Source organism: Siniperca chuatsi, linkage group LG12 (assembly GCF_020085105.1).
Source record: "Siniperca chuatsi isolate FFG_IHB_CAS linkage group LG12, ASM2008510v1, whole genome shotgun sequence".
Taxonomy (NCBI): domain Eukaryota; kingdom Metazoa; phylum Chordata; class Actinopteri; order Centrarchiformes; family Sinipercidae; genus Siniperca; species Siniperca chuatsi.
This window is the reverse complement of record NC_058053.1, coordinates 16276558-16337505: the sequence shown is the minus strand read 5'-3', so window position 1 is coordinate 16337505 and position 60948 is coordinate 16276558. Positions and strand designations below refer to the sequence as shown.

General features: G+C 39.4%; 2 protein-coding genes across 2 annotated transcripts; both read left to right on the top strand.

The window, feature by feature from the left end:
* Nucleotides 1–18208: 18208 nt before the first annotated feature.
* Nucleotides 18209–21895, top strand: pcdh8 (protocadherin 8). Its single transcript, XM_044217838.1, has 4 exons — nucleotides 18209–20684; nucleotides 20819–20889; nucleotides 21134–21267; nucleotides 21406–21895. Exons 1-4 carry the CDS (start codon nucleotides 18321–18323, stop codon nucleotides 21753–21755), a joined length of 2919 nt encoding a protein of 972 aa, XP_044073773.1. The 5' UTR covers nucleotides 18209–18320; the 3' UTR covers nucleotides 21756–21895.
* Nucleotides 21896–37040: 15145 nt separating this feature from the next.
* On the top strand, nucleotides 37041–50419 carry LOC122885919 (protocadherin-17-like). Its single transcript, XM_044217695.1, has 4 exons — nucleotides 37041–40679; nucleotides 41830–41888; nucleotides 42040–42209; nucleotides 49170–50419. Exons 1-4 carry the CDS (start codon nucleotides 38211–38213, stop codon nucleotides 49745–49747), a joined length of 3276 nt encoding a protein of 1091 aa, XP_044073630.1. The 5' UTR covers nucleotides 37041–38210; the 3' UTR covers nucleotides 49748–50419.
* The last annotated feature ends 10529 nt before the right edge of the window (nucleotides 50420–60948 follow it).

Sequence of the window (60948 nt, the reverse complement as noted above, 5' to 3'; positions counted from 1 at the left end):
AGGTATAATTATGTAAATTGCATTCAAAGGAATCAGCAATAGCTCATGTGGAATGGATGTGTCAACAAGGTGTCCACATTCACTGTGAGAATTTGCTAATTAAACATGACACCGTTTCTCTCTCAACACATGGGCACAGTGAGACACTGTGGGATTTAAAAATAATACTGTGGTGTATACTGTATTGCTGGCTGAAAAATAATCTTCTTGGAAAAATAGGCTTTCATTTTGCCACTAGAAGTGTAAAATATTTGCCCCCGAGTTCACTACAGGACCATTAAACTTTGTACATGTTGTTGACATGTGTGTAATGAAAGTGCCTAAACTTCAAACAGCCTGTCCGCACAGCAGCCTCTCTGATGCCCTACTACACAAAAAGGGATGATTTATTACACTGGTTATTTGTCTGGCCCTCTAAATGCTTGAATTCTATTTGACAGCAAGCATAGATAAACTACTGCGTAATGTCTGAAAAGCACTGTACCTGAAAAGCAAAGATTAATTCACTCCATCAGGAAACATAAACCCATTTTCCCCTTTTTGTGTGATATCTTTCACCCACTGAAGCAGTCTGCGCAGACTGTTCCTTATCTATTGTGAACTTAGCAACATGGAGAACAAGACAGAGGGGAATAGCCGAGTTACGATCTCCTCAGCTTTGGTTGTAGTCAAGGCACGTGACGTGGGCGAAGCACTGAGACAATTAACGAAGGAGAGACAAAGTGCTTAGAGAGCTCGTGAATGACACTTGAGCGCCGGCAAGAAGTGAAAAAAATTAGTTTTGAAGTTTTTTCTTTTACTCCCTCCCCCTTTGCGTTTGCCCAAGATGAATTGGCTTTTCAGATTTAAGAAAGTGCATGGCTGAAATATAAAGAGAGGCTCATCTATCAGCCCCTGAATAGTGAGAGAAAATCCTATGGCTGTGTGGAGGGAGGAGTGCTGGGGCGTGGGGGGGTGTCTGATTGGACCTTGGGCCAGTTCTACTCAGGGGCTTGCAGCGCAAACATCAATCCTCTCTTCTTCCACTTCAAATCCTTTGAACCACTTGAGACAATTTCTTCACTGTAAGCCCCTTTTAAAGATTTGCTTCATCAAATGCACCAGCATATGTGTCAAAAAACATTTATTGCAGCTTGGTTGTTTATTATGTAAAATTTAAACTTGACAAAGGCAAGCTCTGGGCATCAGTAATGGGAGTTAAAAAAACAACATCCAGTCTGCACTTCCATCATTCAGATGCAAATGGTCCAGTGTGCGAGTGAGTGAAGCTACAGATGAGGCAGTAGGAAGAAAAAGAGGAACATTAGAAATGTCTTTCCAGTATATGGGGGTATGTCAGTCTAAACACAGAATAGAGAAAAACTGCTCAAATTTAAAATGCCTGCCATCCTCTTAACACACACACAAAACGAGCATAACCAATTACACACAGAGTGGCATTACAGAAAGCTTTTATAATGTTTCCAGGGCGTCAAGATCTTAATTTTTGATGCTGCTTTATGTGCATCCAGAGTATAAATTGGCCTCCCCAGTTTTCTGAAGTGATAAGAGGTAAACACCAAAAGCCAATAACTGTCAGCCGAACATTAAATCAAACTGACATGTCTCTTAAAAGGTACGGCCATGAAAAATTAACTGGGGAATTTTTGAGGAGACTTAAAATGTGGAGTATTTTTTTTTTCATCTATCTCAGCTGGTGTGATCTACATTTTTTCACACTGTGACTGGCTTTAGTCTGAGCTCGAATACAAACAATTTGGATGACAACGCTTCATTCAATAGCAACTCTAACAAAATGAATTCAAAAACTCTTTATTTCAGACAAGATATTAAGGTCATGTCTTTGTTACTTACTATGTGGCAGTTGAATATTACCTCATGTCTTATTCTCATATTCCACAGAGGCAAGTCAAAGGAGGTTAACATGACATACTGACTCAGGTCAAAATGGTCACCTTGACTTCCTGTTATACAGCCTCTGAACATCCTGTCTCTGCACAGCTGATTCTGTGACCCGTGAGTGGAGACTTTAAAGATTTTATGGGCTCAGTCAGTCTCAGCTGTGTCCTCGGTTCAGGAAAACTGAGAGAGAATCAAGTCAAACCCCGACAGAGTACGAGTGACATTAAATCCTTAATAGTTATTGGTAAGATATTAAGGGATTACAGCACCATGGGATACTGAGACTGAATGGAAAACTATCTGTCAAACATCCTCTCTCAGATTACCATGTTACATGCTGATGTGTCTGACAGCCATTCTGTGAGTACCATAAATCTCATCAAAATGTGCATACATGGCAGTTCTGGAAATGCAGACTAAAATTAGAGAAGGGAGAACTTCATTGCCCTGACACATGTGGGTCTTGAGTCACTTGGCTTTGCATGGTTTCCTGAGAGCAATCACACAAAGATTGAGCAAAGGTACGGCGAACTTTAACATGTCAGCCAATTTCAGATGTGTGAAGCAACAGAGTGCTTCAGCAGCGCTAGCGGCTCATGGCCTTGGGCCGCGGGCTGTCTGAATCTGAAATTCACAGTTCAGAGCACACCCGGAGATGGAGCCGTAGAAATCCTTGATGCCCTGCACAATGAGGCCATTTCATAGCAGATCACGGTAGTCTCTTGCTGGTGTTGAAGGGAGAGGAAAAGCATTTTGACAGGCCAATGAAGAATTTATTTAAAATGTCTTGTGGTGTTGAGAAGATTTGTGTGCTCTTCAAAAAGCGACAAGGGAAAACATTGGAGGGCACACATATATGAGTTTATACAACCTGGTTATAGTGCTTTCTCAACACCTACACCAACTAGTATTGAAGAGGATCAGTCCTTTATCCACAAAATCTTGGGGTGTTTTTTGTATGTCTGAATTGTCAGTTTTGATTCAACACATCACTCTTGACAGTATGTCCACATAGCCTAAGCAAAGCACACAGTTTACATGGTATCTAGCTGTGCACAGCAGTTTGTACTGAAACATGCAACCAAGAGACAGACGCTGAACATGAGGGAGCATCTGAAAAAGTGATTTGGGCTGACAAGAGAGTTCTCTGCTTGATTTTTGTGGTGACAGGCTGTGACAGTGCTCAGAGTGTACAGGTAGGAAACAACATTGGAGATATTTGCTTTGAGTATTTGTACAAAGTATACCTGTCGCCAAACAGAAACTGAAAGGATTGTGTGGCACTTTAAAGGGTGGGTTCACCCAAATTATGTAACAAAAAAATAACAAACATATTTTCTCACTTAAAGGATAAGGCTGACAATGTTTTGTTATTGTCAGAAAATCCCATGAAAAGACCAAAACCAACAGTGCAACACAGTCTCTCAACTGTGTCTGTAGCTTATTCAAACCACTGTAAATAGTGGATTTGTTGGGGACTATTTTCATCAACGGCTTTGGTGCACTAGCAAATATTTATGATGCCAGGACGGTGCATGTGGGGCTGACTCAAAATTAGCGTTCATGTTCATTGTAAAGAAGGAACATGTCATCCAGTATAACAGTGTGGCTCATTGATGTGTTTTTAATAGTCTTTGGACAAAAATGGAGGGATATGGGGCTATATCAGGCTTTTGGCTACATAGACTATACTTGTCATCACTTCATTGTTGGTTTTAATCATTTTAAGGAATTTGTTGACAATAAGAAAAATATCCCCGGGAAGTGTCCTTGGGCAAGACACTGAACCCCAAATTGCTCCCGAGGGCTGTGCCTTCAGTGTGTGAATGATTAGTTACTTTGATGAGCAGTTCTGCCATCGGTGTGTGAATGTGATATGTAGTTGCAGTGCTTTGAGTAGTCAGAAAGGCGCTATACAAGTACAGTCCATTTACCAGACCTATTCTTTAATCTCCAGTGATTCTAGCCATGCAGACAGTTTTGGCTTCATTTACCAAGGTTTTAAAACATCCATCCCTGAAATTTCTGCCTCCACATTAATACAGTGGAGATCAATGGATTTTCATTTGTGCTCACAGCATTGAAAAATGACATCTTAAAGTGCCTAGACAGTGCCTATTGTACTCTGGATAATCCATACACCTGTCCAAACAAAACCTCAAAACTATCTGTATGACTGAATACTACTATTGGCACATAAGAAAATCTGTTTTTTTTTTGTTAATGTGGGTACCAATCCAAGATCTACAGGGTCAAGTGGCTCAGTAATACCGTTACGTAAGTTGTAAAAAGCAAGGTGAGGATGAAGCAGACCTCTTTTCATGCAATTCAAGCAATTTGTGAAGGACACTCACTGTGTGAAGGCAAATGCTTTGCAGGATCTGAAATGCAAAGTTTGAATAGTGAACTCTCTTCCCTTAAGAAAGCTGGTTTTACACAATGCATCGAGTAAATAATGACAGTAGAGCTCAGAAGGTAAGTCATTGTTTATTGGAGCCTTGTGTTGCCTTTTTTGTTGGGCGGCTGTAAGGAACACATAGATACAATTTAAAATCTGTGAAAAAACTGAACAGGTCTGTATCTCAGTCATGGGGTAGTTTGTGGAGGTATGTCATGAAATATTTGTTAATATGTTGCAAATGTTAAGTGTGGGTTGGCTGATTGTTTAGTTTCTTGTGCAGTGATTTGTGAAGACCTGAGCTGTGCCTCAAGGACACGCAGACCTGTGGCTGCCTGGGCTGGGTGAATATCTGTGAAACAGGCAGTATGTACAAGCCAGAGGGCATGTGAAATAATTTACTTTTATGCTGTACTCCTGTCTAACTGTCACTGTCTTTTATTTCCAGTCAAGCGCAGATTATTATCTGCTAGATTGTTTTTTAGTACTGTGGGTTTTTAATATTTTAAAACTGGTTCTTCTCTTGGCTTTTCTGGTGGCAGACTGTGGGTGCACTAGGGACAGTTTCCATTAAGGTGTGCCACATGGCATTTACTGAGCAGAGGTGTGTGGTGGTAAATTTGGGTTACATAGAATAAGGGTTTTTATTCATAGTGGTAAACCTCCTGTCAGTGTCTGTCTTCTCTTCCTGCAGAACCTGCAGATTTAGCTTTTTCATCTAATCAATAAAACTGCTTGTAACAGCACTTCAGTTGGCCATTTGATTGCTGTATTAATTTATAAATGAATGTAGCAGATTAAGGGGTATTAGGCCCAGGCTACTGATGTTTAAATCACTGCTCCTCTACCTCAGTTTACACAATTCCTCATGTGAGGTTAAGTCTAACATTTTGTAGCAGCAGCCTTGTGTACTGGCATATGTCCCTCGTTTGGTCCTCAGCTTTCTCTCCACTCCTACTCACTCAGATACACAAAGGTTAATTAGGCACAGGTGTGCTTCGTTGACCTGCTGGATTGCTCGTGGATCTTTCCGAAGCTCATAGCTGCTGGCCATACAGCTTTAACCAGATAGATTGAGGCAGCCAATGAAGTCACTCTCTGCAAACATCAGATTTTCTCTAGAAATACAAACCAAGTCTTCCGCCATGGCACCAGGGAATTAATAGCTCTAAAACATATGGTATACTTTTATTCTTTCATGCACACTGCTGTAGACCCATCTACACTATATCTGTTGCAGTGAAACTGGAATGAAGCAATATTGATGCATTTCATTTCAAGTCTAAAACACTGGATAATTGAAGCAGAATTTGAATGCATTATGTATGGAAGTTGATAGCCTTTCTTACATCTGCGGTTTATATGTCTGTGCAATTGATTGTCATGTCATGGCCATTCAACCTACTGGGCACCGTTGCTTTGTTAACATGAGGAGTACAAAAAGGAATTGACAAGTCACACTGAGTAGTATACTGAAAGCTCCAGACTGTAGAAAAGACGGTTTAAATATTAAACTAGAATTCTGCCTGTATTCAAAACATAAAACAGATCTCCTCTGTTCGCTGTCTCTGTGTGTTGTTGAATATATTCATATGGGCTGGCTGACTGTGCTGATAGCAGATGCATTAAAAATCTAAAGTTTATAAATGATAGATTGAAGAGCAGGTTACTGTTCCGATTTCCCTTTTATAAGGTGAGTAGAATTGGCTCGTGTGCTGATTATTGTTCTCTCCCTTGAACTAATATCTTCAGGGATCAGCTTATGGTCAAGGACAAAACATTCTGGGATAGTCTATTCTTCAGCTTGAATTAAATATTTATTCTGTTTTGTGTGGAGGGTCATTTCAATTTTGCTCCTGCAGGCTCCTCTAGTCGTTCTATTACATAGCTCACAATGGAAACGCTAACAATAGTTCATTTCCTGCTCCTGAAGCACCAAAATGTACTCCACTGTTACCTGGGTTTCAACATGAAAGTTGATCTCATTCTTGCAGACTGACTGACCCCTGCTCTTTGTCCATACGCTCTACTTCACTCCATACTATAGTAACTCCTATAACTCATACCCCAAAGGAACACAGGAGACTTGCATTACACGTTCAGCTTTGGTATGGCAAAGAAATTGTTTGTGTGGAGGATAAAAAATGTGATGCTGCTGAAATTCAATTCAATTCAATTCAATTCAATTTTATTTATATAACAACAATACATAACAGAAGGTATCTCATTGCACTTTTCCAATAGAGTAAGTCTAGACCGTACTCTTTATAACATTATTGAAATGCATTGCACATTTCTATTGCCCTTTGCATTTCAAATGTAAATGTGTCCAATGTTTAAAATAGATTTCAGAAAAACAAATCATGAATGCACCTACATTTCCAGATTTGTTGAACAGTATGTTTTTGTCTTAAGATTCAACATACTAATTAGCCCCTAGGAGATCCATCAAACAGTTTGTGATTTTTTCCTGATTTTTAATCAGTCTAATTTCTCTCTCCAACACACAGGCACGCTCGGCGCCATACACACAAAGCCTCTGTTTGCATAATGTGCTCACTGTCTGCTCCTCTGAGACTAAGCACTGTTTGTGCATCCCTGCATCTATGTGTATCTACTGTTGCATGTGTGTGTGTGTGTGTGTGTGTGTGTGTGTGTGTGTGTGTGTGTGTGTGTGTGCAAGCATGAGATTGTACAAGTTCATTTGTATGTGTTTTGGGAAAGAGCCCCAACCCCACTCCTTTTTTAGTGTGCTGCCCTGGTTGTGGCTCGACCATGATTGCTCTGACAATTCAACAGAAAAAAAACACCTTCTGCCAGACTGTTTTCCCTGTTCTGTTATGGAAATTAGATTTTCCATCTCACTTCATCTTCACTACTTAAATACCTCTTTGCTGAGGATAGGACTGTCTAGCCTGTTAACATTTCCTCCCATAGTACTCTGTTGTTCTGCAAAGCTTAGTTGAATTTAAGCTTCTATGCCTTCACAAAGAAATTAGATTTTCTACAAATTGTGTGAAATGTGAACTGTCCTATTAGGCGTACGTTTATTGCTTTCTAAATCACAGTTAGTGTATGTTGTCTTGATGGCAGACTGCTGAATCTCCTGTTTGTAATATTCCCAAAAGTCGTGTCTTGTTGTCGTCTTCATTCACTTTTCTACTCAGACATGCTACATTGTGAGTTGGATTGTGATTCATGGTAAATATTTTCAGTCCCAAAAGCACATTATGTAATTGTAGCCTTCATAATGTCCTTTTATTTATAGTGCACTCTTCAAATTGCATTTTAAAGTGCTTTACCAGATAAATGAAAAAGATAAAAAGACAAGAGTGAACATGAAAAAATGGGCAAAAGCAAATTAATAAAGAGGTAAAAGCAATAAAACATTAGAAAGTCTGATGTATCCTTTCTTATTCCATAGTCCAGGGTGATCATCAATGCTTTGAGCCCTGGTTAGCACAGAGGACATCAGGTACACTGTCATAAATCTGCAAGACCATCAGACATGCAGCACCATTCACCAGGCTCCTAATCTATAACATTCACAGCTGAGTGTTTGAGTAGAGGCATGTCAGTGGTGTTATCAAGTAGGTGCCTCCCTTTGCTGATGTTTTGTTGAGTTAGGCTCACAGCAGCCCAAGAAAAGCAAACAGTGCATTCCAGCATCCTGGAACCAAACATGACCATGTCCAATGGCACTGCCACACCTCTACACACACATATGTGTTTTTCTGTGAAGGGTTAAAAGTAGGGAACATGAATCCCTGTTAGGGTTTATGCTAAATTATCAACAAAGCTATTAATTGAGCTACTACAAGACATTAAGCGGACAAATATACAGGATAGCTCGTGAAAATTAAAATATAGTCTTTTGCTAAAACAAAAGAAAGCCTAAAAAGTATGTTTAGCAATGTGTCCTGGTTTAATGAGCAGAGACTGATAACGTACTAGCCAATTTTTGCAATCAGATGTCATTGACTCACAATATGAAATTAATTTAACACTTAAAAAATCAATTAAGATAGTCCACCCTTTACAGCAAACAAAGCAGACATGGGAAACATTGCTGCGAAGCTGGAAAGAGAATTTCTTAATCTCAGATAATTAATAACTAGGCCCCCATAAAACACTCATTTGGTTTTGCTCTGGAGAATGTGGAATATCTTCAAATGTACACCAACACTATTCTTTATCAGGCCTTGTTCTGTAAAAGCACAGAGCCCAGATTCATTTTTACGAGAGCTTACAGTATTCTATTCATAGAGCCCTTTAGAAATAGCAAGCATTCATAATAGAGCTGGGATCTGATTAACCTCGTCGCTTGCCGGCACAATGGCAGGCTACCCTGAGACTCAGCCCCGTAATGGAGTCCGCTATCACCAAGCACACTCCAAACATTCTTCGCACCGCAGGACTCGACGACCAGATTGGAATCCCTTAACTCCCCTCTGCACTCGGCACACAGTAGGGAAACAAAACATCCTCTAAGCTGATGCCCCTCAACATTAATCTATCTCTCTGCTCCACTCATGCACTTGTGCACATACACACACACACACACACACACACTATACACCGTAAGCATCCTCTTCATTGCCTTTGTTGCAGTTTTTGCATTCCTAATTGCAAACTCTTTTGAGCAAAGGCAAAAAAATAAGGTAGTGTCGTGTCTATTTGGCATCTTTAACCATTTTCATTTTAAGTTTTTATCTATGAATACCCTTAATATACGATATACACAGCGTGTGTGTCCTCCCACTGTTAAATATAATGCAATTAAATGTAATAGCCCTGCAACAGGTTTTATACTTTATTTGTGAAGCTTATAAAGTGTCATGTTTACTTATTTTGGTCATTTTTGGGTCATATGTTGTGGTGGTATTGTGTTACATTTTATATAAAATTTTATTTCCTGTTATTTTGTTCTCCTTGTAAACAAAATATAATCTAATACAATATAACAGAGGACCATTAAATGGAAATACTCTACTATTGTGTTGGATTGGATTGTTTCACAAGGTTTTTAATAAATTGACTCTTTAATCCTTACTTGCTTTATTTAGCCTCTTATATGATATGTAGGATGAAGAAGTGTTTCAAATGTGTATCTCCCACCTCAATGTTGCCATCTCATGGCCAAACAGGATTAAGCAAGACGCTCACACAGGCCTTTCTGTCGTGGAGTAAATGGATAGCTTGTGCCAAATATGTCAGAGGGAGTGATTACACCCCTCAGTGGCCAGTTGGCCCAACAGTCCGCCCCCAGTGGCCAGCCCTGTGGGGGCTGTCAGGACCAGGCAGACTGGAGTTTGGTAAGGAGCCAGTCCCACGTTTAACAGCCAGCTCCTGCCCAGCCCAAGTGTCATCTGCACCTGCCAATAGGATGCAGTTCTCACCCATCAGATAATGGCTGAGAGGAAATTGCTTCAAGGAGGCGACATTCTAGGATGGCAATATGGAGATGTGAAATATATTCAAGGAAGAGGAGGAGAGGGAGATGGTCCTTGAAAAGGCACAAATTAGCATTGACATACACATGCACACACACACACACACACACACACGGAGGCACATATAAATATACTCATGCACACAGATTTTTACATGTGTACACACAAGCAAGGAGGCTATACTTAATCTTCCCTGTTTTGAATAATATAACTGCCCAAGAGAGAATCAAATTTATTCACAGCCTGGGCTACCAAGCAAATTCTTATTTACCTTACCTGATATAGTAACAGCCAACAAGCCATGGGAATATGGATTGCAAGTGTGTACATCATCGTTGCAGACGCACTGAAACAAGGAGATTTTCATTGCTGTAGTATCTACAATGACCAGTTCAGCGGTGACGTGGAAAATGAAAATCAAAGTGAAAGTTGGATAGGGATATGTCAAGTCAAATATATGCCTGCAATCATCACACACAGAATATCACTGGAGGTTAATGTGCAGGCCTGCTGATCTTTTGGGGCCCTCATCTATGTAGCTTAAGGCGGTGGAATTCAATATGAAGCATGAAATGTGAAGTAGTCATCATAATTGGATTGGAACTCATAGTGGATCCTTTACCAACAGAAAGTATAAAGCACACACCAAGGCCACACTTCACACTAAGAGGAGGGGAGCTGATTTTAAGTAGAATCCAATTGTTTGGTGCACTACTTTGAGGTTGCTAGTCTCTGCTCTAATTAGCCTGTTAGATCCTCTGTCAGGACTACATGTTCCCTCAAACAGGTGGTATTGATTTATCATTTATTAGTGAGAGAGTTAATGATCTATGTCGGTGTGAAAAGCATTTTGTGTAAAAGTGCACATGCTTTCAGGATTTGTTATTGCTTGCAAGTCATCTGATGTTAACATGGCAAAGTTTCAACCTGTAGATGGCACTCTTATCCCTGGTTTTAATCCAAACCTTTAGGGTCGACTCCCCATTTTGAAATGATTGGCCTCAACACCCAAACCTGTTTTGCTTTGTTGGTCATTATGATTCTTTAGCAGGTATTTTGTTAACGTTGGTGAGACAGGATTTTTTATTTTTCACTCAGCGCTAAAATTATAATGACAAATGCTTGTGTGCAGCAGTAGCATACCTGTTTGTACATATGGTCAAAGCTTATTCAAAAATGCTCATGCATACTGAAGTGTAGCTAGCAACTGTTGTTCCAATCGTTCTCAGGCAGCAAGCATTAGTTACACAGTGGGGAATGGTTGGAGTTGAGTGGGGGTAGAGGAACCTCAGCCAAACATGGTTTGTCTCTGAATACTAATGCCTCTTTTGATCTGCCTCGGCTTTTAGGAGATTTAAACAACAAAATCTGTCTCTCCAAATTTCTTAATAGACTCAGCCTTTTGTGGCCAACATGAAAAAATCCTCGAAACATGTTTACAAGGCATCCATATTAATGTTCTAGATTTGTTTAAAACATGTAGAGTCCACTGAGATCTTATTACAGGGAAACAGTACATTATTCATGCTTGGCCCTAATAGACTAATTAATTTATCATAAAATAGTGAGGCATTTTTATGATTTTCTTATGTTATGCATTTATTTCCATAATTGATCTTTGTTTTACAAATACATCTTTTTAAGTTGCCCCTCACATGTCCTAAATTCAGTAGCTGTGCAAAACAGATTTCATCCCTCCTGAAATGATCTGAATGCATTAGTTACAGAGCTGAGGCAAAAAAAGGAAACTAACAGGAAGAAAAACAATTAGACCTAATAACATCAAGGCTACAAGTACCTATGTGATTTATATGGTCCTAAAAGCTATTTAGGAGCATATTGTGACAGAATGTTAAGTGTGATTAGGGACAGTATGTTAAACATTTGGCCAGTTGTAATCAATTGGAGAGCTGTGAGGATGAGCTGTGGTTGGGGGGTTATCTATGCCTGCAACGCCACAGGAGGTGCCAAAAGCAACAGAGACCACTAGCCAGTCTGAGTATTTGGCACCTCCACAGCTGCTGCTCACATGCTTCCACCCTCTCGTCTCACCAAGGGCCAATACCAAGCACAGGATAATCTTGTTTTATCTGCCTTTCAGACAGCCCAAATGGCCCAGATTAAACCCTCCACATGACCCTCACGGCCAGAGAAGTGACATGTATACCCCCAGTTCATTAGAGCACCTAAGGTTAAAGTGAGATGAGGAAACTGATAAGGGCCCGGCCTGAAAATGGCTGGATGAGTTTCCAGCTTTAGCAAAAAGTCTGTGCCTATCTAAATTTAATAAAGTTGTGTCATGAATGCAAGTCTGTCTCTCTTCAAGGTTGTATTATTATCAAAAAGAACCCATTTAGGTATTTAGCAGCAGTGCATATAAATTATTAAATGGCCAGGTACCACAATATGTACAGTGAATCTCTTTAATATTCAAACCATATTACATGCAGTATCTGTGACAGCATGCAACACCTATGGTTACAAAATGTCATTTAAGTAGTTGGTGTAACATGTAACACAGCAGTCTCTCTTGTTGTCACCGACTGACAACAGAGCTGATTAGTGTTTTTATTTTGTGTCATGTTTTAGTTTTATGCACGATAGCTTGTTTGTGCTTCATACTCATTTTGTCTTTTGTCTTATGTTCACTCCTGTATGTACTGTACGTGGCTCTACCCTGTTTCTGTGCCACTTTGTCTTTTTGTGTATTGTGTATAAATGTGCAGGTATATGATTTATTCAGTTTTATGACAGAATAAACCCAGACAAACCAAAACTCATAAATAAAACTTGTTTTTGTTCCCAGGTCACCTGTTGGTCACTATAACTCAATAATATTTTGACATTGCTAAAAAAAATCCCCACAAAATAAGACTGTAAAACATACAAAATAAAAAACGATAAGCATGTCAAAAATAACATTTTTATAATGCCTTTTAAGCATTTTACCATATCTCAAAGTATTTTACTGAGAACTGGGAACCTGGAAACTATGAAAATGAAAAAAAAAAAAAAAAAAACTGGCTGACAATTTTCAAGCAGTGGGTGACATGGTGGCTGTTATCCAAAAGGTGTTCCTTTGAGACATTTGTTCCCAGTGGCATATGCCAGGATTACCAGCATTACTGCTCCCAGTGTCACCAAATGCTTTTCCTGCCTTCCTACCTGGTGGCGTGTGAGGTGCAGAAGGCACAGTCTTCAAATGGCCTTCAAGTGATGTCAAAGGCTGACTGACATCAGGCTGATTTCTGACCATTATTGTGATTACTGTGATGTTGACTGCCAAGGCAAGATTAACAATATTCTTACCATTAATTAAAATCACCTCAGTGCGAGAACAGATGGCCAAACCCATTAATCTGCTGTAATGCTCTTACTGTCATCACAGGCGTCTTAATCAAGCCGTGATCTGCATTAATCACCTGACTTAAGTGACAAACAAGTATCACTCCTGTGTTAGCCAGGCTTTGTTTGTGGTCAGACCTCTGGTGACCTTGTAGTGATGTATTGATCAGAAAAATACTTTGAGGCAGTTATAGCTCAAACACAACATAGGATACATAACGAAAATCACAATTGAAAATGACATCACTACCTGTACAGCTGCTGTTTTAATCATTACGTCTGGGCTTTCATTTTAGACTGAAATATTGTCATCTACAGCTGCTCAGTTGTTACCTTGAAACTGTTGCAACACAAAGTGGTTAAGTGTGTGAGACATTTCATAAGATTAAAGCGTAATCCTCTTAGTGGCAAACAACTAATTTAGCTAATAATTCTGCATTACCTTCTGACTCCTCATAGCCATAAAATCCTGGATTTCAACACCCAGCCAGCATGGGACTTTTGTGCTGAAGGCTTTGTGTGTCTGGTAATGGCAGAAAAGTATCTTATGTTTGATCCCCCTCTGGCTCAGTGTTCATATGTTCAGCGTGATCTTGTTTTTAACAAAGTATGAAAATAGAGATAGAGAGCAAATAAAAATAACCAAGAAAGGAGTAGATTACGAGTGATAGTGGCAACATTTGTTGTTTACGCTCAAGAATATTTATCACTCAAAGTTGAGTACCACAAGTGATGATGCAATGCTGTTGCACTTCTGAGATTAACGATTTAAGTTAATTTAAGTTGATTTAATGATTTGTGGCATAATACAAGCTTCAGCATTTGGGAAAACCACTTGCTGGTTTGGTGCCTTGTTGATTTTAGAACAAACTCTGAACATCCACTTCTGAAGCACGTTCCAAGTTATATGTAAATACTGCAGCTTTCAATAGCATGCATTATAAATTGGCCTACTCTGCTAGAAAGTGTTTTAACATTTTGTTATTGGTCTTTGTTCACACTGCCTGGTATGCTTGCCAAGAATAACAGGCAACATTATCTGAAAAAGAAAATCAGTTTTCACATTTATTATTTGTGAAAATTGATTTTCACATATACTAAATATGGCCTGCCCGATCTGAACCTGAGTGGTGCTTTGTTATTGGGCTCTGCTAGTCGTGGACTGGTCATAACAAACACCATGTTTCGAAGCCTCCATTGTGGAGGCGGCTGCTCAGAGTTGTGGTCAGAAGGTCGTTGGTGCCTGTCGTGGCGGCAACTCGAGAACCTGCTAGTGGACGTTAGCAGTGAAGGAGGCCTTTCAGGCTTGGTTGGCCCAGTGGTCTTCTGAAGCAGCAGACAGGTGGAGTTCAGGGAGGCTATGGAGAACTTTCGGTTGGCCTCAAGGAAGTTCTGGCAAACTGTCAGGAAGGGAAAGCAGGGCTTGGCTCAGGTAGTGTTCAGCAGGGGAGAAGAACTGACTGGGGATATAATTTAGTGCTGGAAAGAGCACTTTGAGTAACTCCTGAAACCCAACCAACACGTCCTCTGTGGAGGAGGCTGAGTTTGAAGACTCAGGGGAAACCTCACCCATGTCAGTTACAGAGGTGTCTGAGGTAGTTAAGAAGCTTCTCGACAGCAAGGCACCAGGTGTAGATAATCAGAATCAGAATCAGAATCAGAAATACTTTATTGATCCCCGTAGGGAAACTCTTTGTTACAGTAGCTCGTCTTTACGTCAGTGCACACAGGAGAAAGTACTAGAAAAAATAAACACTATAAACCAGGTCAGAAATAAATTAAGTATCCTGTCGGTATAAGTATAAGATAAACTAAGTGTCAAGTACCAAGTGGGTTTACTGGTTGGTGATGAAAGTACAGTCTAAAATACAATGTAACTCCTTATGTAATAAATAATATTAATAAGCGGAGGTGCATGTACTGTCGAAGAGTAATTGAGGTATATAGTTTCAGTAGCAATAAATAAGAAAAAACTAACAAGGGGAAAACTAATATTGCACGGAGGTATTACACAGAATATTGCACAATTTTATTAATTATGGCGGAGATGTAATGCTCAATGTCCAGTTTAGTGACCTAGGGTCAAACAGACTAACCCTTAGAGGGAGGAGTTAAATAGTTTGATGGCCACAGGCAGGAATGACTTCCTGTGGCGCTCTGTGGTGCTTTTTGGTGGGATGAGTCTTCCGCTGAAGGTGCTCCTTTGCTTGACCAGCACGTCATGGAGCGGGTGGGAGACACTGTCCAAGATGGCATGTAGTTTGGCCAGCATCCTCCTCTCTGACACCACTGCCAGAGAGTCCAGCTCCACCCCCACAATGTCACTGGCCTTGCGGATCAGTTTATTGAGTCTGTTGGCGTCCGCTACCTTTAGCCTGCTGCCCCAGCATGCAACAGCATACAGGATAGCACTGGCCACCACAGACTCATAGAACATCTTCAGCATCGTCCGGCAGATGTTGAAGGAACTCAGCCTCCTCAGAAAATAGAGGCGGCTCTGGCCCTTCCTATAAACAGCCTGAGTGTTCTTGGTCCAGTCCAGTTTGTTGTCTAAGTGTACTCCCAGGTATTTGTAGTCCTCCACAATGTCCACACTGACCCCCTGGATGGAAACCGGGGTCATTGGTGTCTTGGCCCTCCGTAGATCATAAGATTCGCCCCGAGATGCTGAAGCCTCTGGACCTTGTTGGGCTGTCTCGGCTGACACACATTGAACTCTTCAACGTCGCATGGAGGTTGAGAACAGTGCCTGCAGAATGGCAGACCGATATGGTGGTCCCCATTTTTAAAAAGGGGGGAAATGCAAAACTGTGGAATGCTCCCTCTGGGTTGGGAGGGAGTTGCTATCTCATCTGGCTTGGGATCCCCCAGGAGGAGCTGGAAAACACTGCTGGAGGAGAGACATCTGGAATACCTTGCTTAGCCTGCTGTGACCACGACCTGGCCCCAGATAAGTGGCACAAAATGGATGGATGGATGGATGGACATTTATTAAATAAGCTAAATTGGGCTTGTATAACACTTTGAATATGGCAGCACAGAGCTCCTTATCATCTATCGCTGACACAGTATCACAAGTATCTCTGGTCTCTGTGGTTGTTTATTGTGTGCTTTTTAACACCTTCCTGTATGTGCCCTCTTGGGGGCTCAGACAGATTTAACCCAAACTTTTGTGAGGTGTCAAGAGCCCTTTGAAGTACCATACACACCTTTTAATCAACACAAGGTAATCACCCATATGTTTGACAAAGGTCTGGTTGACTCAAGGTCTTTTGTTATCACTTTGGGAGCTGTTGGTGGTGTGTGTGTGTGTGTGTGTGTGTGTGTGTGTCTGTGTATTTGAGGTGAGAGGGGATTCTTTGAATGTAGTTTATTCTCCTGACTTCTATATTCTCCTGTATTCTTCTGACTTCCAAGGCTCTTGTTTTAGAGCTATTATTGAAAATGGTAAATTAAGTGCATTTGAATGTTTATTAAAATACAGATGGCCTTGATTATACAGTCAGGTTTTTCCATTAACGCGGAGCTACACTGATATTCTATATGTAATTAACATTGTTGATGTCCAAAACACAACACTAATCAAATGACACTTGTCTGGCTTTGTGGGTTTTCTTTACCGCATTATATTGAAATTCCTCCTCTGTTATTTGAACAGATGAGACAGTGTCTATGGTTGCACAACAAAAAGAGAGATTTCTGCTTTTCCTTAATTATGGAGATTATTTGTGGGCAATGTTTACATGGAAAGATATGATTGTGAGAAAAAGGAGTAATAAAGTAAATATTTATGGATTCATAGTTTGGGTTTTATTAAGCCTAAATGTCAGGGTAAGGGTTTTGATAAGACTGTGTGATTATTATACATAGGTGTATATGAATAACAATGAAAGTCATCAGGCTCTGGGATCCTCCATTATTAGATGTTTTCTCCAGTTTCCTATTTTGCATTTGGTGGAAAGTGACTAAGTACATTGTACTGAAGTATATTTTTAGGTATGTGTACTTTACTTTAGTATTTGCATTTTATGCCATATTATACTTCTACTCCTCTACATTTCAGAGGGAAATATTGTACTTTTTAGTCCACTAAATTTACCTGACATAGTTACTAGTTAGCTAGTTAGATGATAAACTTAAAATATGATGCACTGTTATAGATTATAGACCCAGCAATATATGAGAGTTAAAACCTAGCTACACCTCTACAACTACAACATTGAAATGCAGCTCACACGTTTATGCATCAATAAAACAATCCAATAGTATAATGTATATAACAGAACACTCTGGAAGCAGTCTTTCTGCATTATGAGTGCTTTCATTTTGATACTTTAAAGTGACAGTTCACTCCAAAATCAAAAATACATATTTTTTCCTCTTACCTAGAAATCATGATCTGGTTACTCAAGATAATCCACAGATTTGTTGTGAGCAGTTTCATGTAGGAACTATTTTCTTTCTACCGATAGTTCCTACATGAAACTGCTCACAACAAATCTGTGGATTATCTTGAGTAACCAGGTCATGATTTCTGGAAAGAGACATTGCTGTTGAGTTTTTCAAATTTATTATTTTGGCGCTTTGTCAGAACTTCTTCAACCTCACATTTTGAAAAAATAGCAGAAGTACAGCAAAGCAAAACTACATTTAGGTACCAATGATGCTCATGATAGTTTTTGATGTGAGTCCTACTTTTTGCAGATATTGACAGCAATTATAATGTCATTGACATGTGGGTTTATTCTCTTGCATTTTTATCTCTTTCCACCCCAGCTTCTGCATGATTTCCTGTTACTGACTGACCCACCCAATCAATCCTTCAGGCTTTCAACATGTAGACTTCAACTTCCTCAGATGGCATGTAGTCCTATTCAATACAGTCCTCTAAGTGATTTAGTGAGTTAATTAATTGCCATGTGCAGATTTATTTAAGCAACACTGTTATCAGCCTGATTGAAGCTCCACAAACAGTTTGTCTAATAAACCATTTGCACCCACAAAAGTGAACAGCAGTTTGCTGCAGAACCAAATGCCTCCCTGTTGGTGGACCTCTGGAAGGCCATTGGTCGATGGGGCAAGCTATTTGCATAGATCGGGGCTTATAGTCTCACAGCAAAGTCAGAGTTTGACACAGTTGTGATTTGTCCTGACATAGCACAAGCGGTGGATTGTTTGCATAATTTATGACTTTTGTGAGCAGCATTTTGTAACCCCTCAACATGGGATTTTGCAAGATTTCAGGAGTTGGACTGTGCATGGTGCTTGCTCTATTTGTATACACTGTTCAGTGTACAACCACAAGGTATTTCACCTATGAAGAGGATGCGCCCGGGACGGAAATAGGAAATTTGTCTCAAGATTTAAAGATTGATCCAGCTGATGACCCTGACACATCTTTCCGCTTCATGCAAGAAAACAACTCTTCTGTGATTCAAATGAGGGAGAGTGACGGACTTCTGAGTGTTGCAGAAATAATTGATCGAGAGCAGCTCTGCCCCAGGTCTCCGCGTTGCTTCATCACCTTCGACATTGTGGCCTTCTCCAGAGAAAAGTTTCAACTCATCCACGTAGAGATCGAGGTAAAAGACATCAACGACCACTCTCCTCACTTTCCGCGCAACGAGACAGACCTGGAGATAGTGGAGAATGTTCCCCTGGACTCAAGATTCCCACTGCAGATTGCTCTCGACCAGGACGTGGGTGAAAACTACATTCAGAGCTACAACATTTCTCCCTCTACTCATTTTGCCATTGAAGTGCGCGATCGGGAGGATGGAGTGAAGTTTGCTGAACTGGTGCTGGTGAAGGCGCTCGACAGGGAGATGGAGGACTCCTACACAATCGAAGTCACTGCAACTGACGGTGGAGTGCTTGCAAAGTCCGGGTCAATGATTGTAAATATCAAAGTGCTGGACTTTAATGACAACAGCCCGACGTTTGAACACAGCTCGCTGAAGGTTGAGCTGAATGAAGACTCTCCGATAGGTCACCGAGTTCTCAAAGTGCACGCTTTTGACCCCGATGACGGTATTAACGGTGAGGTGATGTACGCGTTTGCTGACGGGTTATCACCAGAAACTGGACGCCTTTTCCACATTGACCCTTATTCCGGGGACGTGACCTTGAAGGCGCTGGTTGATTTTGAGAAAAGGAGGTCATACGAGCTGAACATCAAAGCCTCAGATGCAGGCGCGAACTCTGTCCCATCCAGCTGCAAAGTTGTTATAGATATCGTGGACGTGAATGACAATGCACCTGAAATCAGCATCAAACCGATGACCTCCAGCAGCGATGGAGTCGCCTACATCACAGAAGCTGCAGCTGCGGAGAGTTTCGTGGCTCTGATCAGCACCTCGGACAGGGACTCTGGCTCCAACGGGTACGTGCGCATCAGCCTGCTCGGGCACGAGCATTTCACCCTCCAGCAGGCATATGGGGACTCTTTCATGATTATTACCAGCACTACTTTAGACAGAGAGAAGATCCCAGAGTATAACCTGACTGTGGTTGCAGAAGACCTGGGAAGCCCACCATTCAAAACTGTCAGACAGTATACCATCCGTGTAACAGATGAGAATGACAACCCACCTCTCTTCAGCAAGTCACTTTATGAAGTTTCAGTCCTGGAAAATAATATTCCTGGTTCGTATGTAACCACTGTTGTTGCCCGAGATCCTGATGTGGGAAAGAATGCCAAAGTGTCTTACAAACTCATAGATGCAGAGGTGCCAGGAGGATCTCCAGTGTCCACTTATGTTTCTGTGGACTCACTCTCAGGGTCTTTGTATACTTTGAGGTCTTTTGATTATGAGACTCTTCAGCAGATTGAGTTGGTCATCCAAGCTGAAGACAGAGGTTCCCCCTCTCTTTCAAGCACATCAACAATCAGGATTAAAGTTGTGGATCAAAATGACAATTATCCATACTTCACCTTCCCTGTACTTCTGAATGACTCTGCTGATATCCTTCTGCCTTTTAATGCACCTGCCGGCTATCTTGCTCTTCGCGTCTCAGCTGAAGATGAGGACGAGGGAGTGAATGGCGAGCTCTGCTACCAAATTGTACAAGGTGACCCAAAGCTTTTCATAATGAACAAAGACACAGGAGAGATTGCTTTAAAACAATGGCTGACAGCTGAAATTGGAGACATGCTGGAAATGAAAATCGCCGTGAGTGACAATGGCAGGTCCCCACTCTCTAGCAGTGCAACTATTAGGTTTGTCATCTCAGACACAGAGCCCTCTGAAGACCAAGTTGTCGTTGTGTTGCGGTCTAGTGACGGAGAAGGCACCACCCTGGACGGCTCGCTAATTGTCATTATTATGCTTGGTGGGGGTTGCGTGTTGTTGCTGATTGCAATAGTGGTTGTTGTTGTCACGTGCAAACTCAGCCGTGGGGGCAGAAACCGTGGCCCCAAGAGAGAAGTGCATCACAGCCTGTTTGACGGCAGGCCCATGCCCATGCTGGGCTCAACAGAACCGAACATATACACCGGCCAACGAGGCTTCTTCCACGAGAGAACCTCTTTGCCTCTGGATGATTCTTGCCTGTATGAGGAGAGGAGTGGTGACTCAGAGACAAAGGTTAGTCAACTACAAGAGTATTTATTTTTTCATCTTTTATTTTCATATGCATATGATGTTCCCAAGTGCTGCCTTGATCTTTGTGCCAGAAATGGAAACTAAGCTCTCTGCTGTCATTTTGTTTGTTCTCTTAGATGTTCCTGCCCTCCAAGCATTTCCAAGCAACATCTGTGTGGCAAGGTGACAAATACTGCTTGCAAGTGAGGTAAGACAACTAAATGTAATTTCTTTTCTCAGATAGGACATGCTTTATTCACAGTCAAATCTCACTGAACACAGAGGATACTTAACATGCGCCATGCATGCATTTTGTTGCTTGTGGCATTTCTGTGGAATGAGGTTAGATGGGTAGGATAGATACAGGCCTTGTGTGTGAAAAAAAGACATCAATAATCAAGCTAATGTGGTGCAGTGGTGGCTCATACTGTATCTGTTGATTTTATTTGCAGTGGCATTGGCAACACCGACCAGCTGAGCGTGAAGGACAGTGGCAAAGGGGACAGTGACTTTAATGACAGTGACTCTGATATCAGTGGCGACGGAGGCAAGAAGAACTTCAGTACCTTCCAGCCAAGGCTAAAAAGTGCGTTTTGAAGTTTTGACATCACACACTACTGAATTAAACATAAATATTCACCAGAATGACATAAATGATAAATGATGGTAATGTAATATCTGCATCAACAATTTCTCATCCTTTTTTTTATCACATTTATTTCAGGTTCATCCAGTGCTGCTAACAGCTTGTCTGGGGATTGCCAAGGCACCTACTGTGCAATTCCACCACAGAGCTTCAGAGCCCTCAGAGAGAATGCATACACAATCGGCTTCTCCCCAGCACCAGTCTTCAACAATCCTCATGGCTATCCCCACTCTTGGAAGGACTCTGGTTATGGCACAAATCGGCCAAAATCAAGGAGCAGCATGCAATCCTTCTCCAGGACCGGGACCCTCCCTTCTCACTTCCCTCAGCAACAGCGTGAGGCTGGTGTTGGAGGTGCTGAAATCCACAAGCAGAGTCCAAATATTGTAACTGTGGCTACGGCATTAGAGGTTGCAACTATCTTTTAAAAACTGTGTTGATAAGCTAATTGAGATGTACCTGGACAATGTAAACATTTGTAAAGTCGTTATTTCTATATGTTTAACAGGTGTACATATTTGTTTCAGTTTAAAGGAATTATTATATTATGTTTATTCATGTTACATTATTTGAGTTTCAGTATCCTTTATTATATGATGCACACTGGTGTTTCTTTTTTCAATGAAGTGTGATTGAAATAATGAAAAATGTATTTTATTTAACAATTTTTTCAAATGACATGACTTATATAGTGAGATCAGACAGTAAATCAATTCAATTGAGAAATATTGCATTTTAAAGATTAAATATTATTCCCTTGCTAGTGGAAACTCAAGTCTGGATTTGTAAACATGTAGAACTCTTCCCCCAGTTTACATGATCAAGACTCCAGTCAGTGATGATCAGATGTAAAATCTCAAGCTGCTCCATTACCTGGGAGACTGGATTTGAAGACTCCTATGTTGCTCGGTTGAGTTTCTTGCATGCAAATGAGAGAGTAGAGCTGGTAGGCAAGTGGAAAATAAAGTATAAACCATTATTCCTACAAAATCAGGCTGGGTGCTGTCACTCCTGCTTCAACTCTTCTAAATAATTTACATCACTGTACACAACACAGTAGAACGCGTAGTAGGTTGCTTGACAAATTCCTGCCTGACATTTGTTGCTATGAGGAGCAAATGTTTAGCTCTTGTATAGAAACTTAGCTGTATTTGCCAAGAAAGTATGGGACAAAATATACACAGGATGAAATACAGTTTTCTCATGTGACTCTTCCTTTGAATACTCTGAAACTGATATGGTCAGTGGTAGCTTTACTGTCATATTTGCAGAGCTGGTCACTATTATTAAGTTTAATTCAACTATGAATATGTAGGGCAAGTGCAAACTGTATCTGATCCCAAATTATTTATTGATGAGACATTGATGAGGTTAAAAACCATAACCAACACTGACAACCATCACCCTGAATACTGGTTATCAGCTGTTGAGCTTTTGTATGTAGCTGTAGCATTCAAATTATACAAGATTTGCATTTTTTTTAAACTTACATCTCCCAAATTAGAGCATCAACAGAATTTTATGAAAGCAAATCCAGGACACACAGATGCAAAAAAAGTCTGTAACTGAATTATGCAAGATAAAATCAATTAAATAAATCTCTCAATCAAGGGATGATGTCCATGGGGAAGTCAATGGGTTTTCATCAACAACTTCAAATGTGCAGACGTGCTTTAATATTGCTTTTCATCAACATTTAAGAATCTGCTCTCAAGTTGAGTAACTGAAAGGCAAACTGAAAACATACATTTTAAACAATATGAAATACCTGCTGATTTGCATCTGCTCATGCACACAAGTTTGTCACAGTGTTCTGTCCTCATTATTTTTAAGGTCACTCTAAATGAGCCTGTGATGTATGAAAGCAAATGAGGCAAGAGTAAAGGGATGTTACAAACTACATAATAGCCATCTAAGGGCCCGTCCTGAAGAGAAAATAAATAGGTTCCAAAACTGCTGCCAAGGAAGAGCTATCAGTGGAAGCTGATGGCAGACTGAGCCATTATTTTTTTTTCTGTTTTCTGTTCATCTGCAGGAAAAGGGGGCTAAGAGCAGTGCTCATTTGCATAAGCATAAATACCTGCTTTTTTAGCTTTTGATAGCTGTGATAAAAGCTGGAATAGAGTGGATTAGATGCCTTTTTACATAACTGTTAAGCACTAAACAGAGATCTCTCACGTTACCACAATACGCCTCATGGATAGAGGACAATGTTCAAAAACTATATTCCCTATTTAAGTTGTCTTGATCACCTTTTTTTTATTAAATACCTCTAGTCTGCAAAGTCACTACAGTTTGTAAATTGCAAAATTATTAACTTTATTTTAGGCATAAGGTCCACTGAGGATTCGAGGGTGTGGGGTACAAAAGTCAAGCAATAAGAAAGAAGGTCATACTTGTGTCCCCAGTGATGTGCACTGGTCTGACAGATAGCCAATTGTACAGAGAGGAAAAATGCATTTATTAATCAATACACTATTCCCTTCATTTTTGCTTTATGTGCTCCTTGTAGGTCAAATAGTTGTGCATTGATCTGACAATTTGTGCCACAAGGTATATTCGTCTGCACAGTCTGGTATAAAATGTGTATCTGTTTGAAAAGCCATTGCTGGCAGACACTGTGTTCATTTATATCCAAATGGGTTGGATCATATTGATGTCCTGCAGCAGCTCTTACAGCACATTTGAAATCTCCCCAGGTAATAGAAAATGAGTGTTTTAGAGCCGGTTTTCAGCTCATCAGTAGTCCACTGACAAATGAGTCAGATCTGCACACGTCATTACTAACCTTGTTGGTGTTAGGTCTATTTTTGACAAATGGTTAACTGTATGACTGTGATTATGTTGTTATGGCCTCTTAGCATTTCAACTTTAAGACACAAGTCCCCAGTGTACCAACTGTGTAAAGATGGAACCTTTCTGAATCAATGTCATTTGTGTGCTTCAGGCCCGTCCCACAATACAATGTTTTGTACTACCCGCACCTCATCTTCATCTTTGTCTCAAGTGCCAGGTGTGGATATTGACTTTTGGATGCTTTGAATTGTGGGGCTGGTTTGTGAAAAAATAACACCATTTATTTTCCACTTGACAGTTTGTCTAGAAGGAGAAGTTGCATCTATGTTCATTTCCCATTAAGATGTTGTCTGCTTCATTTATAAGTTATATCAAACCGAGTTCACTCCCACAATAATGTCTGATGCTTTAGGATAGTTAAAATATGACATATGTGGAAGACAAAAGCAACAGTTTCCATTAAATTATGGGATGTTATCACTGGGGCTTTGTGTCATCCCTCTGTAATTACTGTCTAAACATACAGTATGTTGTAGCTACAACATCCAGTGTGAGGGCCTGGAGGGACCTCTACTTTAGTCTTTTGACACCTCAACGTGTACATGTATTGTGAAAGAAAACTTACAAACACAAGTTTACATTTTGAGCTATGTTTGATCACTGACAGACAGAGACCAGGCCAGCACAGATGTTAGAAGTAATTTAAAGGAATAGTTCAATATTTTGGAAAATATGCTTACTCGCTTTTTAATCCCAGTTATTATTTTGATTCTGAATTGTATTGTTTTATCTGTATAGTATATAGCTACCTTGTCGCACATGAACTTTGGCATGTTGAAAACATGCTGTTATGGATTATTTTGTAGACTTTAAATGTCTGGTTGCATTTGTAATATTTGCAAAAACTAGATTACAGTAGACCTTTACTTTAAGTAAGGAAGGGTTTGGCAAATTGCAAAAAAATTCTGAATTAAGTCACAGACATTAAGAAATATAGACTACTCGGAATATGGATGGCCAAATAAATTGCTCATTTTATCTTTATTTAAGCTTTGTCTTTCAGCTGTAATGTTTTTATGGGAATCTGGAGATGGGTGTAATTGATAACTAGGACTTGCCATGACTGTGGATATCAAGTACCAGAATACAACCTACTGTAAACCATGTGTTTTGTTTAAGGCTAGCCACAGAACTATTACTGCACTATTATTAAAGAGTGCAAGATTGAACATGTTGTAGTTATGTCTGTCCACTCTGTTCTAAATCTGGAAGCAACTTTAGCTATGAATAGACATTTGAAATAAATTCAAGATACATAAAACAAAAACACAAACAATAGTGCTTCTGTATCTTCTTTTTGGAGTCCACTAATAGTAGTCCTCTGAGCATACAAGGATACGAACATGATTTAGATAAAGATTTTTTTTTAAATGAACAATGAGGTTCTGTGTGACATTCTCTCTAGACATCTGTGCTTGCTTGTGCTTGATGTTTGAATTTAAGAATTTAATTTGATTGATTTGATTTATTTACTGCTTCAACATGATGTGCTAGATTTCTTTTGCATCTCAAAAGTCAGAAACAGATAATGACAAAGAGAGAGAAGTAGTACGACTAACATCAGTTCATCACAGTAAAAGGAACCCATTTCAAAGGAAATGTCAGATGATGTGATGCAGAAGTCTTCTAACTGCCCCATCAATCATTACTGTTTTTACATTATCATTGTAGGTATTTCCTAAATTTATAAATGTTCAAAACAGTCCCAGACAAGTGAAAATGGAAGCCATTCATTAATAACTTTATTAATATACTACAGGTGATGTTGGAACAGCATTCAAGTTGTGCTACTATATAATATCTATCCAAAAATCACTCATCATTTGTTGTGTTTTGTTTCTGTGTAGAATATTGTGCAAACTGTGACGCAAACATAGATTCATACAGGTGAAGTAAACTTACTTAGACTCACCTGTTATTTACATATATACTGTATGTAGTCCATAGCAGGACTAACCAACCTTACCAATGTATGTGTTCTATTTTACTTCTTATACCACTAGGGGGAAACGTCATGCTATGCAAACTCAAAAAATTACTGGCTACCCAAACATCATTTGCACTTACGGGTCACAGTTTTATATACAGCAGCCTGGCTAAAATGTGAAAAGAACAATATGATTTAATAAAATAAAAAGCATATTTTATTTATTGCTATTATGACTGCTATTGTTAATTTTTTATTGCTACTTGAAAATCTTTCTCTGCTGAAGCAGGGGAGTGTAATTCACGAGCTCTTGCTATGCTATTACAAAACGTCAGCTTTTAATGGAGTTCTACTGAGTGTCACAGAAAACCTGTGTTCAACAGTAACATCATGTAATGTAGCAATAATGTGTCAGTACTTTTACATTCTCACTGCTACTTCAGATGTGTTCTTTCATTGTATGGCTAGTGCTTTCAGTGACAAGCAGTATTGTCCTGTTTACATAATTTCATTAAGGGCTGTTTTCCATTAAATTTTTCAATCCAGGGTGGCATCAGGTTGAGGATATGTTGCATTCAAGTCTGGTGAACAAACAAAGGATGAGTACACTTTGAGGGGCTTCGTCAATCAGACCATCGAGGGCTCATTTTCAGTTGAAGCACATCTGCGAATCATGAATAACATATTCTTTAATCTTTATCTTAAACAGAACCTAGAACCAAACCCACACACAGTATGGAAACAAATTAATATTCTAGTTTTTGCCTTCACTGTAAATCATTTTCATGATTCCATAAAAACACTGGGGACAACTAATTCACATTCTTATTGAGCATAAACACAATATTGTACAACAAAAGCTCAAATCCCAATTGGGCTTGTATTCAGTGTGAGCTGTTATTATGTATCTATATAAATAATAAATACCATTGCACGCATGATTGAACAGAGTATTTTGAATGTTACCTCAGTGACAGAAGAGGCAACAAAATATAACAATAAACATAAACGATTTCCCTTTGAGCCTCTTTGTTATATGGTGTCTATATAAACCAATTCAAAAAACAGAATGCTTCATCTCATCAGGCTGACAACCATAGGAATATTAATTTAGTATATCATTGCATAAATGTACACATGGAGTGACTGCTGCTTTCCCACCTCAGTAACAGACTGGTTGACCTCTGTCTTAAACAGGGATGGCAGTGCCTGCAGTTTTCTATCTGTAGAGTGTGTCAGCTCACACATAGAGCTTTGGTCCTGAGCTGATGATGATAAATCTGTGCCAGTTGTTCACCAGTTGATTGTGGTTTACTGCTGAGCCGGGAGAGTGTCTCATTGTGTCAGCGTGGGCCGTCATAGAGACAGCTGCCAAAGGAAACACAGCCTTTATGCTGTTCTCTGGTATATGGAAGAGAAAATTAGGGAGAGAGAGGAATGGAAAGAGGGAGAAAGAGAGAGAGAGAGCGAGAGTGAGAGAAAGAGAGGGAGCACAGAATAATATGTTGCATCAATCAGTCTAAATGACTTTCTTATGTAATTAGCTAACAATGTTTTGTTTCTCCGGTTCCCTGAAGTTATTAGTGGTTCACAGTTAACCTTGAAGTAATTGGAAAGGCTCTGTTGATGTTCCCCTATCTGTAAGGGACTGACAGTTTATTTTTCTTCTGTGGATGGCTTCCCTCCTCTTTCATGTTGCTACAGTATTTATGAATTAGTTTCCTGTCACTTTACAGTACAGCCTAATACTAATTGGTGGTGAGATATATGGGTTATTCACATCCCACTAGGTGGCATGCTGTCTTCCTTCCTTCCCGACATTAACATGACTGAGAATTGTCAAAACTAATAACATGGTGTTGCTCTGGTAATACTGCTGCACAAATTACACCTTCCTTGAAAATGGCATAATCTCTAACAAACATTTAAACACTAACTCTGCAACCATTGCTTCTCCAACTAGTCCCTGACATTTTAATTTGATGCTTCATCTGCAATTAGACATGCACTGCATGGCCATTGGCTTATTTTTATTTAGTAAGAATCAAACATTCACTTTGGACTCCTCTTAATTCAAAAGGAGAGACTGAGCCAGACTCAATGCAGTAGTTTTACCCTCAGTTCTTATTACGAATTAATAAGATGGACAGTGTTTCACTGAAAAATGAATTTAGCTGTCATGGTTTTGACAACTACCATATCAGTGGCATGCTATTGGACACAATCAACAGACTGCTGGTCCAGTTGTCAATAGAAAGAATGCATTTGTTGTCAGAATGAGGATGATGAGCCCTGTATGTGAGAAAAAGTCTGCTCCTCATTGTTTGGACTTTGGAAGAAAAACCTTCAAAGACAAAAAAAAGAGCAATCTGTTAGGGAACATCTTGGAATGTTTGCATAGCCGATGCTTCGCTCAGTTTTGTTCCATTTCTATTTCACACAGAAAAATGTTATGTCCTTTTTAATTTTCTGATAGTCCCTTGCCTCTGTTGGCCGCTTTGCTGGATAGATATCTGCCCGAGAAGTTAATTTAAATGACTTTTTGAGGATGGTGATTGATCCATTGCATACTAAATAACTTTCCCGGGCTGAGATAAAGTGCCACTGCAGAAAGAATAAGGAATGTCATGAGCTCTCCTAAATCACACTGCTATTGTAACTATCTATTATCACATTTTCCATCGAATTATGTAAGCACTGTTCGCTCCATGGCTCCCACCTTCTAGTAATCCCACACCGAATACAGAAATTTAGTCATTGTCAACATCACACATCTGATAATGAATTTATCGTACTGTTGTATACTCAGTTTGATTCTTTAATACCCTGAAATTTTATAGCCATTTTTCAAGGGCTTTTGACTCATGTCTAATATTTAAAATATATAAAAACAAAAAGTGCTTTGTTTATTGTTTTCTTTGGGATTGTCAAGGATCATAGAGGATGAGGCAGGTTTTCTTTTCTTTACCCAGGAAGATCACAGCCTGGGTCATACTAGAAATGTTTACTCCTCCTGTCAAAGGATAAGTTGTAAATTTTAGCTCACAGGAAATGAAAGATGTAGTGGCACGCTGAGTACAGAACCAAAGTAATGTCACCTTGAGTGAGCATTTCGTTTGTCTGGACTGGCAGGTGATATCAGAGGATAAACTCCAGTTTGACCTTGTGTTCACTCATCACAACAAAAACACAAGAGCAGAACAGCACACAAAAAAACACCCGTCACATTTCAGATATTATTGCTTCAGTCAGCTGATATCACCCCGCATGGCTGCAGATAACTGCTATTCATTCTGTCTGGAGCAATGGATGGCTAGGTTTGATGTTCACTGTTATTAAAAATGCAAAAAAACAAACAACTAAACATATCTTCATTAACATTCAGTGCCATGGAGGTGTGATTGATTCCATCATCAACAAGTCATTTTCATGGCTAGCATAGGAACATCAAACACCATGACCTCCATTATTTCCCCTTTGAAATTGCATTCACTTTACTCGGCTCTCTGGCTCTCCAATACCTTGAATCATTTCTCCTGGGAGGTGTTTTTCCTCTAACCTGCTGCTTCTCTGCCAGTCCTAAGAGCAGTGTAACCAGCAATTCTCTCACACTGTATGTGGGACACTTGAGTTAAGAGTTGAGGCGCGGCATCTGGCACAACCTTCATGAGACTGTGCACTAGATTCAGCTCAGTGAAATTTAGACAGAGCCCCCAAAATAAACTGGCACACATGTTATATTTATCTTGATAATATATGGATCTTTTGTGGCACAAATCAAACTCACTCTTCGATACAGTTCGCAGGGTTTGAGAAAACAGATGAAAATAGATTTAAACATTTATATGTCTTGGTTAAGTTTATTCTGAAGTTGTGCACTCCCAAAGTCCCATCAAATAAATACACAGGCTTTACATTCTGCTTTATATGATTCTTAAAGAAATAGTTTAACATTTTGGGAAGTGCCCTTTGCTTTCATTTTAGATTTAGATTTCAGTTAGATGAAAATATCAATACCACTCTCATGTCTGTGCTTTAAATGTGGAGCTGAAGCCAGGAGGAAATTAGCTTAGCTTAGCATAAAGACTTGGAAGCAGGTGGAAACAGCTAGCCTATCTTTCCAAAGCTTAAAAATATGTCCATCAGCACCTGTAAAGCTCATTAATTATGATCATTGAGGTTACCAGGCAACCAGTGAAGATGCTGCACAGAAGAATTAACACACTGTGTTAATTAGTGAGCTTTAGAGGGGCTAGTAAGCATATTTTTTGACTTCGGACGGAGCCAGGCTAACTGTTTCCCCCCAGTTTCCAGTCATTATGCTAAGTTGATCACTTCACGGCTCCAGCTCCAACCTTATTCCACAGACATGAGAGTCGTGCCAATCTTTTATTCTAGGCTCCTGCAACAAAAGTAAGAAAACATATTTCACAAAATGTCAAACTATTCCTTTAAATCTTACACAATGAAAAAGCACAATGACTTGTAAAAAAAGAGGTCCATAACTTGTTGTCTTCTTCAAAGTTTAAGTGAGAGCACATTTATTATAAGCTATATTTTCAGGTTGTTTCTGGGGATCATGTAGCCCTCCTCAAAAACTACCTTCAAATAGTTTGATAAAATAATCTTAATTCTAGGTACATTTTCCAGAGCTTTCAATTGCATCTGTCTTCATCAGCAAATTGAGTTGAGTCCTGTCTTTAGGGTGTACCAGTGCAGATCTTAAGGTGAATGGTTTGTGGTAAGTGCTGACTCCCTGTGACTAGAAAACTTTAGCGAGATGTTCTGAGATTACAATAGGCTTGTCAGGCAGAAAAAAATCCTTCAACTGAGCTGAACCAATCCTTGTTGAAAGCCTGAGTCAAAATTTTAGACTTAAAAATACTATATGATATTCCTATGATGAGCTTGCTTTGAAATTTGAGCAGGAAATTGTTACTGGAGCCTCTGAAGCTACACTAGACGGTGGTGGAAGAAGTATGCAGGTAAAGTAGTTAAAGTAGCAATTCTACTATGAAATATACTCTATTACAAGTAAAAGTCTTAAATTCAAGATTTGACTTAGGTAAAAGTACAAAAGTATTATCAGCTAAATGTACTTAAAGTATCAAAAGTAAAAGTACTTGTTGGGCATAATGATCTCTTTCAGAGTGATATAATGTTGTATTTGTCATATTATTAGAATATTATTACTGAAGCATTAAAACACAACCAGCATTTTTATACAGATGGTTGAGGTGGAGCTAATTTTAACTACTTTATATGCAGGATAGTTTAATCAATAACTATCATATTATATACATTGAGCATATGTTTTGTTTGCAAAATCTTAATCTGAAAAGTAACTAGTAACTCCAGCTGTCAGATAAATGTAGTGGAGTAAAAAGTACAATATTTCCTTCTGGAATGTAGTTGAGTAGAAGTATAAGGTAAAATGGAAATACTCAAGTAAAGTACCTCAAAAGTGTACTTAAGTAAAGTACTTGAGTGAATGCACTTAATTATTTTCTGTCACAGGTTGTAGAGTACTGAAGTCTAACAAGTTAGGACATGAGGTAATTACTGAGATGAATAATCAATGCATTTCTGGGAGGGTGATTCTTCCTGATGACTGCAATACTGTAGTCTTTCCAGCTCAGGCTATTTACAATTACGTGACTAATTTGTAATACAAATCCAGATTACAGATACTTGATTAAATGGTAAATAGTATGGATTGGCTGAAATATTTTCAATGCATGTGTGTTTTGTCATTGTTACAATATTATGACCATCCCAGGTAGACACTAATTTCTGACTGTAATTGATTGTATTTTAATATTATGTGAACTAGTTTGACTCAGAGATCTACTTAATAACAAAGGTTGTAATTGATGTTGTGAACAATAGACAAAACCAGCAACCAAGACAAAGTGAAGCCTTACTTTGCAGCCTAACAATGATCATTTAACATGTTTGACCTACTGACGTTTTGGCTTGTTTAAAAGCAATTCAAACCTTGTAACCCTGATCCCTGAACATCACTGTATGTTCAGAGTCTGACTTTCATTTATTGTCAGTGCAGAAATTCAAAGGATTGTCTGTTAATGCGTTGCAGGTTATAGTGTTTGTTTTCTTGTTTCCCATATTCACGATTCCAGTCTCAAATGTTTGATGTGAAATGAATGTGAACTCTGTTCCAGAAAGTACCCGCTAGTTTTGCAATCCTAATGTGTTTTGTGTTTGTATCAGAGCAGTGTATTATGCGCTTGTTTTCCAGACTGATTGATGAGCAGGTAATTTGAGAGTTTTTAGGTAAGTATTTACATAAACCCTTCAAAAAGGCACATTCTCAACAGACAGTCACACTCTTAGCTTCTTCCTACCCAAATGCAGATTAGGTTCAGAAATTATTAAACCTGTTTTACCGACCACCAACCGAAACTCCACTGGAGGCTATAAAGAATCCAAAATGCTTTCAAGTTAGACTTTCAGTTTTGAGAATTTGGCAGAAGGTTGACTTAGCTCTTGGAGCCCCAGAGAGTTTCTCCAAAAATCTAATGCAAAAACATAAACTCTTGAACCCATACGCTCTGGAGAGCAAGGCTCGACTCCTGAGTTTTGATTCAGAATTGAATTGTTGGAGAATTGGCACATTGACCCTTAAGGATTTGCATTTACATTCAAATCCACAGCTGGTCTGTAACAAAAATAATTTATTCGACATGTATCATGATAACAAGGCGTGTGAGATAAGTGAGGCTCATTTTGTTGCATTCACAGTCAGGCCAGACGCTCTGCCTGTAGGTGGATGTGGAAAACCCACATGACAAGTGTCAACGTACAGAAATGCAAGAATAATGGCCACTGGAAGGCCAAGGTCTGGTTGTACTGTGCAAAGAAAACCAATGACGACAATGGCGATGAAAAATACATCCTATCCTATACCTTTATTTAGTCTCTCAATTTTTTTTCTTGATATGTTTGCATTTATTCTGTAGTTGACAGTAGAGACACCAACAAAATTAGGGGAGGAAGCAAGGGGATAGATGTGCAACAAAGGTCTCCAGCTGGTATCAAGCAAGGGGGGATGCGGTAACAACATGATGCAAAGGCCACTGAGCCATAGTGATTCCCCAGCAATATAACAAATGAAAACATTCTGCCAGTTGAGTATGATTAAAACATTTTACTAGATGTATGTACAGGTATTTTAAAAACGACATTAAGACAAATAAGACATCAGTCCACCGGTATAAGAAATAAACTTAAAGGGTAAGTCCACTTTAGCATTCCAATGCTTCCATTACATGTAGGCCTACTGTATTTATAATATACTATCTTTTTACTACTTATATTTGTTTTTATAATTCTTTTTTGTATTCATTCTAATTATTATTAGCCTTTTTAGCACAGCCCTCAAGAGTATGCCACTCTGGATTTCACTGCACATATTGCATGAGTGTGTGAAAAATAAAACTTATAACTTAATTTAAAAAACAGCTAAATAAGTTCCTAAAACAGCTGGGTACTGTAATTTTTAGCGAACGTTTCTCAAACAGGAATAAATAGGACATTTGTTGGGGACTATTTTTAGCAGCAAATTAATACATACATACCACTGGTGAGTTATGGCAGCAGGATGTTGGGATTGACTGAAAATAAACTACAGCACCCATGTTCATCTTAATGAAGGAACATGCCACCCAGTGCAACAGTGTCAACCCATGTATCTGAGAAATTCCTTTTATACTAATTGGCAACAGCAAATATGTTTTGAAGGAAATGTAAAGCCAGGCGGGATTACATTTTCTATTAACATAATGAGGAAATGTTGTTAATTAACATATCTTGCAAAAATGTTGATGCTGAACGTATCAGTAGAATGTTCACTGACAACAGATTTAATTTGTTTTCTGTCAAAATGTCCAATCTTGCAATACTATATCCGCTCATAGTGACCACAGCATTATTAAACTTTTTTATGGTTGTGTTTAGGCACTCACAGCAGTCTTGGTTAAGGTTAAGGAAAGATCATGGTTGGGTTTAATACAGAAAAGGTCTGCAGTGACTTGAGACACGAAGTGTTTATTAACATTTAACCGAAACCACGATCTTTCCCCAACAAAAGTGCTTTTGTTGCCTAAACCCAACCACAGATGGGACTCCGGAGGCGAACGTGGTCTCTGGTGTCACAGGTGTTCATAAATGTAGCGCTTCATTATCACCACAACGTAACTGCGAAAACAATTTAGTACTATATAAATGTAATTTCTCTGAGACAGGGTTGATATTGTGGTCCATCCATGAGTTTTTAGTAGTTTTTGGTCAATCAATGGAGATCTATGGCTCAGAGGATTAAGCTATAGCAGTCTTTGATGATACATGCCATAATTGTTAATAGGATGTCTTCATTGTTGGTTTTGCTGTTGTGGGATCAGTTGACAAGAAAAATACAGAAAATCTATGGAGTTGTGTTTTTGGCTCTCAACCCTATTTTTGATTGCATAACAAAGACACAAACTCCATATATCACCTTGCTTATCCTTTAGTTCAAGAAACACACAATTTGCACCACAAACATTGACTAAATGAAAATAAGATATTACTGGACACCCCATACCAGAAACGGTCAGTTCACAAAATAAACATTTTCCCACTTGCCCCTAGTGATATTGAGCCACGCAGATAGTGTCAGTTTCATCTGCTGCAATTCCAAGATGTCCCATTCTGTTTTAGATGGTCAAAGCATCGGAAAATTACATGCAACAGCAAAACGTCTTTCTGGTAACAATATCCTGCTAACTCAGTTTTCATCTAAACTACTTTCAACTGAGGAAATACTCCCCATGAAAAGTGTGGACAGTATGTTCTTCTGATTATCCAGAGTGACTGGGAAACTGTGTCTCAAAACATGCTGCTATGAGTTTTTCAGATATATTTTATTTCAATTCTCTAAGCAGCAAAACTGAAATTCCATTTACTGACATTGTATTGGGCTGTGCTGCAGAAGTTTCAGAGGTGGATCAAAACCTTGACACACGTGTGAACTGACCCTTTAAATTGGGTACTCTTCTGAGGAGTCATGACACATGGATTATGCAGGGATGGCTCATCATCACAAGGCAGAAGACACATGATACTGGGCTATAACAAACTGTATAGAAATCTTTATTTATCATAGTAGTATAGTAGTGGTGGTGGTGGTAGTAGTAGGATTAGTATTTAATTAATTAACTTTTATTTGTGTTTACTTTGACAATCCTAGGGAAGTTATGTTGTTGTTGTTTAACCATTTTATTTTCTTCTCTGTGACTGATTGAGATAATGTTCTTAAAATCCTGTTCAACTGGTAAAATCCCTTGCTGCACATGTTCTTTTATGTGTGAAATTAACATGTTTACACATTGTCTCATGGAGAAATTCCAAACAGCACTTGTTCTGTCATGCATTTACTCTGCGGCAAAATCCAGTGAATTGTGTTGATCATCATTCCCACTCACCACCATCAGTATTCCAGTGTGCTGCTTGAGGTGTGGTGCAACCAGCAACAGGTCAAAAACAGAATGATAAACAACTTAATCTCACCTCTAATCATGCTTGTGCAGAGTGGTAAGTGAGTCACATGAAAGAGATGCCAAGATATTGCACGTTTCCTTAAACGAGCATAGCTACTGTTTGTCATTTCAACCTCCGTGGAATTACAACAGGTATGATTTTACACCAACAGAATAATGTGCTTTCAAGTAAAAATCAATTTGTCATGACACAACCGATGCATCCGTGTGTTTTTACTGCCAGCAAAGCAGCAGAGATTGCGGTTCATTCCAGGGCAGGTGCAGTGGTCTCATTAGAGAAAGTTATCCATGACAAAGTCGTCAGCTTCTGCAAAAACAAGGCAGCCAAAGCCACACATTAGGATGTGGCTTATTTGTTATGGATATGAACCACCCTCTCATTCAGAGTTCAGATCATATTAAATGGTATGACTGTGACAATGCAGACACAATTGTCAATAGCAGTCCTTTCCTGAGGTTTTAACATAGACTGAATGATAATTAGTTTCCCTTTGTTGTCCTTATCTCTTACCTGCAGAAATGGCCAATTTATGCAGGCTGCACCCTGGCCAGGCAAAGTTGATGCTCCCCAGAGGAGGAAAGCAGCCATGTTTCAGACAAATGAAATGAACTCAGGGACAACTCAAGGTTGATTTAGATCCTGGGCAACATGGGATTAAATGAGGAACCAGGCCACACTGATCTTGCCCTAATGTTGACACAGCTTCCTCTCAGAATTACTCTCATAGGGTACCTGCATCGCCACAGAGTCCCATGCATCACTGAGATGTGGTCAAGTGAGAATAAAAATGCAAATGTCATATTGTTGAAATGCTGAGTGAACTAAATGTCAGTCCATCTTTTCAATATGAGATATGAGATTGATGTGGATAGGCTATTGAAGGCAAGTGTGATAGCTGCAGAAGGCAGGTTATACCAACAGCTGTGATATTTGAGCTGTGAAATAAGCCTTGTTTTTTTCAGAGGCATAAGTAATTCTCTCATGTCCTTTACAGAGATTATCCTGAAAACACCCACAATCTGTCTTTTATTTTGCTGTCTGGATTTTTCACAAAACTAATGATGACAAGGATATATACCTACAGGAGACAAGCCTATTGTTTTAAATTATTGATAAGAATCTTTAGTTATGAATATCCAAAAGTGAGATAAGTACTGAGAACATACCACTCTGAGGGGAAGAAACATAGCTAATCTTTAAACATTTTGTCATCTTTAATTTGACTTCTTTTCACACCACGGTGCCCATCTGATCCACTTCTCCCATAGAATGACCACTTGTCAAGTCTTTACTGCTTCTACTACATCCCAGCCAAACACATTTCATCGATCTATTCATAATCCCTAGTTCACATCCACATGTATTAGGAGCAACATCCACCAGCACGTTCTCCCTCTGATGCTGCTGCTCTGTGCGCGCACATCAGTAAATGAATCACGTAGCACTAGAACAGCCTTTCTTCATGCGATCTTGCCAGACCTATTGGAGAAACCCCCCTAAGGCAAGATCTGTCACTGTTCACTCATTTGCTGGAAGACGATCAGAAACTATGTTAAATGCACCAAGAAATACACTGGAGTCTGTTATAAAGGCGTCGAGAGGATTCCGGTCAGATCTCACTGCGAAGGGAGCAGGTTTCAACAGTTGACGCGGAGAGAACTGAGCGCAGGAAAAGCGATTAATTTTGATTATCTGAAATCTTCCGGCTCCCTTTTTCGCGTTTTTTTTCTGGCAACGTTCAGGGGGACAGTGCAGATGAACATTGTCCGAATGAAGGATGCAAGATCACTGGGTCCAATTGGACTGGATTATGGGATTACTGGACTGATTATAGGACAGTCATCGGGCAAAAGTCGCAGCCGTGCTATAGATGCTCTTGACTGACGGAAACACAAAAGGTTGGACGGGATTAACAGCTCTATATCCTGCTTTTATTCCACTTTGTGGCATGGGCAGGCTGTATATGCTACACGAGCAGAACCCATATGCAACAGTGTGCCGCACAGGAGAAAAAGTAAATGCATTGTGAATGGTTAACATCGGACAATGCTGCATTTTGAACGGGCATGTCAGTATTTGCTGTAGCCTAGGTGTAGATGTCGCATGAGGGCAATGCGCTTTTGTAAGCTACGGTCTAACCTTCACCACAGAGATTCAAACGCTTTAACCTTGGATGCAGTAGGGAATATTAATACTTTACAGCCATCGATTATTCATTAAGTCCCTCCGTGAGGAAAAACAAAGCATTTCCTTTACACTATGTTGAATTTCATCTATAATTTATGCATTAGGTGTTGTCGGGCGGTCATCTTTGTTTACAGAAAGAGTTCATCATAGCCGAACGGCATGTGAAAGAGGTTAAAATACCCATACTCAAAAGGCAATAACGATTCACAAATCGATTTAATAACCAATTAGTGTGGGATCGGCGTCAACCACATGTCGGGTTTGGGTTTAGTCAGCTAGGTTTGCCGTAATCAACAGGTTGAAAGTCAACGAGGATTTTTTTCTGTCTGCCTCTACCGCATATCCAGTTGAAGGGATGCGTCTCTCTGTACCCATTTTCTTTCTGCTGTGGGTTAAAGCCCTGACATTGAAAAATCTCAATTATTCTGTCCCGGAGGAGCAAGGACCTGGCACGGTTATAGGTAATATAGCAAAAGATGCCGGATATGGGACCATGGATAGAGGGAAAAAATCTAACTTCAGAGTACTGGAGAATTCTGCACCACATCTGGTGGATGTTGACCCGGAGAGTGGACTCATCTTCACCAAACAAAGGATTGACAGGGAAACGTTATGCAGGCGCAACCCAAAGTGCCAGCTCTCTATGGAGGTGTTTGCCAACGACAAGGAAATATGCATGGTCAAGATTGATATACAGGACATAAATGATAACTCGCCCAGTTTTCCTTCAGATCATGTCAATATTGATATTTCAGAAAACGCAGCTGCTGGGACACGCTTCCCTCTTACTATTGCACATGACTCAGATTCTGGGGAAAATGGGATAAAGACCTACCAGGTCACACGAGATGATTACAATACATTTTCTTTGGATTTAAAAGTGAGGGGTGATGGGACTATATATCCAGAGCTGGTGGTTCAGAGACCTCTGGATAGGGAGGATCAGAGTCATCACACCCTGCTCCTCACAGCAATTGACGGTGGGGAGTATCCGAGATCAGGCTCCATGCAAATCAACGTCAGGGTGACCGATTCCAATGACAATAGCCCAGTGTTTGAAAAATCCTCATATGTGATTGAGATTCCAGAGAATTCACCTCCTGGAAAAGTACTTGTAGATTTAAATGCCACTGACCAAGATGAGGGAAGCAACGGGCAGGTTGTCTATTCCTTCACTGGATATGCATCTGAGAGAATCCAAGATTTGTTCTCCATTGACCCCAATAGTGGCGTCATCAAGGTCCAGGGAGAAATTGACTATGAAGAGAATCCAATCATAGAGTTTGATGTCCAGGCTAAGGATCTTGGGCCCAACCCGATACCAGGCCACTGTAAAATTACTGTCAAAGTGCTTGACAAAAATGACAACTCGCCAATAATAAGTTTTGTTTCTGTCCGGCAGGGAGCCATCAGTGAGGCAGCACCTCCAGAATCTGTCATAGCATTGGTGAGAGTGACAGATAAAGATTCTGGCCGGAACGGTCAACTTCAGTGCAGGGTGCTGGGAAACGTACCCTTCAGACTGCAGGAAAACAATGATAATTTTTACACGCTGCTCACAGACAGACCTCTGGACAGGGAAATGAAAGATGAATACAATGTAACAATAGTGGCGAGAGACAATGGGATCCCTTCTTTGAACTACACTAAGTCGTTTACTGTGAAAATCTTGGATGAGAATGACAATGCACCACGTTTTACAAAGACAGTGTATGTGCTACAGGTGCCTGAGAACAACATCCCGGGGGAGTATTTGGGCTCCGTTCTGGCCCACGACCCAGATGTAGGTCGAAATGGAACAGTGTCGTACTCCATTCTGCCGTCACATATAGGAGATGTTTCAGTGTACACCTATGTGTCCGTTAATCCCACCAATGGAGCCATATATGCCTCACGGTCTTTCAATTATGAGCAAACAAAATCCTTTGAGTTCAAAGTTCAAGCTAAAGATGGAGGATCCCCTCACATGGAGAGCACTTCTATAGTCAGGGTCAATGTCCTTGACGTCAACGACAATTTTCCAGTTATTATTTTACCCCTTCTGCTGAATGATACAGCTGAAATCCCAGTGCCTAGAAACGTTGGTATTGGATACATCGTGGCTACAGTGAAAGCGGTGGACCATGACCATGGAGAAAGTGGCCATTTGACCTATGAGATCACAGAGGGAAATGACGACCACCTGTTCGAGATGGATCCGGTGGGAGGAGAGGTCCGAACTGCCCATGCTCTTTGGGAAGAGGTTGCCCCAGTGGTTGAGCTGGTGGTGAAGGTAACTGACCATGGCAAGCCCCCCTTATCTGCCGTGGCTAAGCTGATCATTAAGGCAAACACAGAAACGGCAGTAGGAGGGGGTTCCAGCGCGAGCGGTGAACAGCAGCACTGGGATGTATCCCTGCCCCTCATAGTTACCCTCTGCATTATCTCTGTCATGCTCTTAGCAGTCATGACCGCCATCGCTGTCAAGTCCAAGCATCAAGATAAGGAGACTGGGAATTATAACTGCCGCATGGCTGAGTACTCCAATCCTCCAGTGGGGAAAGGCAAAAAGAAAAGGATCAACAAGAGTGACATCATGCTGGTGCAGAGTGAGATGGAGGAGAGAGATTCTGCGAGCCGGATGAATGTGGTGAGCAGCCCTTCTCTCATCACTTCACCAATATGTTTTGACTACCAGAGCCCTCTGCCACTCACACTGCCCAGGTCAGAGGTCATGTACCTGAAAACCACCCCAAACAGCCTGACAGTCCCCAGAGCAGGTTGCCACTCCAGCTTTGCCGGGCTTAGCGCAGACACTCCAGCGAATAGGATGTCAGTGATACAGGTAAGGAGGATGCTCCACTGTATTCTTTATCTGCCCTTTATTCTCGCTTATCTGCACCCACTGCTTTACCATACAAATCTGACAAAAGAAAAGTAATCGTCTGAAAAAGAGAAACTCTGTCACTGTGAGCAGACATCATTATTATCACTTTTTCTTATAACACTATGAAATATTCTCTGCATGATATGGCCACTTAGTGTAGGAATGTATTCATGTGTTGTAAATGGCATTTCACTCAAGAGAGATTTTTTCTATCTGCATTTGAGGAATCAGAATAATTTTAGAAATTGCTCCATTGTAAGTCTTCTCTTGCTAAATGGTACAGGTGGTGTGCATAATCAGAAAGTCCTCTCAGTTAGACATGCAAACATTGTGAGTCTTGAACAAGGCTGCTGTGACCCTGCCAGATCCACTGCTATGGAGTGAAAACAAAACCCTGCCTGAAATGTGGGATTGGACAGGTGTTTGAGCAGCTTGTCCGATCACATTACTGAACCAATGTGCACCAGACAGCTAGATGCACACAGCATAACCTTACGATCGCATTTTTCGCTCCCCACAGATATGGGCCAGATCCACCCATCCGCATCCAAAGTTGGCACGATAAGGCCATTAATAGGGTCCGGCCTTGCCTTGTAGAGATGGCAGGGTTGTATACACGAGCCAGCTAACATGCTAATTTGACAGCATGGGCTTGTAGTGCTGTTTAGCGCAGCAGAATTATCCGTTGTAAACGATGTAAATATCTAGGACAGTCTCACAGACAGTCTCATTTGGAGATGATAACACAGATGACAAGGCCTGGCACTGTCACCAGTCACTAGGGTATGTGGGTGTGATCAACACAAACACATTATTCTCAAGATAGGGGAAAAAGGATGCTGATGACAGTGGCTAATGCTTTACTCCTTTCCCTTGCCAAGGAGGCACATATGGGCACAATGGAAATTTGCTCTTATCATGCCGTCATCACTGGCAGGTGCTCTGTGACTTTTATTGACATCGTTCAGGTGCTCTAATAAAGATATAAGAATCTGACAACCAGACAAGAACATTTCTTTTCCTGTCTGAATCTTATGTTACTCAGGCTATTGTTGAAAATTGCATGAAATTTTAACATGGCAAAATTTTATTTTCCTTTCATTTCTAGACGGAAAATTTCCCCTCAGAACCCAATTATGCTGGCAGCAGGCAGCCATTTGTTCAAAGGTAAGAGCTCTATCCAATAGCTTCCTGACCAGTTATTTAGCTTCTTCGTCTTTGTATCAAGCCATATGACTATGGCTATCAAATTGGAGCGCTCACGCAGAGGTAATGGCAAGTTATGTTTTTTTTTATCCTTCTTTCTATTCTGCTGCAGCTCAACATTTAAGGATGCAGAACGAGCAAGCCTCCGAGACAGTGGCCATGGTGATAGTGACCAGGCTGATAGTGACCAGGATACTAATAAAGGCTCACACTGCGACACGTCTGCTAGGGAGGCCCTCAAGATGAAAGCAACAGCAGTTAATGGCCAGCCTTTTGAGCAGGGTGAGTGGATGCACTCTCTTCCTGACATCTTGAAGATGCCTAACTGACTCTTGTACCAGACATTGTTTATACTTTATGCCCTGAGAACACGCATGCAGCTTGCTGGTGTTTAAATGGAGGTCCACCAGCCTCTGGGTACAGCCAACGCAGACAAATATTTAACATGGAAATCCACAGGTAAAGCCACGCTGTTATTAGATGTTTGTGTTACTTTGTACTGCTTTACATTGCAGACAGCCTGAGCTGTGTTGCAAAGATGACATGAAGGCACCAGGGTGGAAGATAGATGGTAGTTTAAAAGGATAAAAGAGTTCATTGGCTGAAGGTAGAATGTTCAAACATCTCCTGTCTTATTTTGCCTTCAAACAACCTCATATGCATGGCAAAGAGTACCTCAGTCTCTGTCTCTTTTGATCACGTCATTATTTGAACACAGATTCACTGCATGCATGTCTTGAATAACACGACAGAGACAAGAGAGCATGATAGACACTTGCAGTGCAAAATGACAGGTATTTCTGGTGCAACATGACAGAGTGTTTCCACCTTTTGCTTAGAAACATTTTCTCAGTTATAATCAGTTTTGCCGTGGTTACACAGTTTTGAGAGGAGCTTTGCTTTACAACTGAAAATAGAAATGTTAAATTTTATTTCACGAATCTGAAACGATCCGCACTGCCAGGAGTATAATCATAGATGATTGTCAATCTGTTGCAACCTAGCTGACCTGATAGCAACTGATATATTTAGCTATTGTGGATATAAACTGAAAATATGAAAGCAACTCTCACTGGTAAGATAAAAGATAATGGGGGACTTGAGTGAAGTGGTGATGTTTCTCATTTCCTTGTATGAGCCTTGGAAGAGAATGGCTCTGGTCATCAGGTCCCTATGCAGTACTTTCCACACCATTTACATTGCTATGAACTGTTTGTTTGTGGCATGCTCAGGAGGGCAGAGATGGAAACACTCTTGCGACTGCCAGAAGGATGTGTGAATCTCTCTCTCTCTCTTTCTCTCTCTCTCTCTCTCTCTCTCTCTCTCTCTCTCTCTCTCTCTCTCTCTCTCTCTCTATCTATCTATCTATCTCACTTTTGTGTGTATGTGTGAGAGAGAGAGAGAGTGTGTGTGTGTGTGTATGCTATGAGGAATTATGGCAGACCAAACTTGACTCTGTGGGAGGTGTAAATTCAATCATAATTTTTTGCAGCACATTTCTGAATCTGATTCAGCCCAAGTTCTAAGGCCAATCAAATGGACAGATAAGGAAAGAGATGTTTTGTACATGCGAGACTGAATATTTACATGTGCAGCGCCGATGCTTGCTTGACAGGAATGCATTTGTTAGATAAGAGAAATGCATGAGGCATTGCTTTTAATATTAATACGTTTTGCTAATGCCTTTCCTGTTTTAATGCAAGAAATGTAGTTAAAATGGTTAGATTAAATGGTGTTCTCTCTTGAGGTTGGTCAGTTAAACATTAAATGCTGTCATTGTCTGCTGACTACAAGATGGCAGATCTACATAATGCACTATGCCTTAGACCTGGTCACACAAAAACATCACCCTCCAACCCACACACTCCTTCTGTCTGTCGCTCACACACACACACACACACACACACACACACACACATACAGGTACATTTATTGAACAACAAAGCCACTGTTTTGCAGATTCTGACAAGATAGCGCTATTATCCAAAATGGAGACACCACAGAATTTTAGTTCTAAATGCACCAACACAAAAGCATGTGGGTTAAGTAGTATTGCTTTTATGTCTTTACCTTTACCATCCCTCTAGTCTGCTGGCTTCTTTGATACAGGTAATATATGCACCTGTGCAGCTTCCACTATCATGCACTCTGAATATTTATTCACTCTCACAGACACCAGATGCACAGTGGGTATGTTGCTCGGCTTTCTCTGATTCTATTTATAATGGGCAGGCAGTTTCTTTATTTTTGAGAACATGTTATTGTGCCATTCACAGTCGCCCATAAGATCACAGCTACTTTGTCACTTTGTCATGATTCTATTATGTGACTATGTTAATGCAGTGGACTACATAAAGTCATTGTATAGTTCTGTAATTTTAGAGCTATTATTTCACAAATTTGTATTCATTGATGGAATGGAAAATGGAAATGGAAAGCCAATGACAGGCACAATAGATGAAAGCACCCTCACTTCCTCATCCTCTTCCCTCTGCATTTTTAAAAAAATAATATAAGTTATAAAGCTACTAACAGTACTGTGATACATACATTTTTTACAAATTGTTATATGTACTTAATAGCATTTTTATACATTGTGTTATAGGAAAACTAAAGGTGTGATTATGACGGAAAAAAAGAATACAAATCTTTATCTCTTGTAAGCATTAAAAATTAAATGCCATGTAAACATGAATAACATGATCCTTAAATTGCTTGTTATACAGCGAGACGAATAGCACAATGACAAAAATACCTTACTATGTTTTTGTCGAACCTTCTAAGCACATACATCCCTTTGCATCAGCATCATCTGCTATCTCCTCTGCAGTGGTGATAGGTACCATGGAAATGAATTCAGCATCTCCCTGCCTCTCCTTGCTTATGCTTATTGTTCTGGCCTTGTGTATCTGTGCCTAAAAAATACTTTTCTCTATGGTGCTAGAAGAAAGACGGAGAAACACAAATGCACGGGGCACAGAACGGTAATCTGGGATGTAGACGCTTCAAAGTGTAGCACTTATAATATGCAGGATCTGTGTTGCGGTTTTGCCAAATCAAAGCCATCATTTAGTTCTCCCTTTTGATGTAGAATGCATTTTGAACTCAAATGCGTATTTTCTCTTGATCTTAGTCTTGACAAAGATAGCCCCAGAATGGTTTATGCTGACAGTGTAACAATGTAAGTTCACATAATATGTAACATGACAGAAGAAAAAAAATCACGCTATGCAGAAATAAAATTTGTTTTGGAATTTTGGAGTGTTTTAAAAAGCACAATAGATCTAATTATGATATTTATTGTGATCTAATTTTGTTTCAAACCCTTTAACCAACTTCATTTATACTACATATGAGACATTCTCACATTTATTTAATTTCAATCTCCTTTATTTAACCAGATAAAAGTCTCGTTGAGATTAAAATCTCTTTTTCAAGAGATACTCGACCAAGAAGGAAGCATAAAAACATTGTTACAATAATAAATACAAACAGCATAAAAAGACTTAAGACAACTGTCACACACTACAAAAGAGTATAAACAAAGTTTACACATTATCCAATCAAGATGCAATAAAAGAGTATTGTCAACATCCAGTAAAGATGTGTAAACAGATATGATTTTCCAAAACCATCTAAACTAAAGTAAAAACTGTAAATAAAGAGTATTATTTTCCAAATCCTTGAAATTGATTGAAATTTACTTAAATTCACCAATAGTATTAGTAAGATTACTGAATGTATTGTTTATCTGTCTCATGCCGTTGAAATTTTACCACTTTTATTTGAATAAATAAGCACAATTCATATATCATTTCATATTTCACTAATAAAGGCTGTTCCAAGGTTTAGAATGTTATGTCAAATTAGCATCTCTTGTGTTATTGGTCAAAACCAACTACTTTTATTTTATTTAGGGAGAAACCATTGTGAACATTCTTTATGTAAACCAAAGAGGGTGGATAGTGTGCACAGAGGTGTTGAACAAAAAATAGAATACAAAGGAAAAGGAGAGGTTTTCCACACAGTGAAATTTGCTGTCTCCCCAAAAATATATCAATGTTTAGAAAGGCAGGCCCAGTTAAGCCCCCTCAAGCATTTTAGTCATTTTTTTTTATTTTTAAATAAAGACATATGTAAAAGTTAATAACGAATAACCAATCAATTAAAAACTAAATTTATATTGAATGTGCTGTGTGCCATATCTGCTTTTATTGAAAAATTGTGAACTTCCTTATAAAGTAACTCTGAAGTCATGAAAATCGACTATTTTCTTAGCACTTCAGGTATTTGTCAAGCTCCCACTTGGAGAGAAACCAGGAGAGAAAAAATCCTGGCACCAGCCGTGTGTTTAGACAGAGAAAAGTCTGAGAAGTCTTTCTCTGGTAAACATCCATGTGAACAAAAAGCAGGCTGCATATACAGACAAGAAATGACTGCTACCATGTCACCTACAATTAGATCACGATACAAAATGACACCCATTAACCTAAAACTATTTACTACGCACATAAAAACACATAATGTCCTAAAGAAATTACTGTAGCCCATAAAGGACATTTTTTTTGCAAAAAATGTAGAAAAATTCCTTTTCCTTTAACATTCTTAATGTATCTTTATTCAATATCTAAAACTATTATGGTGTAAAATTAACAGCCCCATGTAACATGTAAAACCTCCGTCCAGTCATAGAATAATTAACAGTTCCATTTTGTTCTATGGCTGCAAGTGTGTGTGTGGGTGTGTGTGTGTGTGTTGCGGGGGGAGTGTTCATGGAGTTGAGCAGCAGTATGTGATAGTGGTGGCATGTACTTTGTAAATGAGCTTGTGCTGCATGTGTGGCGCATGGTGCTGGTTTTCGCATCTCTTTGAGGTTGTGGAGCAGAGACTGTATCTTCCTTATTTATTTTTTGGGTTGAACTGGTCGAGGCTGGCGTGCGAGGAAGGTACTGTTGCCTTTGAACAAGAGGATCTCCCCACTTCTTCTACTGTTGGAACAGCCTCGTCATGTGGAGCTTCCCCCTTGTTCCAGGCTGATATTTTCCTCCTCATCAGGGCCAGGCTTAAAAATGAGATCAAGTGCCTCATTCACAGTTAGTCACTTGCCCATTGTCTTTGATATCACAGAATGGCATGTGAGCAGACAGAGAAGCCTTATTTATAGACCAAAGCTACGAGAGCTGATCAGTGTAGTTTCAAGCCATGTTTTGATTGGATGAAACATTGTCATGAAAAAACAGGTTTAATGTTTTGGTTGGATTTTCTGGTTTCCATGGGAGGAGGAGATGGATTTATGAGATGTGAAGTGCTAATGTGTGACTGTATCTAGATGTGAGACCTTTTTATACTTTCTGTCATAATATTTAGGAACATTTGGTTCCTGTGGGGAGAGACACCTACACTGAGTGGGAGATGCTATGCAGATGTTTTGTGTGTTGTCTTTGTCTGTGTATTTGTCTTTGTGTGTTTTACCAGCTCATTAATTTCTTTTAGTCTGAGATTTTTGACAGGAAACACAATTTACAAAACCTAAATAAATAACCAAATTCTGATCGATTCAGTGATCTTTATTTTAATTTGTTTGCATATCTAGAGTACAGGATGTCATTACAACCTCATGGCAATTGCAGCAAAGAAAACACATTTATTAGAGTAATGTTAAATCAGTCATCAGAACAACAGGAAGATTAAATTTATACCTTTACAAATTGCTGTTTTGTTTTCATGTATAACAAATGAAGGAAAACTGTCATTTACTACCAATATACAAAGACATGTTTGACTTTTCGCTTCATTTCAATGCATCATTGTCAAACTAATTTAGATAGGGTAGTGTAATGGCTAAAGAGAAAATAACACCTTCTACATCATAGCGCCATGAAAATTGGCTCATTCTATGTGTAGCTTTCTGTGTGCTCATTTAATGTCTACCCGGGTTAGATGTGTTAGTGTGTTAGTGTGTGAGTTACGGCACAAAGACATTGCCTTACCCATTGCTCCACTTTTTACTACTGCTACTAATACACCATCACTCGCACATGTTGTGCAGTCCTCTGGTGTTCAGCATCTGCAGCTATTACAGTCATGGAATAATCAGGGGACCACTTCAATCACCAACATGTATGCATCAACATGCATCAAGTGATGTAAACGACTACCCCTCAATTTGAAATTCTACTCCTACTGTTTTTTTTTAAAAAGAAGCACATCAGTTACATTGATTTTCACTTTTTTATGTTTCCACACATGCAAAAGTAGTGTTTCTTGCTGCAAGAGGAAACTGTTGACCACCGTTCACCTCTTGTGGCAAGGGCAGGTCATAATATACGTCCACTAATAAGAAGTGAAATGAAAAATGGGCAGGAAATGCAAATGAGCTGCTGAGAATGCACCAGAGCCCCTCAAGGTAATTAGAAAAAATGACTAAAGGTCAAACTAATGAGTGTTTGTGCTACAAATGGTATTTCCAAAATCCAATTTCACCTTGATTTTATATTTTAAATATTGAATTGATTTCCACCCAATTTGTTTGAATATCCACAATTAACACATATAAACTCCCATCTATAAATAGTCTTTTGGAAAATACAAAAATGAGAATAATGAGCCCTAACTGTATTCTAACTATATAATTTCTCACTACTTCCTGATCAGAAATGGTGAATATCACTGCTCATGCAAATTTCACAGTTGTTGTTTCTATTTATTCCACACAAGCGGATGCAGCTGCAAATGTAAATGAAAAACACATCACTTCCTCTGTACCAGATGATATTTTCCAGGAAACACCTACGCAGGTTGTTGAGAATAGCAGAGGGAAAAGGTTTCATGGATCGGTTGAATCATTCATTTGCAACATTGACTAGCAAAAGACAAAAACATTTTAAAATGTGGTATGACATTGTTATTTTAAGGTTGCATTGTGAGGGATTTCTAGAATAGAAAAGCCTGTACTTTAGTAAATCAAAACAACATTGCTAAATTTCAACTCCCGTAGGTGTTGCAACAGGCTGCTGGTTCGTATTTTATTCTGAAAAATTCTAGTGATGCATACTAAATAACTTATATCAAGAAAGATACTATAGTTAGTAGAAGGATTTTAAGAATAGTACTGGAATTTGTGTTTTGTTGGAGTGTTTTATTATTGTTGCTCATCCTTCAAAATGTCATCTACATTTTTGTCTAGATTGTTTATTCTTACCCCAGTAGGGTCCGATAACAAATGTTTAACTGTTTTTGCAGAGCAAGACAAATCAGTCCACTGCACCGATGAATGTCGTGCACTGGGACATTCTGACAGATGCTGGATGCCAAAGTTACGGGTAGGAAGCCAAGCAGACAGCGGCGATAATCGCACCAACCTTTTCATCCCTGTGGGAATGGATGCCATGGTAGAGACAGAGATTTATGGCACCATCAGCTGCAGCAGCAGAAAAACCCTCAGCACGTTTGGAAAGGAACAGCGGGACAGTACAATCCTTGTGGCCAATGTCAAACCTTACTTCAAATCGCAGCGTGCACTTAGCCCACCGCTACAGGAGAGTCCATCTGCATCCAGTAGTCCCACCAAGAGTAGTACGCCCCTGGACTTGGCCAACCAAGAGTCCAAAGAAGAGAGGGAGGGGGGTTCAGACAGCAGTGCCTATGGCCCTCCAGATGGCCAGTGCTCCCCACTGCACACCGAATTGGAGGAGCCCTCCTACCTGACCTGCGAGCTCAGGCCTAAGTCCCTGTCAAGCAGTCTCATTCACAGCTCTGTCATCAGCCAGGAGTGTGGGGGGTCAGATTGTGCTCTCAACCCAAGGGACTCTGGTAACTGACAGGTCAGATGATCCCGCTCGCTCTCTCCTGCCAGGTGTGTGATGATGATATCACAGATTAATGACCAAGAGGTGATTTATTTTGACCCACAGAGGTGTCCAGACACGTATTGTATAACCAAAAACCATCTGCTTTGTATGTTTTTTGAGTTTGTGACTTGTTGTGTTTAGGTGAAATATGTGTCCTTGACTGCTGTGAAGGTATGGGGGGGAGGGAAATCAGCACTTACCTGACTTCAAGTGTTTTCATGGTGTACTGTACCTGTCAATTTAGATGTCTGTATTTTACACATTTCAAGCTCCAATTTTGTGAGGCTGTTGAGCAAATTGCTACTGTTAAGCTATTGAGTCCTGTCTGCTTTTGTACAGTGAAGCTTTCTGTCTCCATTTAGTGTATAAGGAACATCTCTTTGAATATCACAGGCAACTGAAATACATATCAGTGACGTTAAATACAAAAGTGAAGTGTCTTATGAACTGTTAATGGTGGTGCAACAGGGAATGTCCCTTTTCATAAAACCATTTGAGGTTCCTATAAAAACAGTTTTTTAAGAATGTATTTGTAATTTTATTGTTGTCCTCTCTGCAGTTTATGTGAAAATAAGCTGAGCTTACACGTGAATGTGGGCTACTGTACTTGTTGTGTATTTTATTAAATTTGTATACACTGTGTGCATGGAAGGCAATTATTTTCGACTGGTGACAAATTCTGAAGCTGTCATGTTTTTCTGTGAGAGAAGTTCTTTTATGTCTACAAGGTGCTTAATGTGTGTTAATGACAAAAAGCACTAGCGGCTCTGCAAACGTGCCAACTTTAGCTATATACTGTATACCAGCACATGTTATCTAGCAGTAGTCTAGATCCTAGTTAGGGGAGCTTCAAAGGAAAATCACAATCAACATTTTACACAGCTATTTATATTTAAAAACTCCAATAAAAACAGGCACTGTGTATTAGTGCACCCAACAGAAGATGAGTTGACTTCCTCTGCTCAATGCTTACATTACAAGTATCATAAGGTGGAGATAGAAACCCTGCTCATGCTTTTGTGCTCTCACTCTCAAATTCAAAGTCATCCGAGCTGCTGTCAGTTAATGTCTACTTGTGATTATAGGTTTATTTATGAATGTGTCTGACAGATGACGAGACATGAATCTAACAAAAATGAAAAAGTTAACATTCATGTGGAACTGGTAGTTACAAGCTAATACTTTTTGCAATTAATTCTTTGATTAGATCAAATTAAATTTGAATGATCCCTGTGGAGTAAAGTGGGTCATTGCAGAAGCCAAGGATTGAACAAATAGTGCATTAAAGGTTGAGTAATAATAAATAAATAAATGATATATACAGCATCTTCACTGAAGACTTTTCAAGATTGGGAGACATTGGAGTTTAATATCTGGAATTTCATAGCCTTTTCACTGAGTGCACAAAATGTCCTTCCATTTGTCTCTTCCTTTTACAAAAGAGTTACAAAAGCGTGTGCACAAATGTGCTTTTTATATGCATTGCGCATTATTTACTATTCAGTGAAATGCAGAAAGGGTAGGTGTAGTGACAGAAGGCCACGGTCCGCAGACATATTAGAACAGCCTAAACTGCTGCAATCCATCCATTCGCTCATTTCTTTCCAAACATAACCTGTTTTTTAAACGTGGCTGCTCCTTATTCATTCGAGCAGAAGACAGGGACATAAATGCTGCCGTGACCAGAGTAATACTATTTAGAAAACCCGCAGCATATCCACTACATCTGCTTGACATAGTCTATATACGATTAAGTATAAACATGGATGTATGTTTACCGAGATAGATCACTAAACTTAGAAATCCTGGAAATGTAGAAATGTTTTCTGTTTTTCATCTGCAAAACAATCACACAAAAGCCTCCTGTTTCTTTTTACTTAGTTTAGTTTAGTTTCTCCATCTGGAGACACTGACTTTTGTACCTCAGCTCGGTGAGCGGTTTGAGAATGCCTTGTTTTTCATGAGCTCTGGATAACAGAATCCTGTCATCTACTGAGAGCTGACTATAAGTACGACTCAGTTTCTCCTCAGGGAAAACACATTAATTTGGATTTTGATTTGCATTTGTTTTGGTGCTGGTATTGACACAATTCCAGACCTAGATGTCTCATCTCAGCAGGCAGCTCTGATGAGCTCATCTGCATAAGTTGAAATACTCTTTGAGAGGGAGATTGCGTGGGTCACAGCAACTCATCCCATTGAAATACAGACAGAAACATCACATAATTTTATCTGTATCAGTCCCAGGGTTTCTGAACACGGGGGATGAAGACAGGTGAGCAGAATGTCAAGTAGAAAAGGGTTGAACCATTTGCTGCGACACTTACTTCTCCAATTTTTTTAATGCTATATCATTGTTTTACATCGCAAGGATGTAAAACTGGTTAAACTTCCACTTCTACCATAATTATGCAAAATTAGCTTTGAAGCAAACCCTTTCTTAATTAACACTGCGCTACAGTACAGCTGCTTGACAAAAAAGTGCTATGTTGTTGAGGGGAGCTGAATGCAGATTAAGGACTAGCATGTAGTGTTGGATGAATATGACTTGTCTCTCAGAATGATTACAGTCACAGTAAAAGGGAATTACAGACAATGAAACTGATCTGTGTAATACCTCCATTCTTCTACATTTTACATACACAAATGATCTATTCAGATGAAAATGAAATGAGCAGTGTACCATTCAGTTGTGAAAAATTGACATACTCACCCTGAGTACTTAAGCTTTTAATTCAATAATTCAATAACACAGCCGATTAAGAGCTTGTCTTTCACCTCCAACAAATGCTATGGGAGATGGTTCCACTTGGCTGAGAACTGTTGGTGGGGAAACAACAGTGAACACAACACATAAACGACATTGAGAGTGTAGTTTTCATTTTAACTGTGAGATGCCATTGAACACATCGTGCATGCCTTCAGGGCAAAATTATTAAAATACTGCTGCTTCTAGGTTTATTTGCATGTTTGTTTTAAACGTACAAAACAAACTTGCACATAAATAGCTAGAACTGTACCCAATTAGGTCATGTAAATGTGACGCCTCTGAATTTAATGTTAAAGAGGTGTTACTTTGAGAATCACTTTGTATAATACACACTGTTAATTGATTTTTTAATGATAGAATTTAAAGTGTGCTAGAAATACTCTTTGGTGTGAAGATGTGTCGCACTCAAAGACCACATCCTTAGCTATGACAGATTGCTGTCATTTTCATTTAAATATGGATTGAATAAATTAAATAAAATAGTTCGACATTTGAGGAAATACTCTTTTTCGCTTTGTTGCCAGAAGTCAGATGAAAAGATTGATACCACTCTCATGTGGTGAATATGAAGCTACAGCCAGCAACCGGTTAGCTTAGCTCAGCGCAAAGACTGGAAACATGGGGAAACAGCTAGCCTCCACCTATTCACATCTCTAAAACTCATTAATTAACATGTTATTTCTTGTTTGTTTAATCCATACAAATACAGAGGTGTAAAAAACACAGGTTGTGATTTTACCAGAGGTTATGTGTAGACAGAGTCAGGCTAACTGTTTCCCGTGTTTCCAGTCTTTATGGCAAGCTAAGCTAACTGGCTGGCAGCTGTAGCTTAATATTTAGCGCACAGGCTGAAAGGCACAGTATCAATCTTCTCATCTAACTCTCAGCAAGAAAGCAAATAAACATATTTCCCTAAATGTCAAACTGTTCTTTTTGATATTAGGGAACTAGACCACAGTGCACAGAGTCAGAATCTTTTTAGGTCACTTGAGTTAGTGGGATAGGGATGAAATTCTCCACTGCAAGCTCATATATTAATCAGCAGATTTCATAAGGAAATTTGTAAGCTCATTAGAGAATATTATATACATTTTAATCATGCAATCTGCATCTCACCAAACCTTATTAGGTTACTATCAAAATTCTACAGAAATATTGAGCATTATGTTACTCAGTGATTTTGATATGCAGTGTCTTTTTGTTTTAGCTTCATATCCTTGTGCATTGGTGGACGCTTAGAAAAGCACCAGTTTTCTTTAGAAAGGAAGAGATAGAGCTGTTATAATGATTAAACTAAGCGTACACTGGTCAAAGGAGATGATTGTGAAACCCTACTGAAAACACATGGAGAAAAAGCAGTTAACCAAATTGATTAATGTGTTAAATTTCTACCGAGCACAGTGACATGGAAATAAATATAAATTCCAACTTTCACTATTCAGTAATGATTTCCTTAATTTGGATTCAAAGTAGCACTGTAAGATATGCATGTGTTGAAGCAACTGCACTTTCACAATTTATTTTCTCTTTGTGACTGTAGACAGACTTGACAGGGCAGTCTGGGAGGCTTTTACAAAATACTGTCCTTTAAACATTGTTCTGCTCTCATTCTTAGAGGAGTATGACACTGTTGACTGCATTTAGCTTTCATTCAGACCCTCAGGAATTAACACCCCTTTTATTGACCCCATCTGACAGAAAATTCTAGACTACAAAGCCGTTTCATTTTTAGTGCTTGTTAAAAAGGTGTTACTTATGGCATTCTCCTCTGGGAGGAGTTCAAATGCATGCCAATCTGTCAATCATGGTTGATGTCTAACGCCAAGAAAGGATATAGCATGAGGGAGCGATCCGGCAGGACTTCACACAGGTTTCACTATGTGTTACTGGGTCATGACACACTTTCCTCACTTTGAATTGGGCAAAAATAGTCCTCTACACGCCTTTTTAGTGACAAAGTGGGCCAATATCTGCATAAAGTGGAAAAGCTAATGCGCTCTGTCATATGCTCAAAAGAACTGAGTCTAAAAAGCTTCACCCTTTAAGTGCTTTGTCTGCCATCACAAATAAGATGGAAATTTTTAAAGGTGAGACAGAGAGAGAAAGGGAGCACTAGACAGAGAGAGAGACGGAGTATAGAAACATGCCCAGCCTTTTAGAATCGATAGACAGTTTATTGAATCAATACACAGTTTGGTGTAGTGCGAAACCTGTCTTTCTGACAAAAATGGTAGATGCTGAATAGGATGGCCCGATTAAGTATCCTGCAGGCACCATCCTTGAGCTACTCAGACACAGCAGGCCTCTACTCTGTTCAGCAATTCAACTCTGTGAAGGTAACTGTGAAGGTAAGGATGTCACAAAGATTCTGTATAGATCAAATCGAAAGTTAAGTTGTATGTTTTCTATAGCTTTTATAGCTGTTAAAGAGGAGCGTTCTAACTAGCATTTACTGTGAGTTAACACATAGCACATTAACTACATAAGCATATTTGGGTTCCCAATTTCTATAGCCATTGGTTTCTATCCATTTCAATTCATTATCCAAATCAACTTGCAGAGAGCTGAAACATCTTAGACATAGGTGATCCTATACTGTTTCACAATGCACATTTATGTCATTGAGTTTTTTGTCAGAGTTACGCATCATTGTGCTGTACTGCAGTTGTGACTGCTGAAACTGAAACTTCTGTCTGGTGCATTCAAAAACACTCCTTGATTTAAGAGTCAGCTCTCAAAAAACATTGTCAGACCCACAAGACAAAAAAATAAGCAAACATGGATGATGTGAAAAGGTTAATGTAAAGTTGTTTTTTCTTGCATTTAAAAGTTCGCTGTTTTGCAGCAGTCCCACTGACATTAAAGCCCTGCATGGTCCACCCAGGTGTTTTCACTTGTTTTGGCTGACTAAACCTCGCCTGAGGACTGTGTGGGTGTGTAAAGATGAGTGCTCAACTGACTTCTCCCTCACTGTCCTGTTAGTTTTATTGCACCTGTTAGGGTCAGGCAATTTACACTTTTATGATTATTAGCACACGGAGTTTGGGGGCCTCACATAAGGTCCACCCAACAGAAGTCTGATGGGCCAAAATAACTGAAATAATCTGTGCAGATCCTTTAAAAGGGCAGTTCACCCCAAAAAAAAAAAAATTTTTACCTTACCTGTAGTGCTATTTATCCATCTGTTTTGGTGTGAGTTTTTGAGTTATCAGCTGTAGAGATGTCTGCATTTTTTAAATAGAATGGGACTATATGGAACTCAGCTTGTGGTGCTCAATGCGCTCAAGATAATCCAGTTGTGAGCACTTTCATGTAGGAACTATCGGTAGAAAGAAAATAGTTCCTACATGAAACTGCTCACAACAAATCTGTGGATTATCTTGAGTAACTGGGTATATATTTCTGATTTTGGGGTAAACTGTCCCTTTAAGTCTGGGATGTCAGCACATCACTGAATGCACCATTTATGTACATACAAAGATATATACAGTATATATATATATATATATATATATATATATATATATATATATATATATATACACTGACGAGTTGGCCACTGTCCAGGGTGTACCCTGCCTAAGGCCCAAAGTCACTGGGATAGGCTCCAGTCACCCGCGACCCCTAACAGGGACCAAGCGGTAGAAAATGGATGGATGGATGGATATATATATACATATATGAAAGTTCACTTGAATGGATTACCTGTCTTAGACAAGTTTCATATTTTATGCAAAATATAGGCAAATTATAGATGTGTCAGTACTGTGTAAATAAACAAACACTAATAATTTATCATTTTAATAATTGTTTTGTTATTATGTTTTTGACCCCTAAATTAGCACTGGAATTCAAATTATTCATGAGTTGCCTTTTCTTCCACTGTCCTTAACATTCTGCCCTATAACAAACAGCTTTCTGCTGTAGTGTAGTTTTGATTGGTTTTTCGTCAGTCTGTTTAAACATGCTACATATGAATTTTCCTGTTCTACTGATGTGCTGCAGTTTGTGGCGCATCATAATTCTTGAGGAAGAATGTTTATATTGGATGAGTAAGCCACAGTTTTATCATTACACTACAGCTCAGTCAATAAAACATTAAACATGTCGCACTGAGACTAAAATGAAGTTTTCTGGGTCATCTGTCGGTTACAAATCAGCAAAGTAATCTAACAGCAAAAGATGTTCAAGGTTCACTGGTTGCAGCAACTGGTAGACCCATGTATAGCGATGGCAATAGTCTTTCACACACCAACAGCTTTTTGCACACAGATAATCTGGCTATTAGCCATACTCTGGTTAGGATACACAGGTTATACAACTTTGATACCCCCCTCAAATGAGAAGCACTGTCATCATTAATAAAGCATTTAAGAGAATATCCTTATCCACCTATCATGTTGTTTCACCCACAGATAGATCAGTCTGTTGGCAAAAAAGTATGAAAAGTAGCTGCCAGCTACCCCCTCACTCTTTGAATGAACAAAAGTAGGTTAACCATAATGCTGTACAAGTTGGGTAAATATCATAGCGAGCCAAACCTCATAATGAGAGAATTTGTCTATATAAACTATTATAGGCCAGTTATAGCAGCTCCATACACTGACCCCAAAGTCAGGTTACTTGAGGAATGAGAATCAAGTGCATGTAGCCACTGACACAGCTCATACACTGGTTTATCAACAGATGCTAACACATGGTAAGTGTCAGTGTTATTTGAGTGGATCCCATTATTGCAGTGTCCACGCTTATGTGTAACCTATTCAGTCAAGACACACACTACACACTTGAAGTATTGATGAATGTTGCCAGTCTTTTCATTTTCACCAGCAGCTGTTTGATGATGGAGTCTTGCAAAATGCATTCATCAACTGCAATGCAATTTTGAGACCCCCATACTTGACATGGGTGTCCTATGGTGCTGTTGTTCCACAAGCACAGTGCATTTATAGATGTGTAATGGATTCATTAGGAATGCCCAGTTAAGGTAAATTGGTACCCAGAATAGTCTATAATGTTTTAAGAAGTAATGCCAACTCTAATAATTTTGGCAGCTGCAGAAATGAATGTAAATAGTGTGACCTTACACCAGGATAAAAATATGATTTGTTTAAAGAAGTGCATGACAAGGTGCCATGGTACTTGAGTGGATTAGTACAACCCCCTGGGAAATCATCCATTTTCAGCTCTTCGCATGGGTCTGAATCTAATTGCATGCTATGGTATTATATCTCTCTTCTCAATCCTGTTCATTGTCACTATACCTTCTAAAAAGCAAACCAAAATGATGAAGACACATGAGTTTTCTGTAAAAGCCTGTATTCCCTTGGAAGTATCTATAAATGGACAATACATGTCCTGTCTTCAAGGGTTTCTGTTCATTTCTGTCCTTTTCTTACAACTTTAAACCACACAGACTGTTCAGTGAATGTAGATAACCTCAAGCTGCGGGTTTGAAAGATGCATTGCTCTTCATGCTTCTCTTTCTTCCTATATGCCACTAAAACCTCATGAAGACCATTAGTCTAAGCTGAGAACAAAAAAATAATTGTAGGGGTCAATTTACAAAGATTCAGTGACCTCTGTGTTCATCCCACAATGATAATAATAGTCCATAATTAAAGTCAGAAACCTCAGCACTTGCTTGGTGCTACATCTATGCTGATTAGAGGTTAAAAAGGTCTCACCATTAACCTGAATCTTAAATTTGTGTCAGTAGGGGCACTGCATGAAAGCAATAAAACACAATCAAAGAACTAGTTGACAGACAACCATGTCAAATGCTAAGTCATCAATCATTTGGCACATCTTTTAACAGCATCCACACTCTGCTGGGTAAAGGCCTACTTTGTCTTTTCAGGCAATAACTGGAAGTGAATTTGGATAAGTAAATGTTTGGATCAGCGAGAGCGCTAGGATCAGAATTGTTTGTGTTGGAGTCGAAACACTGTTTGCTATATTGACCCCAGAGACGCAACTACAGTGAGATCCAGCTTTGACAGTTCTGCTTCTTGTCCGTCTGGCTGCTCTCCTCCCAGAATTTGTCACAATAAAATGTAACATCCTTCAATTAAGTTTTGCAAATGGTCCTATTTCCTAATTATGCTGTCAAACATCCAAAGTCAGATCGTGTGAGGTCTGTTTACCTGGAGCCTGAACAAATAAAAATACAGGCAGCTCAACTTAAATGAACTGCATTCCCATTTCAAACCTGCATGCTTTAACTGGCACCGACTGTAGACTAAACAATAGCCTGTGATGCAATACCTCCTGTCCAATCCACTCTCATTTCAGTTCTCATTGCGGCCTATCTGCAACAAGGATGCAGCATCTAACCCAGAAAAGAAACCCACTATAAATCTAATCGTTCTGAATATTATAACCTTGGTAATTAGACAACCAACTCATCGAGGTCACTTATTTTACTACTGATGAAAAATGGTTTCAGGGCATCTACCAAAAGCTTCACTGACAGAATGTGTGTGTGTCTCTTCAAGCCCTGAACCTTTATCACCAAATCCTGGGCAAGATTTCATGCAATTTGTGAAGGCAAATGTGTTCTTTTCACTTTCCCCTTTCCTGAAAACTCCACATGTGTGGATGAAAATGGCAGCCAAAGTGGAGTTTCATTCTGGCTCAGATGAGGTGAGGGAGCATTTACATTCCCTTGATCCCTTATTTTTTCTCCCTTTAGTGAGGGATATGAAACGTAACCATCCAGCATGACGTTTAAATCCCACAATCCAGCAGCTCTATGAACCTTCCTGCTGATCTAAACAAACAAATCATGTCACTGATTAAACCCAAATCAAAATGAATTAATATACAGTTAATTTAATGTATAATTTATCTAGATTAAATTAAATCAGAAGGCCTGAGGGATGCCACCAGAGGGGTGGAAATTATGACAGCCATGGCAGAAGCAGAGAACCTGTTTCCATGTTATTTGATTGGTCGACATGCTACCACAGCGCTCCACTGGATATGCACCAAAGGTACAATAAATGAGAAACTGAACACATTTTGAGCAGCCTTGAACAAATTGAATGTTTATGAGAAGTTTCCTTTGGGGATTTAGTTCTTGCACCAGAGGGTGGAGTGATTGCGTGGGCTCTCGTCATCTTTTTTTCCAATCCATTATAAAGACTCTTCTGTCATATGTGATCCTTTTCCTCCGTCATCTTGAGAAAGGAGATTAGAGCTGGGTCTGAATACTCTAAAGAATTATGTTGTTTTTTTTCCTTTTCATAACCACTTCTCTTTGACCTTGATGGAAACACGTCATGAGGTCAAGAATATGTGTGGCACAGAAAACGTAAGTTGGGAAGAGACAACCACAGTGCTGAAATAATCCAGCTAAAAGAAAACTTGGCATATAACGAAGTGGCAATGGTTGGAACTGACACCTGAATTGAGTGTCATCTTGAAAATATTGCTGGAGAAAGGACATGTGGGGAAAGCAATATCTTCCTCCTTTCAGGACAGTGCTGTTTTTCTCAGGCTGAAGAAAATAAAAGGGAGCACTGAAGAACCTTAAATGGGAGTTTTACTATTGACTTCAGTGCAGCATCTGACAGCCACTGTAGGAACTCTATCTTAAGGCAGTTTTGCATAGAGCGCAGAAGTCTCACCCTATTTCCAAGCTGGCCTTTGTTCTACTGGCCTCAGCTCCACAATACATTTTTTCACATAGAGTTTCTTTTATAGCCTTTCTGAAAAGCTGTAACATGATAACTGGGTTTTTTCTGTCCAATATGCTAAGCTAAATTTAGTCTTGTACTTGCTACAAAGACTTGCTCACCTCATCTTTCCAGCACTAAAATAAAACAGCAATTATTTCATCAGCAACTACTACTCCCATGAGGCTTTGATAGCACACTGATCCCTGAAACTTGTGGTTGTCCTCATCCTGTCCAGGGCAAAAACTGATAGGAGGCAGAGGGTAATTGAGCATTTCAGTGGAAGAAAATAATAACGTTGCATCTTCTGACAAACTATGTAGTGCAGAATTGTAGAGAATTTAAAGCTAAGAAACTATTATCAAAACTAGAACTTGACAGAAATTATAGCTTACAGCTACAAATTAACTTAGGATATGTATAATGTATTTTTGCATCCAGCTTTTTATTAGCTTTTCATTCCATTCACACAGACTGGCACAAACACATGTGTATACAACTGAAAGATACAAATTGCAAAATAATGCACAAAACACCTTCTCCCAAATCCAATTCACCCTCTCATCCACCCACACCACCTTGCTCATCCCTCTTGCAGCGTCGCAAGTCGTAAAGAATTTTAACGTCACGATTATACACAAACAAGAAGTAAAAGACTATAAATCACATACAATATACACATACTGTTATCTCCTTCAGAATATCTTCTGTATTGTTGTGTG

Bases quoted from the DNA above. Each gene is read 5' to 3' on its own strand.
- pcdh8 (XM_044217838.1), top strand. From the start codon at position 18,321: ATGGGATTTTGCAAGATTTCAGGAGTTGGACTGTGCATGGTGCTTGCT. The intron at 20,890-21,133 runs GTAAGACAACTA...TTTTATTTGCAG, and splicing joins AAATACTGCTTGCAAGTGAG to TGGCATTGGCAACACCGACC. The intron at 21,268-21,405 runs GTGCGTTTTGAA...CATTTATTTCAG, and splicing joins CTTCCAGCCAAGGCTAAAAA to GTTCATCCAGTGCTGCTAAC.
- LOC122885919 (XM_044217695.1), top strand. From the start codon at position 38,211: ATGCGTCTCTCTGTACCCATTTTCTTTCTGCTGTGGGTTAAAGCCCTG. The intron at 40,680-41,829 runs GTAAGGAGGATG...TTTCATTTCTAG, and splicing joins ATAGGATGTCAGTGATACAG to ACGGAAAATTTCCCCTCAGA. The intron at 41,889-42,039 runs GTAAGAGCTCTA...ATTCTGCTGCAG, and splicing joins AGGCAGCCATTTGTTCAAAG to CTCAACATTTAAGGATGCAG.